Source organism: Apodemus sylvaticus, chromosome X (genome assembly GCF_947179515.1).
Source record: "Apodemus sylvaticus chromosome X, mApoSyl1.1, whole genome shotgun sequence".
NCBI classification, from domain to species: Eukaryota; Metazoa; Chordata; class Mammalia; order Rodentia; family Muridae; genus Apodemus; species Apodemus sylvaticus.
Window position 1 is genome coordinate 61,264,979 of NC_067495.1, and position 72,089 is coordinate 61,337,067.

Genomic DNA, 72,089 nt, shown 5'->3' on the forward strand with positions numbered 1-72,089 from the left:
GAGTTCTTTGTATATATTGGATATTAGCCCTCTATTTGATGTAGGGTTGGTGAAGATTCAAGACACAATTAACATATCAAATGATTCCCAAGAAGAGGGGAGGAGAGGGCCCTGGTCCTGGAAAGGTTTGATGCAGTAATGTAGGGGAGCACCAGGACAGAGAAGTGGGAGGGGCTTGATCTGGGAATGGGTGCAGGGAAGAGGGCTTGTAGGACTTAAGGGGAAGGGAGAACCAGGAAAGGGGAAATCATTTGGAATGTAAACAAAGAATATAGAAAATAATAAAATCAATAAAAAATAAAAATGAAATGAAAAGAAAAGCTTTCTGAATCACAGAGTGCTCTGTCCTTTCTCAGTTGCAGTACAATGCTGTCCTATATTGCCCTCTAGTTGTATATATGTAAAAAAAAAAACCTCCCCAGCCATATTTGGCTTAAAACCCTTATTTTCAGGGGGCCAGGCAATGTACCTTTTACTTAATTTAAATCTCCTAGGACAACTCATAGAGTGCCTGAAGTAAATCAATATGTATTTATAGCTATTTGTGCAAAGCAATGATATCCTTTCCTCTAAAACCCTGGAATTATATTTTACATTAATGTAGTAGGACAGGATCATGTGAGCCATAAATGTAACTTTAAGTTTTCTAACCATCCATTTTCTAGTCAGGGTTTCTATTCCTGTACAAACATCATGGCCAAGAAGCAAGTTAGGGAGGAAAGGATTCATTCAGCTTACACTTCCACACTGCTGTTCATCACTAAAGGAAGTCAGGACTGGAACTCAAGCAGGTCAGGAAGCAGGAGCTGATGCAGAGGCCATGGAGGGATGTTCCTTACTGGCTTGCTTCCCCTGGCTTGCTCAGCCTGCTCTCTTATAGAACCCAAGAGCACCAGCCCAGGGATGGCACCACCCATAAGGGGCCCTCCCCTCTTGATCACTAATTGAGAAAATGCCCCACAGCTGGATCTCATAGAGGCATTTCCCCAACTGAAGCTCCTTTCTCTGTGATAACTCCAGCCTGTGTCAAATTGACACACAAAACCCAGCCAGTTCAAGCCAGATGGCAGGTATAGGCACTTGCTGCACAAATCTGGCAACCTGAGTTCGATTCCTAGAATCCACATAAAGATGAAAAGAGAGAACTGACTCTACAAAGCTGTTCTTTGACCTCAACACATGTGCCACGGCATGTTTGCCCAAATACACATACAACCTAGGCACAATACAATAAATAATAATAAATTCATAATACATTTGCTTCAAATGTTCTTGTAGATTGGACCAGGAATGTAACTCAGTTAGTAGAGTGCTTGTGTAAGTATGCACAAGGCTCTGTGTTCAATCCGTGGCATGAACCAGGTATGACTGTGCTCTGCACTACTTTGCAGATGTAACCATCACTCAGGAGGTGGAAACCGAGGATCTGAAGTTCAGTTTCATCCTTGCCTACACAGCAAGTTTGAGAACTTGTTTCAAAACAATAACAACAAAAAAACCAGCCGGCATCTATTTCTAAAAACAAAGAAAATGTAAGAATGCATAACGAAATAAATTACTATTATTGGGTGTGTGTGGTTCCGCTGGTGGAGTGCTTGTGTAGAATGCACAAATCCCTGGGTTCAATCCCCATGATCACATAAACCAAATGTGGTGACGTGGTCTTATAATCCCTGCACATGGGATCAGAAGTCAAAGGTCATCCTTCTTCAAAGCCAGACTGGATTACAAAAGACCATCTCAAAAAAAAAAAAAAAAATCTTATCATTCAACATATAGTTAAAGCGTTGAGATATTTTTTACATGTTTTGATTATGTAATCGAAATCTGACTTGTAGTTTGCTTTTACAATGCATCTAAATTTAAGATAACCACATCTGAGCACCAGGTAGCCATCCACCTATTAAAAGGCGCCATTCTGCAAAGCTGGGCTGATTTCTAAAGAGATCACTTTATTTTTCTAATTTTGTAAAACACTAGCTATTAATGCAGTGTGGCCCGTGCTTGTATGCGTGCACAAAAGAAATCCATATGGCGGCGGGGTAAAAGGCACGGTGTACCGGGAGAGAATCAAAGATTGCCCAGAAGTGCGACCTGGAAAGAAAGTTCTATGAAAGAAAGGCAGCGGGCTGTTGGTGGGAGTTTCAAGTTTTCAAATGTTCCTGCTCAAAGAGAAAGGCTTCACAGGGTGCTGGCCCAAAGGGTATTCGAGTGTATAGGGGACAGAAGGTTGTGGTGCGGTGGGTGGGCATTTGCTGAGAGTGCCACTTATAACTTCACGCCCGCTTCTGGTAAACAGACTCAAAAAGAGAGAGAGTGGCTCTGGCTAACAGGACTTTACTTGAGGGAACGACTTGACTTCCAAAGCAGGTGCATGTTTCTCCAAGCGTGGAACACGTTCTCCTGCAGACGCTAGCTGGAGCTTGGAAATCAGCCCCGTCACTCCCATGCCTCAGAATCCTAGGGACTTGCAAATCCACTTCTGGCCACTTGGAGCCCATCTTTAGTAAAACAGCATGTACGACTTTAAAACAAGCCGCCGCTTGCTGAAAATGAGTCCCTGGAAACAGTAGCTAAAGTCAGAAAACTGCAATTCCCAGAAGTCTTTTGGGAAGCTTTGGTAACAAGCAGCTGGCCAATGCGGTACTGCTTCCTGTGTCGTGAGAGCTTCGGGGCTCGTCTTTATGGAGTTTACCTTTGACTTCGGTAGAAATCCTTCCGGGTTTCTTTCTTTCCACAAGATGGCAGCGTCTGAAGAGGAGTTACTGCTGCCGCGGCTTCCGGAGCTCTTCGAAACCAGCAAGAAACTTCTGGAGGACGTGGAAGTAGCAACCGAACCCACCGGCTCCCGAACAGTCCAGGATAAGGTGTCCAAAGGACTAGAACTCCTTGAGAAGGCTGCTGGAATGTTATCGCAGCTTGATTTGTTCAGGTATGGGGGGGAGAGGGCAGTAACCGCAGAGAAGGAATGGTCAGCAAGGGCAGAGCCATTGCACTTGGGTTGAAAGGACCTTTAAGGCTAAAACCGCTCGGTTCCTACTTGTTCACCCTGTGTGCATTCTTTGCATTGTCCACTTCTCTTCTGAGATGCTTAATGTCCCAGGACATTGCTCCCTCGGGTACGGCTGACTGCCTGGCCCTTGGGTGTGCAAGCTCAGCCTCTTTCTTTTCTTCTGGCCAATGTCTTTGCACCACTCTCTCCCAGACCTATTCTTTTCTAGAAGCAAAGGCCACAGTTTAATGCGCAACCAGGCTTCACGGCCTCCTCTTTGCTCTTTCCAGCCGAAATGAAGATTTAGAAGAGATTGCTTCCACCGACCTGAAGTACCTGATGGTGCCGGCGTTGCAAGGAGCTCTCACCATGAAACAAGTCAACCCCAGCAAGCGTCTAGATCATTTGCAGCGGGCTCGAGAACACTTCATACATTTCTTAACTCAGTGTCATTGCTACCATGTAGCAGAGTTTCAGCTACCCCAAACCAAGACTAACTCAGCTGAAAAGAATACTGCTAGCTCCTCCATGGCCTATCCAAATCTCGTTGCTATGGCATCTCAAAGACAGGCTAAAATAGAGAGGTGGGTCAATGGCTGTAATTTGAGGGCTGTAGTTGGGGGTGCATGTGTTTGCATGTGGTGTGTGTGTGTGTGTGTGTGTGTGTGTGTTTTCTACAGAATAGTGTATGTTATTTTCTTGGTTCTTAATGAACATAGCCCCTGGTGAAAGCAAACTTTCCTCAAGACTTTGTCATTGTTGAGAGGGTTGTACTAAAGCTTCAGGACCCCGCCCCCTCCCCAAGCCTTGTAACACTCACCTTATGGTTATCACTAGTAGCAGTGTTTATTCTAACCATTGTTTAACAAAGTATATCATAACCTTTTCCATATCACTGCATAATGCTGTTTGTATGGGGTAAATATTTCAAAAGTACACAATATTTTTGAACTATTTACTGAGCAATTCTGTTCAGAAAGCATACAGGCTGGGATGTAAAGCATCCTGAGTTAATCATAGCCCTGGTACAGCATCATGTCACCTTGATTTAACATTAGTTTCAAAGAAAATTGAATGAACGCACAGTGTCTTAAGAAGAAAGTAAGGCACTGGGGATACAAACTGATTGGGTGTTTGTATGAATGTGGGTGATCATTGTGCTCTGTGGGGAAAAGTAGCGTGGAAACAGCATGGCTGTGTAACATGCTGTGAAGGGAGATGTGGGGGGTACTGTGGAAGCAGTCAGGAGAACCCCCAGGCAGAGGGGGGACAGGTGAGAAGACTAGGCTTCTCAGGAAAGGGGGTGTGTAAGAGGACGAGGAGTGTGAGGCTGAGGAAGAAGAAAGGATGGCAGTGGCATTGGTAACGCCCCAGAGGCATTAAATAAACAGCTGGAATGGAGCTGTGTGGACAGAGAGCAGCGCCCCCTCTCAAGCGGTAAAATAAAGCTAGAGCCGAAAGGTGGAAGGAGGCGGAAGGGATAATGAGGGGGAGTGCTGAAGGGTTCCCATCAGAGAGAACTTAGAATGTGAGGAAAGTAAGGGGCAAGTTTGAGAAGATGTTCGAGTCCCAGGCCCATCGTTAGGTACTCTGTGATTTGGGGGCAGATTACTCAATTCCCCCAGGTGTAAGATGGAGATAGTAAGTGCTCCATAAAGTACTCTATGAAGGATGAGCAGAGAAATACATGGAAACTCAGCACAGCTCAGTCAGGTGTCTGGCTAAAAGTAAGATTGTAGAAGCAGAGCTCTGGGTTTGAGTTTCAGCTTTCCTTCTACGCCATTGGACTTTGAGTAAGTTATTCAACCTATGTGAGCCTCAGGTTCAATCTTAGGTGAAATGAACTAATAGTGGTACCTATTTAATACCATTAGAAAGCGTAAATTGGCTCAGCACCCATGAGCAAATAGACAGCACACACTGGGTTATAAAGAAACAAAAGGACAAGAGATGGGAGGGGTCAGGTTCATCTGGAAGGAGTTGCAGGTAAATCTGACCAGAACACTGTATGCAGTGTGTATGACATTCTGAAATAATTAATAAAAAATTTATTTTAAATTACAAACATAAATTGGGATAGGAGAGAGCATAATAAATTCAGTACTGAGACATGTTGAACTTGAGGTAACCTGCAAGATAACTAAGTAGAGATTTCTGATACCCTTTTACAGCTCAGAGGTAAGATTTGGACTCTAGAGATTTGAGAATCACTTTATTCAACAAATACTTAACTAAGCCCTTCATGAAGGCCAGGAACTGGTATAGATGTTTAAAAACTAGCCAGGATCAGTATTATGAAGCTTTGATTCTAATAAATACAGACAGTAACCTGGTGAGTAAGATAAGTTCAACCTAGCATATGCAAGGCACCAAGTTTGAGTCATGGTACATGTGCATATACACAGAGAAAGCAGAAGAGAAAGGGAGCATTTTGAATTTTTCAAGTTCAGGTACTAAGGGTATGAAGAATAAGAAATTGTAGTTAGGAACAGAGTCTCATGGAATGATCGTTAAAGACGTAGGCTAGGATGATAGCAAATGAATTCCAGAATCCTCTCTCTAAAATTGAACTGCCCATAGGCATAGATCAAAACCTAAGATAGCGACTCGTGTTCACACCCAGAAAGACTGTTGATGCCTTGAGATACAGAGAAAGATAAGGAAGTGACAACGTCTGGTTGGAGAATTGAGGAAAAGGTTTCAAAACACAATGGCCTGTGAGGTTAGTCTCAAAAGATCACGAAAATTAGAAACTGTAGAATTCCTGAATATGAAAGTAATAATACTCATTGTTGAGAATTTTCAAAAAATATTACTTTTAAATAAAAAATAAGCCGTAATTAGTATTCATAGATATCATTATTAACTTTCTGATATGTCTTTTCAGATACACAGTTATTTTAGCTAATAAATTATGAAGCCTACTGTAATACAGCTTTTATCCTATTTTTAAAAAAACTAATATTGTGAGCATTTCCCCTGTCATTTGAAACCATAGTTGGTGGTTTTGTAATATTCCATTCTATAGTTGTACCATAATCATTTAAATTGTTACTGTCGAGTATTTAGATCCAGTTATATTTGCTTGCATTTTGGGATGGTTTTTTGTTCGCTTGTTTTTTGTTTGTTTGCTTTGCTTGGAATGTGTATGCGATTCTAAGTAATACTATGAACAAACATTTGTACTGCTTTGATTAATGTTTCTTTGGACTAGATCTTCTTTGAATATTTTAAGACTCTTGAGGGATGGAAACAATATGGCCATCCACAAGAATGAAGTCTTAAAATAGTTCCCCTTTCACACTCCCCAAATGCCAACATTAGCAAATCCCGTTAGTCAAACAGGAAAAGCTATCTAACTTTGATTTTCATTTCTCTGATCTGTAATCCTGATCTTTGAACTTTTTTTTAAACCTATGTGACAGGTGAGTTGTCAACACTACCTCTATGCTAATGCTCCTGGAGACATGTTACTGTCCTATAATTCCTCTGGCCGCTTATAGGTATTTCACAGATACTGGCTTTTTTCCCCAGTTCTTCCTTTTCCTTTTCTGTTGTAGTGAGTGCTAGGGATTGATTCCAGGACCTCATGCCTCCTAGGAAAGCACTCTATGTCTCTAGTTCAGAGCCATGGCTTTTCACTCTCGAGTGTGCCCACATCCCCAGGTCTTCACTGTTTCAGTAAGTGCACCGCTATTCACCTGGATATGTAAGCAGGAAACTGTGAGCGAGCTTCAACGTGCACCTTTTTCTGAATTTTGTAACCGAGTCCGTCCCTGGGCCTGTCAGTTCTCACAACAAATGCTGTTTTATATGCCCGTTGTCTTCCATCTCTGCTAGCACACACTTTGGTCTAAGGCATCAGTACCTCCCAACCTCAGATAGCCAAGGCCCTGTGTAATATGGTGTCTGTTTCTCCAGTTTCATCCTATGCTCATTGGTATCCAGTGGCTACCTTCCAGTTCTTTGAACAGACCCAGTTCCTTCCTTCCTTTGTCTGTGTTGTTCTCTTTCTATTACATTTTCTTCATATGGCTAATTCTTCATTGTGTAGGTCTCAGCTTAAATGTTATTCTTTAGAGATCCGTTTCTCCACCAGTCTCTTTAAGTAGTTAACATCTGTCATTCTCTCTTCCCTCCACATTTGTTTGCTTCACAGCATGTAGCTATCGTGCAGTTAATGTCATGTGTTCATCTCAGGTTTGTCGCTCTCCTACTAGAATGTGTGCTCTGTGAGGGTAGGAACCATTTCTCTCTTGTTCCTGGTGGTATGCCTTAGCACAGGGCCTAGCATGTACAAAATGCTCCAACAATGTTTACTTAGACAAATAGGAGAAACAATGTAAGCATATGCCAAACAGAAACAGATTTGAATATGTACAGGGAATAGGTTATAGTCCTGTCCGACAGAGGTGCTAAGAGTAGTGTGAGCAGAGGGCTACATGAAGGGCTGGTACAGAATACTGAATGGAAACTGGGGCCTCGAGCTAACAGTGGTCCAACTAGAATGCAGCGATAAAGGGGAAATTACAGCTATCCCAGATACTGCCTTTGTCAGAAGCATTTACATGACTAGAAAAATTATTCAGGACAAATTTGGTAGCTAAATGATAAGAGTGCTTACCTTGAATGCGTGAGAGCCTGGGCTCAATCTCCCATATTGCAAACAAATACCCCTCCTCTTCCCAAAATTATTCAGACTCTTGCTTTCTGTAACTCCTTCTATTCATGACTCTAGATACTGAGACTTCCTAAATAAAACACCTAAATGGTATGTCTTCTCTCATATCTGCTTCCCTGTGCATATTCTCTTAATCATCTTTGAGGCCTAAGTATGAGTGTGTTTGAGTAACAGCACCTCCATTCTTTTAACAGAAATGAAAGTAGAAGCTGGGTAAGTAATAAGACCTAGTGGATTTAGGTTCTTGAGTGACCTCTAGATACCTATTTCCACAGACAAATGGAAATTTGCAACTAAAACTTCATGATTAATGCAAAACATTTAGTATCTCTCTACTTTGGTGAATATAGATGTCTCTTCCAATGGTGGGGGAAACATAGGGGTAAAGATAGGAATTCAGAGTTGGAGCATGTGAGGAGAGAAAAGGGAAGGAAATACCAATCAAATACCAACAAAATACAAATAGAAAAATTTATATCCCCCTACACACACACACACACCTTAACACATACTTAAATTCATGATATTTAGCATAATATAACTTTAAGTCTCTAGATTTGGGACTTCTTATGGTCAGAGGCCTTGACTACTAGTTTATTAGTATTCCAATTGTATTGTATCTCATGGTACCCATCCCAGTATTGGATCTTAATTAAAGCTGGGAGGTTTCCGGAGAGACAGCAGTATTCCAAAAGATGGAAGCAATACAGCATTGTAAACATTGATTCGGGGTAACTGACTTCTACCACTCAATATATGGGGCATGATCTGTCCCCTCCCTAAACTCAGTTTTCTTATCTACTATCAATATTTATATTGCTTTTTACAAAGAATTTTATTGTGTATTTTTCCATTTGATCCTATAACAACCTCATGAAGTAGATCTGCATTATAAAGCTATGTGAATGTGCTTTTCAAATTGACTTGACCAAAATTACATAGCTAGTAAATGGTCAGGCTAGAATTGAAACTGTTCCTTCTAAGTGACTTCTAGACAAGTGGTCACTAGACAGTATACAAAGCATATTGGTGATTCTGGGGGGGGGGGTGCGTGGAACAGTAGAGTGAAAATTTACAGCTATGAGTAATGACAGCAGCTAACTGACAGGGATGCCTGAGAGAAGCGGATAGGGATGAGATTGATAGAAAACGGTGAAATAAATGATGATGGGAAAGGATGAAACACAGATTTGAAGACTGAGGGAAATTTAGTGTTACAACTGCCTGACTATCTGGCCAGCATGATGCTAGTATATAGTCTGCATAAAAGATAACCATGTCTGATAGTAGACATTTGTGGTTGGCTCATTTAATACAGATTTGTAATTCTTTTGTGCTCTGTAACTACTTGGAAACAGCACAAGGAGACTCCCCAGTCAGGGTGGTTACAGCGATAAGGAATTCTAAGGCAGTAGTTGGTCTACCCTGGGGAGCCTAGAACACTGATGTAGTTAGACTGAGCCTTATGGTTCCACCAGTATCTGAGTAATATGAGGAGCCTTCCTCTAATTTTGCCAAGGCACATTTTTATCTGTATGTTATTTACTGGGGTCCTATTTATTCAAATTCTCATGTGAACAAAGTTCCTTTTCTAAGAGAAAAAATTTTGTGTGGCTTGGGGGGTGGGGGGCTTTTGTTTTGTGTTATTTGCTTTTTTAATCCACTGGCCTGAAAGAACAGGTGCTGAAGAGCCAGGAGTCTAAAGAATGGAAAAGAGCTAAGTCACAGAAGCAAGGACATAGAAAAGAGGGATGGAGCAGAGAGTGTGGGAGGTGAACGATCAGGGAGAAGGAGAACTTACAGAACCACTAGACTTACCCAGAATTCACCCTGGAGTAGATACATTCTAGGACTCTTGCATGTTGTTTTCCTATGACATAGGCACCTCCTTGGAAGAGGATGTGTAGCTGCCTGTGGAACCGATTAAGCATTCTCAAGTAATATTTGCAGTAGCACTCTGACCTTTCTATTCTTTTACCTGAAGCCTGCCTAACGGTGATACCATAACAATTATAACATACAAGATACTGTCTTGTTGGGTTAAAGAAGAGCCTAAATGTCTTTATAACAGTGTCTTCTACAGTGCAGTGGTCCTTGACTTTGGGATAAAACCTCTTTTGGCAAAATAAGCCGGAAAGGGAAAGCAAGGGGGTGGGGAAATGGGAGAAGAGGAAGAAGGCATGTGTGCAGAGGAAGGAAAGAAGAGAAGGCATCCACAGAGTTCTGTATAAACTTTGAGGAACAACCCCCCCCACACACACACACACACACACCTAAACTCTCCATCGACTTGAAGCTAGGATCTTATCTAGGTACCCCCGCAGAAGAGCATCCTAGTCTGGAAGTGCAGAATGGGGCTTCCCAGCAGAGGATTTTAATATACTTCTCTTGGCGACCCAAGGCATTTTGACCTGGCTCCTGTTTGTCTCAAGCCTTCATACCCAGCACATTGCCTGTTTTGTGTTTTCAATGCATTTATCTCTTGCCACCTGCACTGCTGTCTCCCCATTTCTCATGGTCATCATTACCTAAGGTTATGTTGGTATCTTCCCTTTCCTGCTTTCTGTCTATTCTAGACACTCCTCCATGCGCATTTGCTTTTCCCTCTTAGATCACTCTTCTGACTATCAAGATGACTTCCCACCTTCTTTTCTTGATGGCTTTGTTCAGGCTGTCTCTTCTGAAGGGTCGCTTCTGCTCACTTTATATATACTAGCACCGCCTGCTTCCACACCATTGTTCTGTCCATTCGCCTTGCTTTTTGCTGCATCACAGCATGTATTCTCATCCAAGTTATCTATTCCTGTTGATTTGTCTTCCTCCGCTAGAATGAAAGCTGCTTGAAAGCAAGGACTGTCTTTTATAAACTGTCTCTAGCACTGAAATATGCGTGTTAATGCTCTGGGATAATTGACAGATACATGATAGATGAGGCACTAGAATGCATCCTGGAAATGGCAGCTGAGGTCACTGAATCCTAAAACTAACTAGAGAGGAGTCAGAAGATCTACCTTAGGAGTGTTTTGCATGAAAGAGAAAAGATGACCAGCTTTTCAGCGTTTCCTAAGGAAGTTCTGACATCAGTGGCAGGTAAACTGTGACTGGTTAAGGTTTTGGCATTCCTTGATGATGCAGCTTCGAAGTGGAGGACTTATAGGAAGCACTGAGGCACTGAGCATCCAGCAGAGTGAGGACTGATAATGGCCAAATGTCTAAAGCATCTCATCGTGAAAGATGACAGGTCTTACTGAGATCAAGATATGCCTAGGCGTATCTTGCGTTGTAGTCTGGGGATTGGCTTTGGCTTATAGAACCCATTCTTAGATCATAGACTCTACTTCCAAGGTAGGGCTTGGCATGCATACTGCCTGGACATCTGCAAAGGCAGACCTTACTATAGCCTTCTTTTGAAGAAATGTGTATTTTTTAAGTTCATGGGTAATGCTTTTCTGTGGAACAGATACAAGCAGAAGAAGGAGGTGGAACATAGGTTGTCTGCACTGAAATCTGCTGTGGAAAGTGGCCAAGCAGATGATGAGCGTGTTCGTGAATATTACCTCCTTCACCTTCGGAGGTGGATTGGGATCAGCTTAGAAGAGATTGAGAGCATTGACCAGGAAATAAAGATCCTGAAAGAAAAAGACTCTCCAAGAGAGGTAAGCCTTGTCCTTGACCACATAGCAATGGGAAGCTGCCACTAGAAGTTTGAGCATTCTGCAGAGGAGAAATCCTTAGCTGGCCGTAGTAGTGACAATTCTAGCTACTGGGGAGGCTGAGGCGGAAAGAAGGTTCACAAGTTTAAGGTCTGTCTGAGTATACAAAACCAAAGATCTCTAAACAAAAATTATAAAACACTGGAAAAGAACTCACTGGAAAAGCAACTCAGTGATGAAGAACTTGTCCAGCAAGGATAGAGCCCTCATCTAATCATTAACACTGCAAAAACTAAATCTTTGTCAATCTCTGTAAAAGCATTGTTCACATTAGGGTAAGTGGAGAAAGGCTGATGGTTTGCCAGAGTCTCTTTCTGATTTGTTACAGCAACCTTCCCTGATACTTTGTAATCTAAGGCACTTAGTTGTGACTGGATGGTATCAAGGAAATGCGCCTTCCTTAAAATTGGAATTGATTTTCCTGTGAAGAGAAGACAGAGAGAGGGAAGAGGGCCTTTATAATCTACTTAATTGTAGAAAAGGGAAAGAACAGGATTAGAATGGGTAAGGAAAACAGAACTGTAGGAAGTCAGGGAGAGAGACACAAGAAGATGAGGCGAAAGAGCGGGGAGTGACTCTGGGCTGGGGACCGACTTAGAACTTAGCCTTACCCAGTCGCACACTCATAGACCAATTGATCATCAGGATGAGACCCTGAAGCAGGGGCATCTTCATAGACGGAATGCCCAGAAGACTACTTTTAAAGCAACCTTGTATAAGGACTTTTGAATGTCCTAACTCTGTTCTGGAGCTGCTTCAAAAGAGTATGTGCTCTGTAGCCACTTGCTCTTTGGTACAGGACCCAGCATGAATTGATTTGATCAGCCTGGTTTGATCACTAATTGATCTGAGTCCTTGGCACCAATGCTTTTTCATTTGACTTGTTCTAATGAGCCTGGGAGCTCTTACCTGAGGAAACTAGCAACCTGGACCTACATGTTAAAGGACCAAAGAATGAACTATTCCATGGTCATAAGGCTCCTTAAATGGTTTGCTGGTATTGCTTTTGCTTTGTCATGTGGTACTGGAAGTGATGCTGTGAAAATGAAATGAGCGCTTCCTGTTTAACCATACTTTGTCCAGTATGCCTAGAGAGCTTTCTCTAAAAACCACTGGTCTATCCTCCCTCCCTTTACGGACAAACATAAATTTCTAAAATACCCTGGAGGTTCTTGAAAATTAACATAGTTACGTTGGAAAGAACTTTGGGGAGAAAACTTTTAATTCTTTTCTGCAGAAGTTTGCGCGGAAAGGAAGTGCTTTAGATTCAGCTCAAGGTGGATATGTGGAACATGGCAGGAAGCTTTGGAATCCCCTTCTTTGGATGGGGAAATTTTGAAACCAAATAGTTTTCCTTTATGGTAAGAAGTTTCCTGAGTGGTCTTGTTCGTTTTCTCTCTCTCTCTCTCTCTCTCTCTCTCTCTCTCTCTCTCTCTCTCTCTCTCTCTCTCTCTCTCTCTCTCATTTCAGCAAAGTACCTAACACCCCTCAAGACTGATAAATAGAGGTGCCATCAAAATGGCTGATGACCCCAGTCTGTCCCCCAAAAGCCACATGATGGGAAACACGAACTGACTCATGCAAATTGTCCTCTGATCTTCACACTTAACTCTTCCCAATAAGAAATAAATGTGAACAGAAAGCAAGAAAGGGAGGGAATTTTGAACCCAGAGCTTTTTCCACACCAGAACACTTGAAAGCCTGGGTGATGAAATGGGTAAACTGGCAAATGCACCTCTAAAATTAATTTTCTCCTCAGGAATCAGCTTGTCACTCATCTCTTCCAGAGAAGCCGCCAATGAAACCCTTCATCCTCACTCGGAACAAGGCACAAGCCAAGTAGGTAGTACTACAGGCCCACCTGCCTCCACAGGGGGTCCATACAATGCTTGAGTAAAATAAAAAATGGACATTTTTGCAAAGTCATGGCTTCAGCTCTGAATAGTGAGTGCTCTTCCAGCAGAGAGCCTAAAGCTTTCCTGATACTTTCTCCATCTTCAGAAATTCCCTTCACAACAAACTTGAAAATCAGCAGATAACCCAGAGAGAAATCAGTGAATCGAATACACAATTGCATGCTTTCCATGGTTCCCCCACCCCCATCATTGACACTCTTGTTGCCCTCGTGAGCAGTCCTCAGAAGGACGTATCTGCCTGCCTGTGATTGAGGTCTGAGGTTTTGATGCTATTCCATAGGCTCACAGGAAAGTATTCTCCACATTTCAGAACCACTGACTGTTAATTGCCAGTTCACGCTGTCATGGTAGAGTGCTGGCCCTTGGGATTAGTTACTGGGAGATGACTGGGCTCTTGACTTTAGTGCTTCCTTCGGGATGCCCCCTTTTCTGCATTCCTGAAGAAGTTTGTACAAGTCCTCAAAAGATTGCCGTGCAGAGCAATGAGAGCTGCCTCATGATTAAAGAGGAAAGAGGCTGTGCAATATTGCTGCATGTGTTTAGTTCTCTAAATGAAATGTGTCTTTTGCAGAGTGTTTGGAACTGGTTATCCAAGCCTGGCAACTATGACGGTGAGTGACTGGTATGAACAGCATCAGAAATTCGGAGCATTGCCAGATCGGGGAATAGCCAAGCCGGTCTCAGGTATGAAGTGGTAAGATGTATGTACTGCTAAACCCTTTTGCCTTCACAGTTAAAGACCCGAGCAAACAGCCTGACAAAAGTCATCTTTTCAGTGTCATTTACCATTAAAGCAAATAGCAGCTGCTTCCGAGCAGTGTCACTTTTGGATCTCTCCATTTATGCTGTGCAAACAGCAGCCAGATAGCAAAACCAAAAACCCACTTGTGACAGTGACAGCAGATTGTACCATGCCGGTTCCTGGAGAGTCAGAAAAGAGAAACTGAACAAAATATTCATAAAAGAGCAATTCCCTACATGTCGTACAAAGTGACCAGAAGCAGGCATAAACTGGGGGGGCAGACCACACTTTGAAGGAAGGGAACTTACAATTCCTTGAGAGCGGGACTCCTGATATTGTATATTCTCTGTTTTATAAAAAGTCAGGTGTGGTGGTGCATACCCTGTAATTCTAGTGCTGGGGAGACAAAGACGGGAGGATCCCAAAAGCTCACTGCTGAGCCAGGCTAGACAAATGGGCAAATCCCATGTTCATAAGAGACTGGAAAGTGTAAGTTAGAGAGCAGTTCAGTGTCAACCTCTGATCTCTGCACACAGGCATATATACTCCTTATGCAGGAAATTCTGAAAGTATACAGAAATAAAGTACACAGACAGCAAAGACGGAAATTCTTGTTGATGTCCCCTTGGAAACAGTAGGACCCAGAGACAGCTGGGTATATTAAAGACCTGGGGGAAGACAGGGAAATTGTCACCCTATTAAATGAGGACATGACCACTCCAAATTATGGTTGCGAAGAAAGTTTCTGTTGTAGATATGAGACAGAGGGAGCTGTAGATATGAAGGTTGCCAGCGGCATCTGGAATTATCCGGAGCAGGGAGAGAGAGTAATAGACTAAACGTGACCAGCGGCCTGAACCAGGCCATGAGAAATGAGAGAGACCTTCACACAATCATGTGTGTACACACAAACACATACATGCACACATGCACACACAGAATAAGACAAACTGTAGACTGATACCAAATAGTTTTTTTATTCGATATATTTTTTATTTACATTTCAAATAATTTCCCCTTTTCTAGACCCCCACTCCCCGAAAGTCCCCTCAGCCCCCTTCTCTTCCCCTGTCCTCCCACCCACCCCTTCCCACTTCCCCGTTCTGATTTTGCTCTATACTGCTTCACTGAGTCGTTCCAGAACCAGGGGCCACTCCTCCATTCTTCTTGTACCTCATTTGATGTGTGGATTATGTTTTGGGTATTCCAGTTTTCTAGGTTAATAACCACTTATTAGTGAGTGCATACCATGATTCACCTTTTGAGTCTGGGTTACCTCACTTAGTATGATGTTCTCTAGCTCCATCCATTTGCCTAAGAATTTCATGAATTCATTGTTTCTAATGGCTGAATAGTACTCCATTGTGTAGATATACCACATTTTTGCATCCACTCTTCTGTTGAGGGATACCTGGGTTCTTTCCAGCATCTGGCAATTATAAATAGGGCTGCTATGAACATAGTAGAGCATGTATCCTTATTACATGGTGGGGAATCCTCTGGGTATATGCCCAGGAGTGGTATAGCAGGATCTTCTGGAAGTGAGGTGCCCAGTTTTCGGAGGAACCGCCAGACTGATTTCCAGAGTGATACCAGATAGTTTTAAAGATATATCTGATAAGGAACGGCTATCCAGATATTCTCTTAAGATTCAGTAAGGACATTGAACGGCCCGATGAAATAAAATAGACCAAAAATGTCTCAGACACTTCACTAAATAAGCTCTGAGATACTCCACATCATGGCATTAGGATAATATAAACTAAAACAGTGAGATGCCGCTACTCATCTAGTGAATGGCCAAATCCAGAATACCTTAAGTGTAAATGGAGCAGACCTTCAATCAGAAATCAGTGATCTTCATACACTGCCTACTATCAATAGGAAATTATGTATTTTAAAATATAAAAAATTATATATCTATTATCAAAAGTGAGAAATATCTAAATCTCTGTACTATATTTCCAGTAGCTACAGTGATATTAAGAAAAGGGGTGGTTGCCCAGGAGCACACATGAATCAGAACTCTGGAAGTGCCTGTTAGCAAGCCCCAAATTACAGGAAGACCAAAACAATTAAATGGACAAATAGACAAACCTATAGTCATCGCTGGTGTCCTATTTTGGGTTCTATGTGTCAGCGCATAATCTCCAGTGCAGCAGCAGGTAGGGCTGTGGGAGGTCAATGGACCCTGCAGTCTTTTACTTCATCAGTGGACTAATAATTTGATGGGCTGTTAGTAAGGGATAGACACTCAGGAATTGGGAGCCTTATTGAAGGGACTAGTCCTTGAGGCCCACCTCACGCTTCCTCTCCGCTCAAGCACATGCTTCTCACTGTGATGCTCAACTTCACCTCGAACCCAGCGTTTTTCACCCCAGCTCTATTGTCAGTAGAGGACACAATTGGAAATGTCAATACTTCTTTTAATAATTTATAGAGTTCTGTTTGCCCGTAAGGCTACAGAAAATCCTGATCAACACTGTCAGTCATCCTACACTAGTTCACATTTATGGCATAATGTCCAACAACAGCAAAATAAACTGTTTTCAAATGCATACGACATATCCACCATATACTATGCCGTCATAAGCTTCTGTTAATTTTCAGAATTCGAAATCACATTGAATGTGTTCTTAGACCATAACATAGCCGGGAAATTCCCTTAAATGGGAATTAGCACCCGAGTAATCCACAAGTCATGGGAGAATTACAATGGGGGAGCATCAGACTTTGAGAACTACAGTGAGCACTGAGCTGAGAGGGAAGTATATGTAATGTTGAAAATACGGTGGGGGCGGGGGGGCGGGACAATAAACCAGTGACCACAAACCTACTTCAGTAAGTCAGGAGAACAAAAAGTAAGAACTTAGAAAGGCGAGAAATCCAAGAGTTGATGGTGAGTCTACGGAAGTTGAATACAGGTGTACTTCTATGACCTCAGGGTATCCTGTCTCAGTATAGACCAGTGGTTCTCAACCTTCCTAGGACTTGAGTCTTTAATATAGTTCGTGTTGTAGTGACCCCCCCAACCATAAAACTATTTTTGTTGCTACTTCATATCTGTACTTTTGCTACTGTTATGAATTGGAATGTAAATATCTGATATGCAGGATATCAGATATGTGACTCTCCCCCACAAGGGCATTGTGAGCCACAGGTTGAGAACCACTGATAAGGATGCCCCTCCACAAGGAAGAGACAGTGCCCATAATGTAACTATGAAGCCTAGCATCATTGTTTGTACATACCAGAATGGATAAGTCCATTTTCGTATATTCATACAATGAGTTGCTGTGTAGCTATAAGGTTAAACTAACTGTAGGTCTTCAGCTGTAAATAATAAATCTAGCTTAAGATTAAGTGGAAAAGCCAAACACAAAAGCATTTATACTGTGATTTCATTCATATAATGTTCAAAAAATAGTGTTGTTAGATGCTGATTAAAAACCAGTATAGTATTTGCCATTAGAGGTGGGTCAGAAATGCAATTGGACCTGAGGGGGCTTCCTCGAAATTAGTAGTGGTTTGTATTCTAACTGGGTACCAGCTGCATGCATTTGTTTAATATATGACAATTCACTGAGCTACGCTCACGTTTTCTTTTTTTCATTTCTGCATGTGTTTATAGTTCAATAAAAGTACAAAATAAACATGGACAATATTTACAACAGAGATAGACAACAGTGAATCCCTGTGAACCACAAAGTAAAGATAGGGAAAGGCAGGTCACCTCTGTTCATGCAGGTTACTGGCATCTGTGCAGGAGACACTGGGAGCTAGCTGCCTGGAAACACTGACAATAGAGAGCTTCAAATTAGTGTATTCAGTAACAACTGCGGTGAGTCTAATTGAAGAACAGCACTTGAAACGAGGGGAGGATCTGCTATCCAGTAGAATCCCCCTGAGGTGGCTCAGTGGGTAAAACCAAGCAAGTGAGACGCACCCATGATTAGCCAGTGTGAAGGGAGCAGAACAGTCCAGCCTGGAATGAACTCTGACAATTAATCCACCTGGTCTCCCAGGGCAGGACCCACGGGGCTTTTCAAATTACCAGTACCAGTTAAAGACATTATTTCAGATTTGTTCTTTTGTTTTTGTTTTGTGCTGTTTTGTGTCTCTTTGAGGAAAATCAAAATTAGGAGAAGCAAGAAGGGACAAATGAAAGTGAGAGAGAAGTAGATTAGCCATGTGATCTGGGCGCCATACTTCTCCAGAGGGTCCATGTGAAAGCAGCAGCTGGAGCCCCGGGGCACTTACAGTAACCACCTGGAATCACAAGCCTTTCTAAACGTTCTGAAAACCTTCACACGAAAATTAGCAGTAGATTCTGATAATGGTTAGAAAACTGTGGCTATACTTTTAAGTAGATGAGTTGTGACGTGTGGAATATATTTTAGAATTGTAAGGAAAACTACAAATGCCACACAAAATGAAGAGGGCTAAAGAAGATAATTGCAAGCACTCCAAAAGGTGAGTTTAAGGCAAGCCCTGGGTGATGGTGATGCTGTCATCCTAGCACTTCGGAGGGGCAGGAGGACCTGAGTACAATGTCATCGTCAGCCACTCTCAGTGTCCCAGGCCAGTGTAGGCTGTACTACTCTGTCCCAAAACATAAGCCAGAGGAAAACAGAAACAAAAGAACAAATAGGGAATAATGTTTTTAAATGTGATGGGAGATACTAGTTGAAAAGCAGTGCAGACCACAGGGGGACCACCCAAATGAGGATCGGGGAACTTGGAAAAGCTAGAATAGAACGAAAGGAAAATGCATCAACACTCAGAGTGCCTTTCCAGGGAAAAGGGGAAAAGGAAGAGAGTTCAACAGAAAGACGGAAATTAAGCAGTTGGGAGAGAAGAACATGTGATCAAAAGTATATTGTGTGAAAAAAGATTTAAATATTTTTTAAACAAGGAAAACTATAAAGCTGATAAAGGGGGATTTAGGATAAAATGACAAATATTAAAGACAGATATAAACAGCATATTCCTGGAAAATTCACCCCGAATAAGTAAGACTAATTTGAATAAAACTACTAGGTATAAAAAAATTTAAATATCATAGACATCTCAACATTTGTAAGTGATTTCCTTCTGAAGTAAAAATAATGCCTTCCTGTGAACTATGACACACTTCATGCTGTGAGAAAATAAATAAGCAAATATTTATGATATTCACAGAGGAAAAATAGGAGCCAAGACAGTACATCTGATAAAAAGCTTTTAAATATAAAGGGTTCCAATGGTTTTCAAAACCCAGGAACTCTAATTCCATGATTCTCTCCCTGAAGAATTTTCTAGAAAATGAGATTGAGCCCACTGCCATAGTGAGAGACATTGGTGGTGACTGGGAACAGTTATTGGTAGAACAAAGACTAAATGGCAGTTAAGAGGGAATGAATATGTAATACTCATAGGCTTGGATAATGTGCATACACGGTGCAAGCAGTCCTTAAAATAAGGAAATAAGAAAAGTCTATGCAAAAAGCTTTAACAGTTCTTAGTGATTATGTTGGTAATAGCATTAGTGTAATTATTCAAAGCTGTACGGATATAAGGGTGTGTCATTGGGTAACTGTCCTGTATTAGTAGTCTGTCCTCTGTCTCTTGAGAACAAGGGCTTATGGTGTGTAAAAGCACAATGCAACTTAAAAGAGCTTCTAAGGAAGTAACAGCAATCCTATATCCCTAATCCGAGCCTATGAAATCATGTATGTCACAATAAAGGCAGAGACCTTTGCTTCGGCCACTGAAAAGAATAGAAACAAGGAGTGGCCTAGGAATAAGTATACTGACTAACCTAAATTGTGGCATGGAAATACCATTCCCAGTCTGGCCTGTAATTCTTGCACTTGGGGGGACGGGGTAGAGCAATGCAAGATCACACATTGGGAGCTGTCAAGAACAAGAGAAAAGACAAAAAGCATTCCTATCAAGACAAAGCCTTAGAGAAAGAAGCTTTCTAATTCTGCAGAGAAATAGTCCCCAGAAACTTAGCTCATGTGTTGAGAAAGATTGGGAAATTTTCCTTTTCACTAGCCAGCTGGGCTTCAGAAAGAATAACTAGCGAGCAGGAATGGCGGTCAGAGGTAGTATGTATATCACTCTCTTATTCACCCACACCCCCAGGACCACAAGAAAATGGAGCTTGCAGATACAGCTCAGTTAGGAGAGCATGTACCCAGTGTTTATGAAGCTTTGGGTTCATTCTCCAGTACCCCCACACACACCTAGAAAGTCAAATCTAAGGAGCAAAAGTGCATCTGACAACCAAACCTTTCTTTATCAGTGTTTATACTGAATTCTTAATTGACATAGAAAAATAGTACAAACTTAGGGGTATCATGCAATGTTTCAGTATACATATTTATTATATAATGCTTTCAAATCAGCATAAACATAGCTGTCTCCACAAACATCATTTCACTTAATTAAAAAAAAATAAAAATAGACATACCATATGATCTGGCAGTCCCACTACTGGGCAGATATCCAAAAGAAAAGCATAAAAGTTTTTTTAGCTTTTCCCTTCTCTTTTTTTGTGGCTGTAGGGATGGAACGTTGTGCTTCACATAGGCTAGATAACCACTCTACACTGAACTTAACATCCAGGCCCCCCTCTCGCTTTTATTAGTATACTATCATTATTTAAGGTTACTATTCTGTGCAATAGAATACCAGAATTTTCCTCCAACTTAACTATAACTTAGTACCCATTGACCATTCTTTTATCCATTCCTCCTTCTCCCATACTCTTTCCAGCCTCTGGTAACCATGATTCTACCCTCAACTTCTATGCTGTCAATGTCTTCTTAGATCCTATGTCTGAGTAAGATCATGGGGTACTCTCCTTTCTATGCCTGGTTCATTTTTCTTAATGCTCTCCAATTGGCATCCATGTCGCTTCAAATGACAAGATGCTCATCCTTTTTAAGTCTCTACATAGTGTTCCTTTATGCATTTGTAACACATTGTCTTTATGCATTCTTTGGAAGATAGACACTTAGGTTGATTGCATTTTTTACACTGTGAGTGAGCATGAGAGTGCAAAAGTCTCCTTGACAGACTAATATCATTTCTTTTGGATATTTGCCCAGTAGCAGGATTGCTAAATCATATGGTACTTCTGCTTTTACTTTTTAAGTCCCTTCCCTATACTGTTTTTCACAGTGACTATACTAGTTTATAACCCTGCCAGCAATGTACAAGGGTTCTTTTTTACTCACATTCTTTCTAGAACTTAGTTTTTCCCTTTTTTGTAATAAGCATTCTAACTAAAGGTCTTGTTCTTTTGGTTGATGTCTCCCTAATAAACTGAGAATACTACCCATTTCTTCATAGATTTATTGGTCATTTGTATGTCTTCTTTTGAAAAATGTCTACTTAAGTCTAGTGCCCATTTTTAAATTAGATTATTTGGACGGTTTAGGTTTTAGTTCTACTATTGAGTTTTCAGAGTTCCTTCTATAGATATACATATACATCCCTAATTAGATGTAGACTTTTCTCCAAACAAAGGTTGTCTCTATACTGTTGTTCATTTCTTTTGCTGTACAGAAACTTTTTTGTTATAGTTTGAGGTAATCGCGTTTGTTTATTTTTGGGTTTGTGTCTAGTGCTTTGGGGGTCTTATCTAAAAAGGCTCAGCTGGTAAAGGCATTTGCCATACAAGACTGATAAGCTCCTGAGTTCAGTCACCAGAACCTACATGGTGGGAAGAAAGAAACACCCCCACAAGTTGGTGTTTTGTGGCAAGCCTCCTCCTCACAAGCACACTAAATAAATAAATATAATAACAAAGAAATCAATTTTAAAATCTCTGCCTCTTTCAGTATCTGAAGTGATTGCACCTATGTTTTCTTCTAGTAATTTCTAATTTTAAGTCTAATATTTAGATTTCCAGTAGATCTTTGTAACTGAAAGTAGAGGTCTAGTTTCATTCTTTTGCCTGTAGTTTCATTATTTTTCCCCATACTGTTTACTGAAATGACTATTAACCATGTGTGTTGTGTGTGTTCCCAGCTTCTTGGTTGAAGATCTGCTGGCCATAGCTTCTTAAATTTGCTTTTACGATCTCATGTTTCATTCAGTCTGTATCTCTTTTTAGGTCATTACCATGCTGACTTTACTGTGTGTGTGTGTGTGTGTGTGTGTATGTGTGTATGTGTGTGTGTGTGTGTGTGTGTGAGAGAGAGAGAGAGAGAGAGAGAGAGAGAGAGAGAGAGAGATGTGGTTATTTGGATGTGCTCCTAAATGGACGCCAGAGGTTGATATCAGGATCAATTGTCTTCTTCTATTATTCTCTATTTTTTGAGACAAGAGTCTCTTACTGAAACTTCAGCTCATCAATTTGGCTAGGCCGGCTCACCAGCGAGCACTAGCAGTCTGCTTGTCTCCACTTCCCCAGAGCTGGCAATACGCTCGTGTGCTGTTGTGTCAGTGCTGGAGATCCAAACTCATAGCCTCATGCTTGTGTGGCTAGCACTTACTGACTAAGCTAGCCCCAGCCCCAAAGAATACATAGTTTTCTCACAAAATTTTGTGGGTGGTATGTTATTGAAAGGTGAACTGAGACAAATGTGACGAACTTTATGTAACACAAATTACTGGAAAACTGGAGACCTGCAGTAATTAAATTCCAAGTCTTGATAAAAATTTATCAAAGAATGTAAAATTATCAAAAAGCACACAAATCAAGTATCAGAGTGAATTTACTGTGCATGGAACCATTTCTTTCATTTGATTCTCAGGCATGCTTGACAGAGTAAGAATTTTGTAACATTAACAAATTCAAGAAAAAAATAAATACATAGATTATGTGGCTATAATAAAGTTGGGACTGGCAAGATAACTTGCAATTAAAAACACTCACTGCTCTTGCGGAACACCCAGGTTCAAGACCCAATACCCAAGTCTTGTCTCACACCAAATTGTAACTTGAGTTCTGGGGATCTGATGCTCTCTTCTGTCCTCTGAGGGCTCCTGGTGCTCATAAACCTCTTACAAACATACATATACCTGATTTCTTTAATCTTAAAAAAATGAATGAAGCAAATTAGTAACTTTCTTTAATCTTAAAAAAAATGAATGAAGCAAATTAGTAACCTGTAATGCCACATCCTTGGAAATTTGATTCTCGGGCGTATTTTTTTAACTTTTAGTGATTTTTGGATTTCTGGGGTTTTTATTGTTACTTGTGGCAGGGGCGGGGCCTGTTTTCATTTCTTTGTGTATTTGTTTTAATGAAGGGATTGTTGGTCATTTAGCAAGAATGCTTTTCCAAAATAGAATCCATTTGTGGAGGATGCTTCTGTGACCTTGGCATCTGTGAAAATTCCCAGAGGCTCCTTTAGTTGCTATCATCACGTAGCATGTTGTAGCTTCTGCAGGGGACATGCCCTCCCTGATTGTGCTGTGCCTGGGCAGTTAGCAGTGCTCTGTTCTCACTGCCTGTGCTTGCTTGTCCGGAGCAAAGCCAAGCTCCTAACATCAATTTGCATTTCCTCGGTTTCATCTCTACCGTTTCTCATTTTCCCATGTTAGCTGATTTCCAAAGAGCAGCTCAACAGCAGGAAGATCAAGAGCAAAAGGATGAAGAGAATGAGGAGAAAGCCTTGCACAGGATGCGAGAGTGGGACGACTGGAAAGACACCCATCCCAGGGGCTATGGCAACCGACAGAACATGGGCTAGTCATCCCAGAAGGCCAAAGGACAATGTGGTGCACACCTTCACACCAAGGACAACTTCAGGAGGGTGCAGTGAGAGCAGCCATGCAGAGTCTTGCTTTGCATTTGATAGTGTCAAATAATTGCTTGTACCCTATAGGTAATGACCAGTGAATTTTTGTTTGGCTTTATTAATCTTGTCACAGTGTATTCTGATTTCTTAAGTGGTCAGAAAAGAGAACAAGAAATGGATCAATAGAACCAATGATAGTATGAATTGGTTCTCTTAAAAGAAAAAAATAAAATAAAACCCCCTCAGTTATGTGGGCCTATGTACAAATGTGGGTATCAGCTAGTTTTATTGTCTGTGGGGAGCCCCAAGGTTTCAGCTGTGGGTCTCTTGAGTATCTGGAAATCCCTGTCATCTACTGTCATTCTGAGCAAGAATTGCCCAGCATTTGAATTCTAGACTTTCTCCTTCCCACTAGGTGTGCTATGATCCCTATGAGCAATACCCATGCTATGGATAATGCTATAGAAGAAGAGATGGGCGAAGAGTTTCAGAATTAGTCTCATGAATATATTGGCTCATCCAGTAATCTCAGCAATTGGGAGGTAAAAGGAGGAGGCTCAGAAGTTCGAGGTCATCCTTAACTCCATAATGAGTTCAAGGCCAGCCTCAACTACATGAAGCTCTAAGTAAATAAAAAAAAACAAAACCGGGGAAGGGGATAAAATTTGAAATGTAAATAAAGAAAATACCTAATTAAAAAAAAGAAAAAAGAAATAAAAAGCCTCTGTTATAAAAGTCCTACCTTCCGATAAGTTATCCTTTGCCTCATTGGGACTTCACTTCTCTCCCACGCTCTAGCTTGGGAGCGTTTCACTTCCCTAGTTCCCTGGTTCCCTGGTTCCCTGGCCCCTGTGCTCTGCTAGCTCAAGAGGTAGCTCCTAGACAGGCTCAACATGTCTACCGGCAAGGAGCAGCTAATTCAGAACCTAGCTCTGGAAGAAAAACTTTCCTGCTGTAAATCACTGTGGTTGGAGCTGGAAATGTGGGCATGGTGTGTGCTGCTATTTTTCTGAAGGGTTTGCCTGATGAACTTGCCCTTGTTGATGCTGATGGGGACAAACTGAGGGGAGAGACACTGGATCTTCTGCATGTCACTCTTTTCCTTAGCACTCCAAAAATCATCTTTGGAAAAGGTTAATTTTAGTTTTATTAGGTATTACTTCCAAAGCTTTGTGAAAAGACTGAGTTTATCATGAGTAATTATTTGGACATTTTGTAATCCCAACAGGAGGTGGAGGGTAGGAGAAAGATCACGTGTTTAGGTCAGCCTCAGCTACATACTAAGTTTGAGGCCAGCCTGGGCTACATGAGACCTGTCTCAAAAAATACAATAGGCAATCAGTTTTACCAAATTGACTTTAATCAGTATATAAGGGGCTGGGGAGATGGCTCAGTGGTTAAGAGCACTGACTAGTCTTCCGACAGTCCTGATTTCAAATCCCAGCAACCACATGGTGGCTCACAACCATCAGTAATGAGATCTGATGCCCTCTTCTGGAGTATTTGAAGACAGCTACAGTGTACTTACATATAATAAATAATTTTTTTTTTTGGTGTTTTTCGAGACAGGGTTTCTCTGTGTAGCCCTGGCTGTCCTGGAACTCACTCTGTAGACCAGGGTGGCCTCGAACTCAGAAATCCACTTGCCTCTGCCTCCCAAATGCTGGGATTAAAGGCGTGGCCACCACCGCCCGGCTATAAATAAATCTTTAATCAGTGGGGAAAAAAAAGTCCTACTTTCCTACCTAATTTTATCAGTGACCAAGTGAAATGGCACCAGAGAAGATGCTCTTAAGATGTAGCCTTTACCCTCACAGGAACATTAGCCTACGTAAGCCTTAAGGTAAAAAAAAAAAAAACAGCCACTTCCAACAGTCTTGTCTATGTGGTTCCATGCCTGGCCTGGTGGGAATGTATGCCTTTGCTGTTGGCCTGTTTAGCACACTCCGGATGATTAGATAAGGAGATTAGAGAAAAGGGAGGCACCCGGGACACTGAAAGGATCAACTTTCTGGGATAGAGGGGTTGGTACCCTCTAAGGGCAGCCTATGATCTGCTTAGAGAACAGCCTTTTGTTCTATGGCTCCAGTCCACTTTGGTTTCCTTTGAAGAGGAAGATGACTCAGTCCTCCTATTCTAGTTCCTGCAGTCTAGCTGAGGAGAAAGCTTTGCAGAGACTCAGTTCCCTCTTGTTTATGGGGTGGGAAGTAGAGGGCTGTCAGGTGCTGAGGAGGAGGTTGTTTCGTGGGTGGTGACAGCAAGAAGGCTACCAATAATATATTTGTATACTGCCTAATAAAGGATCCATCTCCCCCTCACACAGGCTCCTGAAACTGGTAGAGCATGGCTGAACTTTCCTACTGAGCTAGAAGCAGTGCTCTCAGCTCTCCTCCAATGGGTCCCAGGCTACCTCCAGCCACAGCTTTTTCCTCTGCCCTTAGAACCCCACCTTGAACTTAATTTACAAACTGGCCAGTTTGGATTACCCCTTGGTCTGAGTCCTTTTAAGATTGTACTTTCTGCAATCTCCAACATCTTTAAGCCTCTCTGTTCACATGGAGACCCAAAAGGTAGACCACACAAAGTGGTTTGGACAAGTGGAACCTGTGTAGTTGATGTAAAAACCCAAAAGTGTCTTTCTTCTGTAGATATAAAGAAGTTGTCTCCTAGGTCTGGGATGATTATAACATCGGGCAACTGAAAAATAAGGCTTTCAGGTTGGTATCAGGTCTGTGACTGTCCACTAGAAAGGGAAAGTCATAGGCATTTTCTATGAGGCACTTTCTCCACTAGTAACACAACAGCCTTGCGGAAGCAGGGATACTGTCCTTGCACTACAGAGCAGGTTGGACCAAGCAGAGTTTTCCCAACCCCACCCTGCACCTCTCAGTTCTTTAGCTTTTTAGTCACCTATCTTCAGGCAACTTCTTGGTGGGAGCAACCTTAAAAACCCCCGAACTAAAACTGCCACTTAAACACCACTGGAGCTGTACGGGCTCCTTCTCCGTTGACTCAGCAAAGAAAAGGTTCTGCCAGTTTCCCGCCTCTTCCTCCATTCTCCTCAGCACTACATGCCTGATGGCTCACTGCTCAGAAACCAAAAAAGCACCACCTCTCTACTCCCACAAGAGCCAGGCTTTCCAGGGTCTCGGAGGCAGCTGCTTTGGGTGAGTTCCAGGACCCAGGGCTTCTCTATGCTCTCCACAGTAACAACCCTGCTTCTCTGTTCTGCTCTCCCTGCACGTGTATATGTGCGCCTGCATTTCTATAGTTAGGCATATGCTGCTTTGTGGTGGTGGGAGGGGCTTGTTTGTTTGTTTGTTTTCCTTTATTCTCACATCCTGTCAAGCAAGATAGATCTTCATTCTCCAGTGGAGGAAACTGTCAGATAGATGAATCGATGACTTATCTGTCACACTGCTAAGCAAAGCATCGAAATGCATAAGGTGAGTGGGTGCCAGCATTTGCCTGCTGTGGCTCTCGCGGAGAGGGCAGTTACATCTGTAAATGGTGGCCTGGTGCACTGGGCACACCTATAATCCTAACACAGAGGACGGTTTCAGGTTCAAAGCCAGCCTGGACTACATAATGAGATCTGACTGTAAAAGGAAAGTCCAGGGTGGTGGTACAAAAAGATAATGCCAACACTTGGAAGTGGAGGCAGGGGGAAATCAGGAATTCAAGGTTAGCCTTAGCTACATAGCCAGGCTACATAACACTGTCAAAAGAAAGAAGAACAAAAAGGTACTAAGAGAGGGAGATAAAGTGAGGAAGTAAAGGGAAAGGAAGGGAGGGAGCAAGGAGGGGGCATGTTTATCTTTTCCTATTGGTATTAGGATTAGTATCAATATTGGGTAGCCTTGGGTTTCTGGATGGGACGTTTGAAACTAAAATCAGTTCTCAGTCATCTGAACTCCAAAAGAGCCTCCTCTGCTTCCTTTTGGCCTCAGGTTGGCTCATAGGCACAATTGGCACTTGCCACCCATCCCAATGGGTCATCCTACAGCAATAGTATTGTTACCACCTTCTCCTTGCAAAACAGCACTCACCAACACCTGCATACTGCTTCCCTGCATTCCTTTTTACCCACTGAGCCAAGCTGCAGTCAGGCAACCCCGGGGTTTTTCGATCCAAGGAATTGTTCAGTTTGTGCTATGATCCTTTAAAAAAAAAAAAAAAGTCTAGGTTTCACTGTTGCCCAAGCTACTCTTAAATCCCCAGGCTAAAGTGATCCTCCTTGCCTCAGCCTCCAGAGAGCTGGAACTATGGGCACATGCCACCAGGCTAGGTTGTGTGGTTTTAAAGGGGAAGTTTGGATCTTGTAGAGATACACTTGGAAATGTATATGGACGGGATGAAAGAATTCTTCAATGCTTCAATGTTTTCTCAATCTATTTTTTGCAGGTCAGCAGCAGCCAAAAGTTTTTAGGCATGTTTGTGAAGTGATTTATTTGTGTGTGTGTGTGTGTGGAAAAGAGTCTAGGTAGTAGTAGAACTGGGTTTCACATATGCAGCTCCATGTAGCCTTTGACAGATATATGGAAAAGAATAATGAACAAAGACTTGTCTTTCAGATTCTTTGTCCCAAATAGTAACAAATCTCTCAATGACAAGAAAACTGAGCACTGACTGAGCAATGTCTTTGGCCAGTACCACTGCAATGTGGTAATAGCAATAATACTAATAGCTACTGTGTAGTAAGCTCCTAGTATATACTAGGAGCTTTGTACAGAGCATTTCTAATCCTTATAACTACCCAAGGTACATATTACCAAAGCTTGGATATGTTGAAGACAAAATTGAGGCTCAGATAAATGAGCGTCCAAAGATCACTTGACTCTAATGAGCCTGGATTCCAGATGAACTGACTTCAAAAGAGCTTCCAGTGGGCTGTACTCCATCTCCCCGAAGCACCCAGCACATAGTAATATGAAGACAGAATATATCCTGGTAGCAAACTGCTCTCTGTTCATGTTTTGAACAACAATTCTATCAGTTTTGGTTTTTGAGCCTTTCAGAGACACATTTGAGATCGCCTGACTGGGATAATTCATACACATCCTCACACACACACACACACACACACACACACACACACACCCCACACCATCTCCTCTACCTTAACCTACAGGGAAATAGTCCTGGCCCCTTGCTCCTTCTGCCAAACCCTCTCTATGTTCAATCCTGGCTGATCTTTGCTTAAGGGAGAGCCCGAAAGCTTTCTGTGACAACCTTTCACTCTGGGACTAGCGTGTATTTTGTTAACCAGCCTAAGCTCTTCTTCCACTAGGCCACCCAGAACAGCAACACACGCAGGCCATGAGGACATTCATCGTACAAAGGAAGAAGGGATATTGAACATCTGCTGCCCTAGGCCCTGGCTCCCGGCCCTGGCGCTCTGCCCTTGCTCCAAGGAGTTGAGAAATATTCTTATTTGAAACATCTTTGCCAGCTTTATTTACTGTCCCCTCTCATTTCTTTGTCTATCTCTTCCTATTTCAACCTTGCCCTCTGTGCCCAGATCATCTTTACCTTAGGTTACCTGCCCTAACTTTTCCACCTAAATTCCAGGCCTGTCTCCTGTCATTTGCAATGCCATTCCTTCTGATGTACAAACAGAACTAGAACTTGACAGACTTGAAATGAACTCAACCATCCCCAGCCCTCTCTCTCTCCATCTCTTCTTGTATCTCCCATCACTGACTTGTGCTCATCCGGAAAAAGCTCACCATTGTTTCTGGCTTCTCCCTACTGAGAAAGCAAGTATTCAGACATTTGCTGAATGGATCAGGGAATGAATGAGTCCTATCATGAATCACACTGCTTCATCAGGAAGATTCACAAGAATCCAGCCTCATTCTTTTCATATTCAAACAACTTTGCATAAAAGAAAACGCAGAATCTCTTTGCCTTAAAGGGCCAGTCATTGCCATAGCTGGCAGACTAATGGAGCATTGCCGAGGAGACTGCTTTCCCACCAAATGAAGCTCACTGTATCTCTGCCTTGGAAGCTTAGTAAACAATACAGCAGTGTGCCTTGAAGTAGTTTTATTGGCCTACTGACCATAATGCTAGCAAAGTTTCATGTATGTAGCCAGGCCCAGATCTTGAGCATTTGGATTGCTTGTAGGATTTCAGTGTTGTTGGTTTGTTTTTTTTTTTTTTATTCAGTTAACCAAGCAAGTGGCCTGGTTTGCTTAAATCCAGATAGAGTCACACTGAAAAGGGAAGGATGGCAGGGGCAACAGGGTAGGAGTGAAAGGGACACTTTTCATTGGATGCCCTCTTCACTTCTGAGTCCCATGAGCACTCTGGTTACTGAAAGCTGAAAGCTTATGGTGTATTAGAACCTGGTTATTGAGATGGAATCTAGGCACGCAGCCTAACTTTTCAGGGTGTGCTCTCCCACAAGTACAAGCCTTAGGGACTCAGAGAGCTCAAGTAACATTGTCACTGAACCTTGAAAGATGGATTTGAGTCAGGCTGGTCCAAGACTGCCATGGACAAGGAGACCATAACCTGGGACTGATTGAGGAGCAAGGGTATATGTGGTATGGACTCTTCAAAATTGAGGGAAAATTAACCCTTAAAAAAAAAGACAGGGTCTCCTTATGTCATCCAGGATGGCCTAGATCTCTTGCAGTGATCCTCCTGCCTCAGCTTTTTGACTGCTGAGATTATAGGCATTTATTAACATGGCAGGAAATGAGACTGGAGGAGAACGAGAATGAGTGGAAAAGGGGGACCAGACCCAGGCTCTCCAAGACAATGGCATCTTCGAAAGTTTGAAAAAGGTCATCGATGTCTTTGTTTCGTTTTCAGTCTCTTAATTTCCTTTGCAGCAGGAGCTCATTAACTAGGCCAGGCTAGCCTGGAATTCATTGTCTGGGCCTGGCTGTAAAGAGCAGTCTGCATGTGAGGCTGCAGTGGCTGCTGCTGCTGCTACTACTACTACTACTGCCCTGCTGTTTGCTTGCTCTGGTTTTCGTTTTGCAAAAATTGTCTTTGGGAGCAATCCCTCTAAAGGTCGTGTGAAGATCTGTGGGCAGCAAGCTTCTGAAGCACAGGAAACAATGGTAAGCTGGAAAGACTCTTTGTTCTCTTTTGCCCCGGGTCATAGCAGATTAGTCCAGAAAGCTCTTGATCCTGGACAACCACTCAGACTCATACAATAGGAATGTTTGGTCATCCTTGCCTAAACCAGGCACAGGGAGCTAGTGTGCTAGCCTGCTCTAATAAGTAACCCAGTGACCCATGGTCCCAGGGATCGTGATAAGCCCCATCTGGGTTGCCCTGGACCCTCTCAGATCACTAATCCAACCTCCTGAAACTCCTGTATGTATTACAGTCTAGACCCAGTGGCCTCAGACACAAAGACACTTTCGAGGAGCAGTTCCACTTAACCACCTTCCAGTCTCTTCTTTCCTGTCCCTTAAGCCTGAAGCTTCTGTCGGAGGCAACTATTCCTGTGTAGCAGCAGAGCGCTGTGTTTTTGTATTATGGCATCTTCACACATGCTCTTCACCCCGAAGCCTAGAAGATCCCACTGCTCCCCGCAGCTGAATTCCAGTGCCATGGAGCAGTTCTGGAGCCAGACACCATGTGAGGGCTTTCCAAACCTCCCAGCAAATCCTCCCAGCAAGTAAGATGAGGAATCTTTTCTATTTAGTTATTTAGAGGTTTTGTTTTGTTTTGTTTTGTTTTGTTTTGTTTTGTTTTGTTTTGTTTTTGAGACAAGGTATCCCACACTGGCCTCAAAATCACTATGTAGCCAAGGATGATCTTGAGTTCCTGATTCTCCCACCTTTACCTCCCAAGTCTTGGCATTATATGCTTGTGTCAACACACCCAGCTATGTCTGGATAATATCTTCAACCAAATGAGAAAACTAAGACTTTGGAAGTGTATCCATAATCCCTTTACCCAGCAGAACTTTTTTCTTTTATTTTTGAGATTATAATAACATTTCTCTCTTTCCTCCCTCCAAATCTTCTCATATACTTCTCTTCTCTCTTCTGTTTTTACAATACATAGCCTCATTTTCATTATTTGTTATTACATATATATTTTTCTCTAAATATAGACTGCTCTGTCTATATGATGTTACTTGTATGTGTGTTTTCAGGGCTGACCTTTTGGCACTGGACAACCCTGGGGAGGAGCACCTCTTCTGCTCCTAGCTTTCCTCGGTTGCCTCTAGTTCCTTGTGTGGGGTTGAGCCTCATGGGCTTTTCCTCATCCACCTGGGATATTCGTTGGTGTCATCCTTGTTCAGCTCATAATTGGGCCACCATATTAGGGAGACTTTAATCTCATCACAGCAAAGTTCCTAGCTCTTATAATCTGACTGCCTCTTCTCCTTCAATCTTCCCTGAGCCTTCGGTGTGGGAGTTGTTTGCAGATGTAGCCATTGGGACTAGGCTCCACACCTCTTCCTGATTGGTTGTGATTTTCTGTGGTGGTCTCCACCTGTTGCAAAGGGAAATTTCTTTGATGAGGGGGTGAAGACTACACTTCTCTGTGGTTGTAAGGATACATGTTTAGACTGTACTTAGGAATTATACTGATTTGGTAAACTGATGGTTGTAGATCCTCCTCCAGTAGCCATGACTTCAGTAGCGCTGAGTAGGGGGCTAGGTTTCTGATATAAGGCATCATTTCCCCCTTGTTGAATTGATCTTACGTCCACTTAGAGAGCTGTTGGTTACTAACCACAAACATATGTGTACCATTACTTCATCCTTACAGTTATTGTGTTAATGTTTATCCAGCACTTTTTCATGAGTTCATATTACAGTATGCTTGCTGTTGTCCTGAATTTCAACAGCATGTTTTCCAGGCAGAAGTTGGGTCATGAGTGGTGGGAGTCTGGATGTCCTCAGTAAATGAATTGGGCCACCAAGAAAGTCAAAAAAGATAGAAGCTAAAGCTCTTAGCTGTGCGACCTTGGATGAGATTCATTCACTTCCCTGGGACCAGGAGCTCTCTGACCTCTCTCACTGGGTCCAGCAGCATTTACTTGAAGGAAGTTTACCTTGTACTAGACAGCTCGGGAGCTGTATGTTAGGGACATGGAGGTGGGAGACAGTTTGGTCCAGCCCTTGATTCCATCTGTTACCTCAAGACTTTTTCTAGATGTACTCAATATTCACATCTAAAAAAAAATGGAAAGGAGCAGCGATCCAGTCAGTAAGAGCCTCAGAGCTCGTCACCTGGGGCCTGGTCTTGCCTGGCATGGCCTCTGTAGACCCCTCCACATCTGCTGTTTCTGAAAGAGCCAGGCTCTCCTCCCTTACCTCTCACTCCTCCCCCTGACAATTCTCAATGGACATGGCTTTCCCTCTAGGTGGCCGTGAAGCTCCAAGAAACAACTTGAGAGCCCTAGCTAGCTCAGAAGGAAGAAAAGAAAGGGCTACATTTGACAATTAAAACACTCATGAGATTAGCAGAAAGCTTCCCAAAGCTCAGCTCTAAAGAGGCAAAAAGAGCTCTGCTTACTTCCCTTCAATATCCAAGGCCTTATGTAGCGAATATTGATCTTTCCCAAGTCTAAGTATATAGACTTTTTTTTTTTTTAAATCACAGCCAGGCAGTTGTGGCACGTACCTTTAATCCCAGCACTCATAAGGCAAAGACAAGTAGATCTCTGAGTTCAAGGGCAGCATGGTCAAAGAGGGAGTTCCAGGACAGCCACAGCTATACAGAGAAACACTATTCGAAAAGAAAAAATGTCCATCTCTTCTGTTAAACCTCAAGCTTGCTAAAGATCAGAAATTGTGTCTGTCATTTTCCCCACTGAATCATCAGTTCATAACACAAACAGTATCATTCAATAGATAATAACTGGAAAAAAATACATTCTGAGATCTGGACCTTGGTATGATCTTCAGTTTTGCAAAGGCTGATAGACAGAAGCATGAGGTCGTAACTAGAAATAAAAAGATGGTCAATAGTTATAAACGGAATGAAAGGAAAGATAATAGCGGGAAACATTTCTGTGTTGGCTAGCATACACACCAAGCCTTGTGCTGACCAAGTGATGCTCATTCACTCATATAATCCTCAAGATAAGACTGAAGCAGGCATTCTCATCATCTCCCTTTTACAGGTGGGTAAGCCATAGCCATGAGGAGTCACTTACAAGTGTCAAGGCTTAGATCTAAACTCCTGTTGTCCTGCTCTGAAGTCTATGTTCCTACCCACTATACTGCCTTCCAACATTAATCTTCAAACAGTGTGGGAGAAAAAGATTATTTCAAAGGGGAAGAGTCATTGTGGGGAAGGAAGAGTGCAGTAGAGCTGGAGCTTCGAGCAGTGTTTTTCCTGCTTTGCCATATGGTGTCTGGCTACTGACCCAGAACCCCACCGAACAGAGGCTCCAAGAGGAATTGGAGAAGTCCAGATATGCTCGCTGGACACTGACTCTATCGGGCTGAAGGAGTCAGAGTGGCCACTGGAGCAGAAGCAAGTGTGGCACCTAGTTCTCAGTTTCTGAAGCAAGCACTATTCTGCTTCGCAAAGCTTCTAGGTAAGGTGAACAAAGCCATTCTTTCTCTTGCACTAATTAGTCAGAGGTCACAGCTAAAGCTACCCACAGTCACAGCTGCCTCATCAAAATTACTGCTGCATGGAGAGAAAGGACATATATTAGATAGTCTAATATGCAACCTTATGCGTGTAGGAAGTTGGGGCGGGGCCAGAAAACTGGAGGAAAGGTTCAATCAAGCCTGACAAAAAGCTCAGCAGGTAACCAGCCCTAATGAGAAGAGATTAGAGCAGAGTCTGCTGCTCCACCTAAGCGGCTTAGAGCTTCTGGTTGGGCTCCTTGCATCAGTGAAGAAGCACTGGGCCATGGCCTTTGTGTCCTGGCTAGATCTGCAGGAAAGCCTCCGAACACTCTCCGTATTACAGTGGATTCCAGTTTATGTAATTTTAGGTGAGTAAACCTCAAGGACCAGGGAACAGATCCAGAAAGGGGTCAGGCAACCCCACATGAGGTTCCAGCAGCTGCTTGTGACTAGATGCCTAGGCCAGCCGTGAGCTTCTAGCTGCTCTACTGGAAAGATTACCTATCTCAGGAGTTCTCCTCTACAAATTATCTGAAAAGAATCATGTTTAAGTACGGACCAGAGTGGTGGTTCCTTGATAGACTGATGTTACTAGAAAGATCTAAGGTGATTTCCCTACTATAAGAATGTTACCAAAAAAAAATTTTTTTAGTAAAATCTGAGAGCTGTATGAAGCCAGCAGCCAAGGCTTTCCTGGGAAGTCAACTAGAAAGAGGTAAGCTGAGGAACTGGGTGGGGAGAAATAGCACCTTGTTGAGTGATGACTTGGGTAGGACCTGGGTGGTATTAAGTTACAGCTAGGACAGACATTCTCAACAAGAGGCTTGTTTACTAAGAACTAGGGGACAGCTTGAGGACTTTCAGTTTTAGTGGGAAGAAATGTGGCTTTCTTGTCATTCCTCTCAGTTGTGGCGTAGCTGTCCCTTCGATGATGAAGTAGGTGACATGCTTTGAATGTCGATGGCAGCACCTGAGGTTTTGTCAGTAGCAGACATGGCAGAGATTTGCATTTCATTCGAGGAGTTGTTTATTAAAGGCATCTCAAAAACTGTGCCTAAGCTGAAGATGACTTCAAAATTCCAGTAGTTATTAGAACCGCTGTTAAAGCCGGCTTCTTAAGGACTAGAGTGAGAAACATGTCTGCTACTGTATCGTGTGAGGGATGTGAGGGAGGAGATAGCTGTGTTTTAATATAGTGACCCACCTTTGTATGTCGAGTGCTGGATCGATACCCTTAAAAATGTCATTCAAAGAGGGGCTTTGTACACTCGGTCAGACTGCCAGAGGGGATCCAGAGGCCCCAGAAGATGCAAACGGCCAATGCTTCATTAAAAGAAAATCCTACTGAGCTCATCCTCTAACTTTAGCCGTGTCAAGAAAAAGGAATTAAACCTGGTGAGATTTTTCTCAGCAGGTTAAAGCTCTTACTGACCAAGCCTGACTTCAATTCCCAGAGCCCACAGTTGGAGGCAATAAGTGACTCCTTCGGGTTGTCTTCTGAACTCAACACACAGCACATAACACTTGAGCCCATTCACACAGCACACAGCACATACATACGCAAATGATAATGGTGGTAGTAGATAAATACCCTTTTAAAGAAAAGAAAAGTTAAAACCAGGCAGGCCTAGTAATGCACATCTGTTATCCCATCACTCAGAGGCCCAGGTAGGAATGTTGTGAGTTCTAGGCCAGACTGGGACTATTCCCTAGGACTAGTCCCTACACAGGGACTATTGAGGTTCAGGCCACCTATAAAGTGAGACCCTTTCTCAGCAATAAAGGAAAGAAGGAAAGAAGGAAAGAGGGAAGGGAGGAAGGAAGGAAGGAAGGAAGGAAGGAAGGAAGGAAGGAAGGAAGGAAGGAAGGAAGGAAGGAAGGAAGGAAGGAAGGAAGATACTAGCTGTGAGTCAGTGTAAAGCACGGGCTTCAGGCCCAGCACCATTAAATGAGGAGGAGAGGCAGGAAGTGGCTTCCTTCGGGCAGGTCTCCTTGGTGTGGCTTGAGCACGCATGCTCATGTTGTTCTGGCTACTCTACCAGCAGTTTTCAGCACAACAGTTTTACTTTGCTCCCAGAAGATAATTCCCACGCTTTCCTTTCCTCCATCCCTTGTTTTCCCTTTCAAAGGACACTGTCTCCCAGCAGGGTAAGATCCAGAAAGCAAGGGTCATCTCCTTTCTAAAGCTCACCGGCTCCCAGTGAGCTACCCTGGAAGAGCTGGAGGAGTGGAATGGGAATGCTAGGGGACACATGATGGCACCATTGTGACACCAGTGAAAACATACAAATAAAGGGTTTTGTATCTGCTTTGTTAAAGGTTTTTTTTTAATGATATAGAGAGAACAAAATTTCTTGTTTTGAGTATCAGTTCAGTTGTACTAACCACTGTGTTACACATTGTATTCTATAGCGTTCTAAGCCATGTCCAGAATTTTTCATCATCCTAAACTGAAACTGAAACTCTGTACCCATCAAACCCTAAATTCCTAAGTTTCTCTCTGCCTGCTGCCCAACTCTGGAAACCACCATTCTAATTTCTGTCTATATGAGTTTTTTTCTGTTTTAGACTATTGTGTCATAGTCACTTATATTACTAGCTCATTTATTTAATTATTTCATGAAGTCATGCAAGTTTATTCATTTGGCATCATGTGTTCAAAGTTCCTTTTAAAATCAAATATCACTGTTATTGTTACGCTAAATGCTGTGTACTCATTCATCTATTAATGAGCACGCATCCCTCTTGGCCATTAGGAATAATGCTGTTTTCAGAATGAGTGTTTAAAACCCAGCTTTTTAATCTTTAGGATATACAAAGCAAGAGGGACTCTATGGGCTGTGTGACAACCCTATTCGGTAATGTTTTGAAGACCTGCACCACTTTACAATTCTCACAACAGTGCACAAGGGTTCAGATTTCTCTGCATCATCACCAATACTCTTAGCTTCTGGGATTTTTTTTTTTTTTTACCATTTTAATGAATGTGAAATGAAACCTCATGATGGTTTTGATTTGCATTTCCCTAATAACGTATGATACTGAGCATATCTTTGTGAGTTTCTTGGCCCTCTGTCTTGACTTGTTTTAGACTAATTATCATTCCATTTGTATAACATTCTGTTTCTGTTCTTTAGTGATTATGCTAAGAATTTAAAGAAGCTTGGGTCTTACAGATTACCTAAGCAGTCATCTAATAGAGTATAATGGCCACAGAGGTGTCAAATATATTCAGTTCTGTTCATCAAACACATCAAACACAAATTCTGTTTTAGAAAGATGATTCATAGCTAGGCAGTGGTGGCACACGCCTGTAATCCCAGCACTCTGGGAGGCAGAGGCAGACGGATTTCTGAGTTCGAGGCCAGTCTGGTCTACAGAGTGAGTTCCAGGACAGCCAGGGCTACACAGAGAAACCCTGTCTCAAAAAAACCAAATCCAAAAAAAAAAGCCAAAAAAAAAAAAAAGAATATTCATTATAAGACCTTGAGCTACCTTTGCTGAGACTTCAGCAATGAGCTAGTTATAGGCTCTTTGCTATCAACTAACAGAAACAAACTATTCAACCACTATACACATCTGCTAGGATTGGGAAAATACACAAATCACTATACTGTATTGAGGACTGTAATTAATGAAAGAGCCGTGAGAAAGGAATATTAGGGTGCCAAGTCAAGAAAATCTTACAACAGGTTGAAGAGGCTGGGAAGGGAGCAGACTAGTATGGTGTGTTCAGATCATGAGTCCAGAAGTTCATCAGAATGAGATTACAGTTTGCTAAGTAACTTTAGCCAAGCTTGGAAATCCTATAAGGCTTAGTATCACCATCCCCTTAGCAGTGTCCCCAGGGAATGTTCTGCATGGAAAAATCTCCCTCCTTCCTCTTTCTCCCTTTCTTTATTCCTTGTCCTGCTCTGAGCTTCTTCAGTGATTCTCTCTGAATGATATTCAACATCAACCGTTTCTGGATATGCTGAGGGAATAAGGAAAGCTGGGGAAAGTGGGAGTGAAGAGGCAGAGGGATAAGTAGGCTGGAAGGGGTAAGAAGAAAGGATGGAAAGATGAGTTAGGGAAGATGGTCGCTCTGCCAGCCCTCTGAGAGGCAGCTTCCTTTCAGAGGTTTTCTCTCTATGTGTCTCTTCTGGGCTTGGCATTACCATCTTCCAAAGCTATGGAAAATACTTCTGGCCCTCAAGTTTCTATCTCCACCTTCTTCAATCTATTCTGTTGCATGCTCTCCAAATTCTTCTTTTCCCTAGTGTTGGGGAATAACCCCAAGGCCTCATGCTCACACTGAACTAGATTCCCAGTTTCCACTAAAAAACTGATCAGATCCCTTTGATGCTCAAAAGTAATGGTTTCCTACCGCTAACTTGATGATATACAAGTTTAGTAACCTGGGCATCCTTGTCTGTTTCTACTCTCTGGCTCTGATCTTGCATCAGCTCATCTCCCTGTATGAAGCCTGTATTTCAAGCAATGGGAAGTGAGAGAATGCCCCTTTACTAATACTTTCTATAGTTCCTTGACTAGATGATGAATGTTCTTCCTCGACTGTCAATGAACAAACACCTTTTCCTTAGGGATTTTATTGACCCATACCCTCTCTGTAATGCTTTCTAGACTACGCCACTTCTGAAGGCCTAGGGCACTTTTCAAGAACATACTGGACAGCATCTCTTATATCTTAGAAAATTCACAACGTTCTATTTTGTTGTTGTTGTTGTTGTTGTTGTTACAGAAGTTGATTTAACTTTCAAACAAGGAGCCTGGAAACCTCCTTTTCCACTGTGGTTTTCTGGAGAGCAGTGAAGTTGAAAGACATGGCATCCAAATGAATACATTTCAAAAGGTTGTGATGCATCTAGGCACAGCAGTTTAAGCCTGTCATCCCAGAATTTGAACAGTTGTTGAGCCATGAGTTTTATTGTGAGTTCCAGTCAGGACTATATAGCAAGAACCTCAAAACAAAGATATTATAAAAAAGTAAATTATTAAGATATGTAGTGTTTAACCAGAACCTAGTACCCTTTATTTATTAAATTATTCTATTCAGGGACTTTACTTTTACCCTTCTACCTAATAAGCTACAGGAGAATGAGAGCTGATTGTTTTGTTTTTCATAGAAGCTAACTTGACATTATCTTGTTTTTTGTAGATGCTAACTTGACATATCTTCTTCCTAGACTTCACCTTCCTCGATAGATACCATTAATTCCATGTTTTCCCCTCCTTCAGTCGTCCTTTTTGTGTGGGTGCTTGCTTTCCTCTGGGTTTTGTTACTACAAAAAAAAAATAGGGCATAGTCTTGGTTGTTAGATCAGTTTTGCCACTTGCTTGCCACCATGTGTGAAAGACTGCCGTTTTCTATGTGACCTCGAGTAAGTCAGGCAAGTCCTGTCTACCATAGAAACTACATATTCCTCACTCTAATGAGTGTTTTATAGACCAACAAGATGAGAAAATACTCAACCCATGTTAATTTTTTTCCTTTTTATTATAGAAAGTGACATCATTTGGAGCTCCACTGTCCCATCTGCCTTTATTTTCTGTTGCTATAGCAAAATACCACAGTCTGGGCAACTCATGCATAATAGTATTGTGTCTAGGGTACTGGAGACTAGGACATCCAATATCAGGATGCCAGCATCAGGAAAAGGCTGTCTTGTGTTATTCTCTGGTGGAAATCAGACCAATGAGAGAGTATGCAAGAAAAAGAGGAACAGGAGAAAGCAACTCATCTTTATCAGTAGCCCACTCCAAGAATAGTGTTAATCTAGCTTAAAGGTCCCATCTCTTAAAACCTTTGCATCAATCTAATTTACAACACATGAACCTTTCAGCATAACTTCAGATCACAGCACCACGTCTTACCACCATGTCAGCCTTGCCATTTGATCCATAGAGGCATGGCAAGGGCTTCAGGTGTGGACAGCAGAGACTCTGATTTCATCTCAACTTCAAGAAGAATGATAATGTAATCTTAGAAAACAGCATATTTGATGCATCCCTGCAGGCCCAGACAAAATATCCTACACTATGCCTTTGCATTCCAATTAACTGAAAAATCTCAATTTCCAAGGCATCTTTTCCTCCTGTTTTTCCTTGTGTGTGTGTGTGTGTGTGTGTGTGTGTGTGTGTTATTCAACTTTCCATTCCTAGTCATAGGACTCATGCAACCCCTTCCCCCAACTCCCTGCCTACAGTTTCTCCTGTTCCCACAGGCACCTGAAATGAATGGGACCCTTCCTGTTCCTCTGCTTGATACCTTTTCCTGACTTATGCTCTTTAGCATCAGGACATATCTCTGCAGCTTTCTTTCCAGAACCAACTCATTCTATGGCTCCTTCATGGACTTCAGCAGGTTAGGTTGTTACTCAAAGACCTTAGACCTGTTTCCAGAACTTTCCTTGAGCTCTTCCTTGCTCTGTTCCTCTACCCTCTGGAGTTCATCCTGGGAGGTTATCTTCCACATAAGGCTGAAAGGTTCTGGAAGGAAGGAACTTTGCTTTCTGTGTATATCGGTATGAGTTAACACAGAGAAAGACTTAAAATAGTTCTTGTCACATAAAAAGTGTCAGACACTTGCTAGAGACCCAACAAATGTAATTTCTTTTTTTTTTCAAGTCTTGGCATGAAGATTTGTATCTTCTTTGAGCCTTCAGTTCTTCATCTGTAAAGTGAGGATAATAAGTTATTAACTTATTATTATAATAAGATAATAGGTTATTACCTCCCAAGGCAGTGAGAAGATTAAATGAGATAATGTGCAGCGGAAGTCAACAGCACTCTGTTTCATAACGGCTGCTCAGCACTCACCATCCCAGATCGTTCTTATTTCCACTTCCATATTTAGTCCCTTTACCTTTCTCTTCCTGTCCCCAACAATCTCCTCCTGGCTTTTAGCACAAAGATTTCCTAAGAGGTAGCCTCAGCCAGTGCTTGTTCAATTATTTTATTCACTTCTACTCTGACAAGTAGTACTTATTATTGATTTAGTTCCAATAAATAATCTAAAGAAGCACAGACTCTTCTTTTGGAAAAGCTAAGTACATTCTTGGATTTCTGAAAGCACTGAAGCAACTGCCAACACTTAGACTTTGGCCGTTGCCCTGAAGCATAATGTTTCCTCCTAGAAGGGTTTTCAGCTAATCCTGTGGTCTCTATAGCCTGACATACACAAGAAGCCCACAGAAGACTTTTCCTTGTTGAGAATAAGGTCACCAGTGTTTTCTCATCTTTTTAACTTTCACCTGCTACTTGGAGAATTTGGAAATCCACTTGATACTGTACAGCTCTATGTAGCAACAGTTTATCATGAGCCATCGACCATGCTTGGCAATATGCTAATCGCTGTCTAATGGGGAGAGAGCCAGACAGATGTGGCACTCATTACACAAGGGAACATGATAAAATAGTAATAAACAGGGGCACAAGTATTATGTTGCAAGTGTGTAGAGAAAGAACTTTTAATTCTTCCTGGGGAATTGCCAAAGACAGCATCAAGGAAATATCTTTTAAGGTAAGCCTTGAAGGATGAAAGAATTTGGTTGGCAGAAAGTTGGAGAGAAGGTGATCAAAAGAAGAGAACAGAATGGCTGAATGCATCTAAATGAGCTGAGGTAGTCAAGCCACTGATTCCTTGACTTCCGGCTTCTTGTTCTTTCCACAGCTGTGTCTAACATCTTTGATATTTAATCCTTTTCTTAAATGGACAATTTCTGTAGCTTAGTTTGTTTGAACTGAAATCTTTATAACACTACTACAAAGTCATTTTTAGTCTTTATATGTTCAAAAAAAAAATCATTCCATCCACCACCACCTCAAATCATCCAGTGCCCCTGCAGGTGGGAGAGGTGGACATTCTGAGAAACATTGACAAATGGCATAGAAAGTTATGAGGACAGATACTATGAGACAAAGCTAGGAAATCCTTGGCTCTGCTCAGGACAGAGCTGGGCAAATTTGTCGAGACTTGATTTGCTGGAGAATGGAAAAGTCTTGATGGTTTTTAGAAAAGGAAATGTGCATTTCAGAAATGTTGAGGAGAGAGGCTTCAGAAATGCCTGGAAGGGGAACAACAGCACCTGAAGACAGATGAAAGGCCCCAGTAGAGACTGGAAGAAACTTGCTCCTAGAGCATATCAGTAGCAATGAAGATGGAGGGATGGGGATGGGTGAGAGAAACTTATTTATTTAGGGAAAGAAAACATGTCAAGGCTGCCCTCAAATTTGTCATATTGAACATATGACATTTATCCTGAGGTCTAAAAAGTGATTAAGAGCAAGCTAGGCAAACAGCCGAGGAAACAGCTTGCCAGGGAAAGAAGGCAGCATGCACAAAAGCCCTGAGCTCAGTATCAGAATGAACTGAAGGGCCTAAAACATAGCATAGCAAGTAAGCCAGGGACTGGATCACAAAAGATCCTCTAGACCAAACTTAGGAGGCGGGGCTTCTTTCATAATGTACACTTTCCTAACACATATGTAAACTCTGCCTCTGCCTCTGCCTCAGGCTCTGTCTCCCGAGTGCTGCAATTATAGGCATACATCACCATGCCTAGGACATTTATTCTTGTAACTTTCTATATTTATAGAGAAGTGAGAGCCAATAAGTGTTCACAAAGCCACAGGTATGCCTTTTTGACACATGTTCTTGTTATGTGCTATGCAGTGAAAAAAAACAGGTTTAAATGCACTGTAGTGGCTGCACCCAGATCCCAGTGAAAGTAGGGAGTTGCTTTCAAAGACACTGATATTCACTTAGGGAGGTAATGATGCCTTTAATCAGGTGGTAGCCTGAAACTGCAGAGTAGAATCGTTTGAACGATATTAGAACTGGTAGACATCAGTTCTACTGATTCAAGAGAAGTCATAATTCTAATTTGAGGATTGTCAGCAGTTGTATTATAGTCTCAAAATATCTAAAAATAAAAAATTTTAAAAGCAAAATAATGGAGCTCAGGAGAGGTCTCTATGGATAAAGCACTTGCTGCACAGGGAAGTTTGGGTCCCCAGAATCCAAATGAAAGCCAGACAGATGTGTCAACTGCCTGTAATCCCAGTACTGGGGAAGTAGAGACAGGAAATCCTGGAGTACACTGGCAAGCTAGACTAGACATCACTGGACTCACAGCGAAATCCTATGACCTATCAATAAAGACAACTGACATCAACTTTGGGCCTTTATATGCACCCAGACACATGTGCAACCCACATATGCTTGCACCTGCACATATGTATCTACATGCATGCATAAGAGAGAGAGAGAGAGAGAGAGAGAGAGAGAGAGAGAGAGAGAAAGAGAGAGAGAGAGAGAGAGAGAGAGAGAGAGAGAGAGAGAGAAAGTAACAGAGAGAAATATTTACCTCTCCACAAACTAGGAATACACAGGAACATTGTCAATTTAAAGAAAAAGAACATGTACAGAATATGCCACATTTAACTTCAGTATAGTTGATGAAAAAAGACAGAACACAATCTCCAAGACTGGGAAAAGCATCTTCAGTACTTAACACACTAAAAATTCTAGCTAGTGTGACAAGATACTAAAAGCTTTGCAGATAGGATGATTGCCCAGAGAAAATCCTGAGAAATGCACTGCCTATTCCTGCACTCGTGTATTTTTGTTTGATTTTTAGACACTCAGCAGGCTGAAGTATCATGATTTCTAGGTCAAGGCTGATCTAGACTGACTACACAATGAGGTCCTATCTGGCTGGGGGGCAGACAGACAGAGACAGAGAGAAGGGGAGGAAGGGAAGAAGGAAAGAAGAAATGAGGGGTCAAAATAATAAGCAAATAAAAATGGACATTTAAAATTCAACACTATGAAGTACTTCCTCAAATGAAATAATTAAATTCTAACAAGTTATGAGGCTAAACTCCTCCCTAAAGAAAACAATAAAGAACTCAAATAAGAAGTGACCTAAGTTTATACTTCTACGGAACTGGAAGCAGAAGCAGCCAGGTCCACTGATGGCAGCACAAAGGAGTAACAGGGATGAAATTAAAATAGCAACAGAAGTGAAAGTTCAGCTCTTGAAGACAAAAATGAAATTAACAAATGCTTAGTCAATGAACCAATAATAAAAGAGAATATTAAATGGAATTTTTTAAAAAATGAAGAGGAGACTTTAAAACTACCACCAGAGAACGAAAGGATCTCAAGAGACCGCTATGAAAAGTCTCATATCAACAACAACTTGTATAACCTAAATGAAACGGATACATCTCTAGACATCTACAACCTAGCAAGTATGAATCATAGAAGAACAGAAATACAAACATGCCAACCCAAAAAATGTGCATATACTAATAAAGAGTAATCAAAAACTTCTCAGTAAATCCAAGCCCAGAACCACAGGACAATGGTAATGGCACTGAATTCTAACAAACACTCAAGAGTTAATCTCAGCATGTCTTTTTTTTTCCTTTTTGGTTTTCCAAGACATGCTTTCTCTATGTTTCCCTGGCTGTCCTGGAATTCACTCTGAAGACCTGGCTGGCCTCGAACTTGCAGAGATCCACTGTCCCTGAATCCCAAGTGCTGGGACTAAAGGTGTGCACCACAACCACCTGGTTTAACATTTCTTAAACTCTGCCCAAAAAGCTAAAAAGGAGAAGCTGCCCAGCTCATTTACAAGGTCAGCATCAGTCCAATAGCTGACTCAGGCCAGACTACTAGAAAAGTAGAAGGGCATACCCCTGATGAGCATGGACTCAACCAATGCCAAGAGCACATCAAAACTATTTACCGTCATCAAGTAAAATATAGCCCTTGGATGTGAATATGTGCAACTTCAACATGTTAGAATCAGTAAATGCTAGTCACATTAAAACAAAGAATAAAAATCACATGATTGTCTCAATAACAGCAGAAACCAGATTTTGGCAAAATTCAATATTCATTCAAGGTAAATTTTCTCACCAAATTGGATGTAGAAGGAATGTATCTCAGCATCATAAAGGCCACATATAAAAAGCCCACAGCTACAATCATACTCGATGAAAAATGAGATGATTCTTTTCCAACTTTTATCATTTTCTACTCAATGGAGTACTAGAATTCTTAGCTAGGACAACTTAGAAAGAAAAAGAAATTAAAAAAAACTAAACTGGAAAAAGAGTGGAATTGTCTGTTAATGAACAAAATAATATTATCTAGAGAACTCTATGGTTTCCAACAAAACATGGTTGGAAATAAGCGATAATCTGAAGCCTTCCAGGAGATGGGTACACCATTCAATAGCCCAGGGACTGCTTCCCTATCTCCCTAAAAGCAGAGAGATTGTTAACCCAGAACCTAGATGTGGACCCACGGCACTGACTGGGTTGGCCACCTAGCACTCCTACATTCTCTGTGACTTACCAGTACCTGGACTCTATGCGGGATATCTGGGTGTTGCAGGACAGCTGCTACTGTCTCACGCCATTGTTGCATGGTAGCAACTGCTGTTTGCACTTGAATTTTTTTTCCGTGAAGGCTGTGCAAGCCAGGGCCTATGGATCTTGCTTTGGCTGAGGTGAGGGACTGCCAGTAGTCATGCCCACCAGAGGCTACCAAAATTTTCAAATCAAAGGAAATGTGCTTGATACCACCACTGTTCAACAAAATGGGAAGACTGAAAAAGTTTGTCTCTATCTGTTCTGCACAGATTTTGTTTGTGTTATGTATTGGAATGGGCAGAAACGCAGCTGTCAACCACATCTTTAAATGTAGGAGGGGTACGCCATCTCTTAGCAGGACATGAACTATCTATCATTCAAAGATTTAGACTTTCAGCCTGAGGACAAAGCTCAGTTGCAGCATTCTTGTGAGGCCCCTAGGGATGAGGGGAACAAAATTCAGACATTTAGAAAAGCACACACATGCACGCACACACACACACACAACACACACACTAAAAATGTTAAATTCTAAAGCAGAAATAACTCATTGTGTTTAAAGTAGGTAACATAGAAATATACTCACACATGCAAATAAATATGATTTTTTTAAAGTACTGTAAAATGAATGTACAAATGCAAGAAATGTCTGGCAAGTTACACTTCAGTAATGTGAAAATCTTTTACACAATGAAATAAATACCTTGTTAATAGGAAAGTACTAACAGGAAGGAAAACTTGCAAAACCATCTGTAAACAAAGTACTTGAATGTAAAATGTTTTAGAATGCTCAGAAATCTATAACAAGAAAATATACAAACCAATTGAAAGTGAGCAAAAAAGTGGGGCAAACTGACGAATCCCTCCAATCTTGTGCTTGGGAGATAAGAGCAGGAAGATGAGAAGTTTGGAGTCATCCTTAGATACATGATCCAGTTTGAGAGCAGTCTGGGCTTCGTGAGACCCTGTCTCAACAACAAAGAAGAAAGGAAGGAAAATGGGCAAAAGATTTAAACAGACAATTCATTCAAGAAAACACACAGAGACCAAGTATGGCGGTAGGTGCGGATGATGGTGCCTACCCAAGAGGCTGAGGTGAAAGGATTACCTAGACTGCAGGCAAAGTTCTATGCCAGCCTGGGTAACTTAACAGAAACTGCCTTGAAAATAAAGATAAATAAGCAGATAAATAGATAAATAACAAGGGACTTGAATGTAGCTCAGTGATAAGATACTCGGCTAGCATTTCCAAGACCCTAGATTCAATTCCACTAGCACACAAAAAAAGGATACACAGGAGACAAATAAATGAGTAGATAGAAAGCTAGAGCACCATAGCCTACTAGGATGAGCGACCACAGCACATCTATTTCAGTGCCTTGGCTACCCTCAGTGTGTGTACTGAATCATAAGAGTGTATACCTAAGACTCTTTCTTGATAATCCCCCCCAAAATGCCTCTCACTGGAACACAAAAGATCTTGGAACCATGTGCTAGTGACAGTGGGAGTGTCACACACACTCACTGTTTTCTCACTCTCTTGCCTTCACTAACCTGCTCTCCCCCTCTTGAGATAGACTCATGTATCCCATCCAGGCTGACCTCAACTTCATGATGTATCCAAAGATGTCCTTAAACTCCTGATCCTTCTGCTTCTTCTACCTCCCAGTTGCTAAGACCACTGGTGTGCACCATGACACCAGCTCTTCTACTTCTATAAATCCCATATTTGTGGTCAGAAGATAGTGGCAACATACAGACACGGTCTGCTAGAGTCTACAAGACTGGAGACTGGACAAAGCTAAGGAATAGGTATCAGAAGAAGTGGTGGGTGCCCTGGTTATTTCTAGCTTAAACATCAATGAAGAATAGGGAAGTTTACAAAGCAGCAGAGGACTTTAGAGTCTATATCAGAGGAATTGGCATGATCTAGGAAGCTTGCCACTCCCTGTGAGAAGGAACATCAACAGTAAGCTACTGTGGGAGTCAGAGAGGCATAGAAAATCTGCACCGCATGGGTATTTCAAAGAGATGGAAAAAGGCTGAACCTAAGGCCTCATCGCAATGGCTGAAGGAAACACTAAAACAAACAAACAAACAAAAAGCCCTTTCTTCTTCATACTGGGTGCTCAGCGCTGGACCAAGTAGCCCCAAGACACCATCCCAAATTCACCCCTTCTGTGTTGATGTCTCTTTTTGTTTGTTTGTTTGCTTGCTTGCTTGTTTGCTTGTTTTAAAGAAAGGGTTTTACTGTGTAGCTCCAGTTGTATTTGAACTCTCTTTGTAGACCAGCCTGGCCTCAAACTCACAGACATCTGCCTGCCTCCACTTCCCAAGTGGTGGGCATTAAAGGTATGAGCCATGCAGCCTAAAGTGTGTTGATGTCTTGACAACATAAGGGCCTCTGTGAGGTGCACTCTGGGGGTACCCAGAGCACATGTCCTAAGACTACATTGCTGATTTAAAGTGGAACCCATTAGTGAGCATGTAGCTGAGTAGTAGAGTACTTGTTTGTCATAAGAAAGTCCTGGATTTCCTCTTAGGAGAAATAAACAAGTAAATAAATAAATCCCCACTGCCGTAAGACATATGATGTTTGCATTTTGTAGTCTGCCATGTCTATTTGCTAAAAGAGTCACGCTTTGCCCATTCTGAACATTTTAGAATCCTAAGGGCTGGAGAGAAGGCTCAACAGTTAAGAGCACTGACTGCTCTTCTTAAGGTCCTGAGTTCAAATCCCAGCAACCACATGGTGGCTCACACCATGCATAATGAGATCTATTGCCCTCTTCAGGTCTGAAGACAGCTACAATGTACTTACAAATAATAAATAAATCTTTAAAAAAAAATCCTAAGGGGACAAAATAAAACACAGAGAATCAGTTTCTAATATACATTTTCTCCTCAAAAATCAAACAGTCTGGACACTGCAGGTAGGCCTCTACCCTCAGAATATATGGGGTTATCCGCTTAACAAAGCAAGGAAAACCATTTTTTCATAAGGAATTTTCTAAAATTCCAGAGTGAGGCTAATCAGCCACCAGGCCAATGTGCTTTTTCCTTTTGCAAAGCAACCCTGCCCTTTGACCCCAGCTGAAGGCCTACTCTGAGAAATTCATGCCTCTGCAGCCTCCTTGAACAAGATCTCAGACTTTAGGAGGACCCAGATCCCAGAACCCAGACAGAAGCCTGAGCCAGAGCAAGAAATGGGCAACAGCTGAGGGGAAAAGAGAAAAAGGTCCCCAGATCAGCCGTGCCTGCTCCCTTAGTGTAGAGGCAGAGGTGAGGTGAGATTGTGAGAAGTGTATCAAGGCTTGAGAGTAACTGGAGGGCTTGTACGGGTTGTGTCTTCTCAGGAGCTCTTTCCATCTTGGGTATACCCTATCTCCTGCTGTTCACTAGTTTCTGGCCCTTATCTGTGCTCTTCTTAGCCTGGTTTGGCTATGATTGGAACACCCACAGTCAAGGTAAGAGATAGGAGCCAAATCATGGCCCCATCTGTGCTAAGGGTGGAGTCATGGGAAGACAGAAGAGGGAGGTGGATAAAAAGATGAGGAGAAGAGGGGGAACAAAGGTCTCAGACTGGCACTGCCCATGAATCTTTAAGACTGAGCTCTGTGAGCAGGTACCTCCAGCCTCAACTTGTCTCCCTCTCCCCTTACTTGTTTTCTATTTGGGAGTTGGACTTGGGACATCTGAAATGTAAGAAAGAGGATGCTTCTGTAGTTTGAGAAGCATCAGCCAACTTCTTTACCTCTGGGTGGGGTAGAGGCAATGGCCCATTTGCTCTTCCTTTTTCTCTGTGTACAGATGGTAGGCGTTCAGCTTGGGTACGAAATTGGAGCCTCTGGAAGTATTTCCAAAGCTACTTCCCAGTAAAGGTAACTACCCCTCCTCTGAATGCCCATCTTTCCTCTGAATAGCCTTGCTCCTTAGTGCTTGACTTCCTACTTCCTCCTGAGACCCATGTTTCAAGGGCTCTAAGGGCCAGCAGTGAAGGTGAAGGCTTAGCAGTGTAGTGTAGGGCAGAAACCCAAAACAGATTGTGAGTGGGGAGACACACGAACACAGTGGTAAGTCCAGTCCAGCATCTCTTACCACCATGATCCCTGGGAATCTCTGTGACAATGACATCCTATTAAGTAAGGACATGGAGACTATCGGCTGGGCTCTGAGTTTCAACATCCTTTCTTCCTTCTTCCTGATCAGTCTTCCTCAATCTTCCTCTAACAGCTGGTGAAGACCCATGACCTTTCTCCCAAACACAACTACATCATTCTCAGCCACCCCCATGGCATTCTCAGTTATGGTGCCTTCATCAACTTTGGTACTGAGGCCACTGGCTTTTCCAGGGTTTTCTCTTCTATCACTCCTTTTTTAGCAACCTTGGAAGGGATCTTCTGGATCCCATTTGTGCGAGACTATGTGATGTCCATGGGTGAGTACTGTTCTGAAATTCAACTCAAGATACCCACCCCAATAATCCTTGGCAATCATTCTGTGATAGAAGACTTGATTTATTTTCTCTAAAGAGTTCATTTAGTAACACGAGTATGTGCCCAAGTATCAGATTCTGCACAAGGTGTGAGAAGCAGTTCAGTTGGGCAGCAAGGGATGTTACAGGCATTTATGAGTTTCCAGGATCCCTTAAAAAGGGTACTCAGAAGACTAAGTATAGAAATGGAAAGCAGAGATTAAAAGCCACATATTAAACATGAGTGCAGAGGAAATCATGCCAGAGTCTTCTCTGGGATGCCAATTGGCTTCTTTCAGGTGTGGGGTGTGTGTGTGTGTGTGCGTGTGTGTGTGTGTGTGTGTGTGTGTGTGTGTGTGTGTGTGTGAGAGAGAGAGAGAGAGAGAGAGAGAGAGAGAGAGAGAGAGAGAGAGAGTTCTTATTTCAAGGCATCTTAAAGACATTGTTAAGTCTCTCATACCGGTTAGTACATACAACCTTGGTCTATGTCCTGCATCTCTGGGGAACCCCTTCATCCTTGTTTAAGATGCCAAATGATAAAGGAGAGTCATCCATCAGAATTCAGAACAATTTCCTAGTGCCAGGCTCCAAACCAGGGCATTGTGACAGATTTCCTTCTCTCTGGATGAATATTCATCTTTCTGGACATCTGAAAACAACTGAATGAAAACTAAAAGGTAAGATGAATTTATCTTGAGAGAAATCTCAGACAACATTTCAGCTCCCCATGGTATGACCATGTAGCAAGGGTTTCTTTTGATGGCTAGTCCTTGGATGCAAATTCTACCACCCCAGTAGAGAATACAAGATAATGTTAAGGCAAAAAGGGGGGGGGGGCGTATTCCAAAGAGATGAATGTCTGTGGCCTTCGTTGAACCACAGGATCCAATACACATTCCATTGTTTATCTACATTTCAGTTTGACTTAGTCTGCCTGCTCACCCAAAATCCTAGTCACTTTTGGAGCTTGATCTTAGGAAGGAAACACACTAGCAGTGGCTAGCATGAGCAGCCCCAGAGGAGATGCCTCTGAAGGGTTTCCAGAGTGCTCAGTCTGAACACAGAGAAAGGTAGTTCTACAGTCTGTGTATAGAAATGGAAAGGATCAACTAAAAGCCTGTTCATCTGGAGAACAAGAGACTAAATGGTAGCAGACCGAGAAAATCAGTATAACCCTGGCTGCAGACCCCTGGAATTCTACCAAGCCAGGCAAACAACTGCCACAAAGGATACCTTTTCAGGTTAGGGTTAACCTGAGACACAAAACCAAAGGCAGAAAGTGGTAACTGCCAACACCACGAAGAGCCTAAGGAACTCTTCTCTACGTTCAAGCCAAGTTCATCTTAACCACTTGACTCTTTGGTTTCACAGGTATTTGTCCAGTGAGTGAGTCAGCCCTGATGTATAAGCTGACCCAGCAAGGCTCGGGCAATGCAGTGATCATTGTGCCAGGTGGAGCTTCTGAGTCCCTCTTGTGCCGCCCAGGAGTCTCCACAGTCCTACTCAAAAAACGCCAAGGTTTTGTGAAGCTAGCACTGAAGACAGGGTGGGTCCCTATGTTCAGGGACTCTCTTGTCAAGGTGCCTTGGGCCCTCTGTAGCTCTTGCCACAGTGGTACCCTCTCTCGGAAACCTACTAGAGACCCCCTCTTTACTCTGGTTACGCCCTTGTATCCTTCACATTATGCCAGGGGCCGGAGGAGTGTTGGACCTCTAGATATTTTGGTGGGTACTTTTAGATCTTGATGCTAAGGAAAGAAGAGCAGAAGAAGGTCCATTATTCTGGAACTCTGGGCAAGAGTGGCTTTGTTTTGTATTTATGCATTCACTGGGAGTCCCTGAGGAACCCCCACCCACCCACCCAGGGAGATGAAGGCACTGGCTAGGTGCTCATGGAATAGGTGCTCAGAGGATGCCCCTAGAGGGTGTTTTCAGCAGCTGTCAAATACCTACTGTGTGTCAGGCTTAGCACAGGACAGCGGAATACAGGAATAAATGATACCTAGTGCTTGTAGACTCACAATCTATGTAAGATATGTGACAAATCCATTCACGTATCATAGCAAAACATATGTAGAATCCAGCTACTCACCACCTCAACTACCATCCTCGAGGTCTAAATACCCAGCATCTCTCTACTGAATCATTATAATACCTGGAACTTTACTTTTGTCCTTGCTTCCCTTACCTCCAAGATTCTATTCCCACTTGTGGCTAGAATGATCCTGGTACCCATGAGTCAAGTTGTATCATGTCTCAAAATGTTCCAATGACTCCCATGCCACACAGAGCAAAAGATCTTGAAGAACCTGGTCTTCACTACCTCCCTGACTTCACTCCTCACTAATCTCACCAGCCTTCTTGCTCACTGCTAGTAAACACCTTGGGTGTGGAAAGGTTTTTCATCCTTTGTATTCGCTGATATATCCACATGGCCTAAATCAGTGCTGGAACATAAAAAGAACCCAATACAAATTTGTTGGGTAAATGAAGTATGATAAAGGAGAAATATGCAAAATGCTTGGGAGCACCAGTGTATGGAAAGACTTTGGTTTCATCAGAGAGTGACATCTGAACTGTGCTAAAGTTAAAATATGAGTAGGAATTGCCAATCAGACCAAAATAGGAAAAAGATCCAGGCATTGTGGCACATTCCTGTAATCCCCCCTACTCTAGAGTCTGAAGATGGAAGACTACAAGTTCAAAACCAGCCTGGACAAGTTGGCAAGATCCTGTCTCCGGCTAAAAATGTTTAAAGGTCTGGGTATCATCTTAGTGATAAAGAACTTATCTGGCATGTGCACATGCCAGATAAGCTTGAATCCCCAGCACCTCAAAAAAAAAAAGCGATATATTAAACAAACAAATGAAGGTAAAAACCCAGGCATTCAATGAGGGATATGATATATGCAGCACCAGACCGGACCAGACCCTAGGGATTTAAAGAGAACTGTCAGGATTTTCACTATTGTTTGGCCAAACAGGTAAGAAGATGACCATAAGACAGGGCATGGAGGTGGGAAAGCAGGACAGGGGGAAGAGTTAGCTGAGGGATAACAAGCCTACAGTGGTGAATCTGGGTGATCAAAAGTTTCTTTAAGATGTGGTTAGAACAGAATACTGAATGGCAAAATGGAATTTGCCACATAAAGAGGGAGGAGTCAGAGGGAATATAACATATAGGCAGGGATGAGAGAGGGCTTGGCACTCAAAGTATGGTTAGTAGTGGGGAAGCTGGCCACCTGGGGAGGGCTAGGACACTGAGCTCATGCTAAGCAGTGAGGGCTGCAGCGAGGAGCTCTGGGAGGAATTTAGAGAAAGATGTGGCAAGCATGCATGCCCAGTTTGGGAAGATCTTATTGGATGCTGACTGAAGGTGCTAGGTCTCCTGGGCCAACTTCCTTCTTCCTATCATGGGCAACAGCCACACTGAAGTTCCATTGGAGAAATGAAGCATGAGGCTGGGGGTGTCAGAGTGCTTGTAATCTTGTTGTATTGTTGGGAGGTTGGAGGAATTTCTCATCACAGAGAGACTGTTCCTGGGGGAGAGTTTTGCCTTAATGAAGAGCTTATGTTACTGTCCTTGTCTTTGCAGAGCATATCTTGTCCCTTCTTACTCATTTGGTGAGAATGAGGCTTACAACCAAGAGACCTTTCCTGAAGGCACATGGCTAAGGTTCTTCCAAAAAAACTTCCAGAAAATTGGCAAAAGAATCCTAGGCATAAATTTCTGTACTTTTCATGGCAGAGGCCTCACGAGGGGATCCTGGGGCTTTTTGCCTTTCAATCATCCCATTACCACCGTTGGTGAGCTTTCTATTTTCTCTAGGCCACTCAAGTTCTTGGTCTCCTATCCCAAGTCATCAATCCCCAGGCAATGTGGCTCACAACCAGGGTGCACTAAGGGAATTGTGACAGGTGTGGCTGAAAGCAGGATGGGAAGGGCAACCAAACAGATAACACCTGGGGCCATTCACGGGTGGGACAGAGCTCACCGGATGTCCGAGGCGCATCGTTACATTCATTCAGCTCTTCTCTGGGCTTGCTTTTATTCTCTGAGGCATTGGTGAGACTTAAGCAAGCGTAGAATGAGAGCCAGGACATAGCTGGAAAAGAATGAAGGGAGGGAAATGGCCCCAAATCCCGTTAGGCTGCACCCTCCTACAAAGGTGTGGGTGGAGTTGTTGTGATAGGGACTCTGACACTTGTCTCTGTTCCTTCTCCCATAGTTGGAGAACCCTTGCCAGTCCCCAAGATCCTTAATCCTGACAAGGACACTGTGGCAAAGTACTTTGAACTTTACATCAGTGCCCTACGCAAGCTGTTTGACCAACATAAAGCTGAATATGGCTTCTCCAAGACCCAAGAGTTGACAATTATATGAGTCAAAAGCTCTGTAACTGAAGCTCAATACACAGGGATCCAGGTGAAGCTGCATGGAGAGAAGAATTTGGGGAGAGACAGATTTTAAAGATGTGAAGAGATACCAACCAAGCCAGAACTGCTTACCGAATTGGCAATCCAGCAACTGAATCCCCACCCAAGTGGCCAAGACAGATTTGAGTAAAGGGGAGGCCTTTACTGGTGAGGGGGTAGCTCTGTCACATGTTGTTGTCATTCTCATCAAATTCCCAGTGAAAGTAATGCGAAGACACCTTTGACTTCCATGCGCCTTCCCACGAACCTTAGCGAAATCATTCATATTTCAGCTTAGCAGCTTTACTTAGAACAAGGCTGGTTTGAATACTCCAAGCCAGGCCCTTCCTTTATGACTTAAGGATTAGGTAAACTGAGGGGGGGGGGAGTCCTGAACTGTGGTTTCCTAATTCAAACAGGCAAATCTCCATCAGTTATGGTAGCATTTCAGATGGCAGTCCTGTCACATTGTTTCACCCATGAAAATAAAACTCTGGACTAAACCTTTGTGCAACTCCTTCCTAGTTACCCCATGGTTCTGCTAATGTGGACACACCCTATTTCTTTCCTTCAGCCTTCCTTTATGCTTCTCCATATAAAGGGTGAGGGGATAGAAGCACCGCTGCTATCCAGCAACTGACCCAGATATCTGCAGAGCAGCTGCTTTTTTCTGATCCCACAAAAACCACCCTGGGCCAGAATGGAGGAGGTGAAAAGAATGTTCAACAGTGATATGTCAAATTGATGTCAAATTCTTATTATGTGCCACTCAACATGTCATTATATTTGCAACCTTTGGCCTAGTGTTAACACCAGCCCAGTGATACTGTCACCCCTATTTAGCAGTAGCTAGAGTCCTTGGAAGTTAGGTATCTTGTCTAAAGCCATGGGTTTTAGCATTCAAACCCATGGGTCAGTAATTCCACACCAAAGTTCTCTCCAACACATGCACACATGCGAGCAAACACACACACACTCACACACACACTCATTACAATGCAGCAATTAAAAGACAGCTGTAGGGGGCTGGAGAGATGGCTCAGTGGTTAAGAGCACTGACTGCTCTTCTAGGGTCCTGAGTTCAAATCCCAGCAACCACATGGTGGCTCACAACCATCTGTAATGGGATCTAACGACCTCTTCTGGTGTGTCTGAAGACAGCTACTGTGTACTTAGATATAATAAATAAATAGATCTTTGGGCTGGAATGGAACAAGTGGGGCTGGAACAAGCACATGTCCTGAGTTCAATTCTCAGCAACCACATGATGGTTCACAACCATCTGTTCACCTATAGTATACTCATATACATTAAATAAATAAATAAATAAATAAATCTTTTAAAAAAAGACAACTGTAAATTGGTGATATGCTTTGTAATATGAACACTGTGAGGCAGGAAGATCATGAGTTTAGGCAAGCACGTGACTTAATGAGGGCACCCTGATTCAAAGCAAAAGCAATAAAAATATAGGCAAAGATGTAAATGAATATTTCTCACAAAAAGATACACAAATGAGAAAATGCTCAACATCATCCATCATTGAGAAATGCAGGCCAATATCACGATGAAAGCATTTCATATCTAGGATGATAAAAAAAAAATGACATATTAACTAGAGGTGTAGAGATATCAGAATTCTTATCTATTGCTTATAGAAATAGAAAATGATGAAACTACTTTGGGAAAATATTGACAGTCTTCAAAAAGTTAAGCACAGAGTTACCATATATGCTGTGTGGTTTTCCTTCAACTTGACATAAGTTGCTAGAGTCATTTTTATTTTTGTAAAATTGGGCAGTGTTTTATTTTCCAGAGTCATTTTTGAGGAGGTAACCTCAATTGAGAAAATTCCCCCACCAAACTGGCCTATGGGCAAGTCTGTGCTGTACTATTTTTCTTTTTTTTTAATTAATTGATGAATTTATTTATTTTATGCCCCCCATCCACCCTCAGACTGTTCCACATCCCATACCTCCTCCCCACCCCCTTCTCCACGTGGATGTACCCCCCTGCACGATACAGTCCACAAATCTCAAAAAGGTCAACAAGCCAAAGTGCCCAAGTGAGGAGGAAGTCTCCACTTGGGAGGGAGAAGAAAGCAGGGATGGAGGGAAGGATCTGGGAGGGAAAGTGGACAAGGGGAGAAGAGTGGCAGGGGAGGGGGGAGGGGAGGGGAACATGATCTGGTATTGGGTGAGGGAAAAGGACTGAAGCCCTGAGGGTCAGCAAAGAGAATGGAAACAGGCAACCTCGGGAGGTAGGAGGTTGGGGGCACCCTCCAGAATGCACCAGAGACCTGGGAGGGGAGAGACTCAGGACTCAAAGGGAGGGAGGGACCTTAGATGAAATGCCTGACAGTAGGAAGAGGGAACTTGTAGAGTCCACCTCCAGCAGGAAGACAGGGCATCAAATGAGGGAGAGGGGGACCACTCCACAGTCATAACTCTGACCCATAATTGTTCCTGTCTGAAAGAACTGCAGGGATGGAAAGGGAGAGGAGCCTGAGGAAAAGAAGGTCCAGTGACAGGCCCAAAGTGGGATCCAGCTCAAGGGGAGGTCCCAAGACCTAACACTATTACTGAGGCTATGGAGTGCTTACAGAAAGGGGCCTAGCATGACCACACTCTGGAAAACACAACAAGCAGCTGAAAGAGTCAGATGCAGATATTTGCATCCAGCCAATGGACAGAAGTGAAGCCCTGTTGTGCTGCACTTTCTTGATTGATGGTTGAAATGGAAGGATCCCACTAACTGTGAGTTCTGCTGCCCCTGGGCTGGTGGTCCTGGATGCTATCAGAAAGCAGGCTGAGCAAGCCATGCTGAAATCACAGTTTAAAATGGAGAAGCTTTAAAGTCTTAAAGCCCATATGTAGCTCCTTTTATTATCCATTAAAAATATTTGACTTTATTGAGGACTTCATTTTGTAGTGCTGAGCCCATGATCTTCCTGACTTAGCCTCCCACAAAATGATGAATCTTGTGTTAAATGAATTCTGTCTCAAAGGAAGGGGGCTGTTTTTAGAAAAAGCATTTCTGGTGGATGGAGCTCAGAGCAAGAGTACTTGACTAGTTTAATGAGGTTCTGTGTTCAATCCCAGTTGGTGGCAAGAAGAGAGCCTTATGACGGGCATCTCTTGTGTCTGTGAGCACACATATGTGCACAAATTGGTTCTCTGTACAGATTGGAGTAGTTTTAATGTCCATCATAATACAATACTGTTTCATCATCAAAAAATGCCTCCATATTATCCTTGAAAATACCACCTTTACTATTAATTATCCCCTAGCACTCACTACTGTCTTCTCCATCTCTAAAGCTTGGTCATTTCAAGGATTGTATACAAATAAAATCATATAATCTTTTGAGATCTGCACTTTTTACTGAGCACAATGCCATCAAGATCCAAATTACTGTGTAGCAAAGTAGTTGTCCTTTAACTGAGTAGTCACTGTTTCACCCCCTGGTTGTACCAACATTGTTTAGCCACTCACTCACTGAAAGACATCGGATTATCTCCTCCCCCTCTGTATGTGTATGGGGGTCCCCCTTCCAAAGTTCTTCACCCTACCCCCCTTTCCCCTTTGCCTCTGAGGGGATGTCCTGCCCCTGGCATCCCCCTTTTCAACTTTTTAGACAATGAATCTTTCTATGTAGCCCCAATTGGCCTGGAGGTCACTATGCAGCCCAAGCTGACTTTGAATTTGCAATCTTCCTTGTCTCAGCTCACTACCCCCTCTCCATGCTGGGATAACAAGTATGTACCATGACATCCAATTTCTTGTCAATACTTTAACAGGTCATTTCACAAAGGATCATTCTTTGAAGTCCACTTATGAATTTTTTCTATTGTATAAATTGTATGAGTTTCCTTTTGAAGCTACTATTAATTGATACCAACTGGGTGACTATTTTTTGAGACAAGGTCTCACTTTGTAGCTACTGGCTGGCCTGGAACGTTATGCAGATCAGGCTGGCTCCAAAATCAAAGAGATCCACCTGTTGGGATTACAGGCATAGGCCGCCAAATAGCTTTGGTGACTATTAAGACAACTAACCTATGAATTCTGGAAGCCAGAAGTCTGAAAATGGATGTTACTGGGATAAAAATTAAACGTATTGCTTTATTCTCTCTGGGTTCTCTAGAGGAGGATCTATTTATCCCCCTACCTTTCCTGATTCTAGTGGCTGTCAACATTCCTTAGCTCCTGGCTTTCTTCTAAGAGAAACATTCATTCTTCCACCTGTCTCAGTCATCAGATCTCCTCTAACTCTGATTTTTCCATCTTCATGTTCTATGAGTCCACATGATAACACACACAGTGACCCATGTGATCTCCGCACAGAAGATCCATCTCCAGATATTTAAGTGAATCACTTCTATAACACACACACACACACACACACACACACACACACACACACACACGGTGTATGCCATGAAGAAGTCTTTGGATCACCTGGACACCTGGAGCTGGAGTTACAGGTCATTGTGAGCCAACCAATACGCATGCTGGAAACTAAACTTGGGTCTTTTGAAAGAGCAAATACATGCTTTTAACCACAGAGACATCTCTCCAGCCCTTAATATTTTCTTATATGCTCAAATAATAAAAAAATGTATGTCATAATTATTTAAAATAATAAAAAAATAATTAATTGTGGGTGGAGAGACACCTAAGTTCAGTTTTGAGAACCTACATGGCAGCTCACACCTGTCTGCAACTTCAATTCCAGGATTCCTGATGCCCTCTTCTGGCTTCCCCAGGGTCTGCATGCATATGGTGTCCATACATGCATTCATACAAAACATTCATACATGTAAGAATAAACATAAATTAAAGAAACAAGAATTATTAAATTATTATGATTGCTAGAATTAGGACATACTTCTATAACATCCAAAAAATGTTTATGCAGAAACAGGGCTGAGGTATTGAGAGAAAAGAAAGGAAAAAAGGTATGCTGGCAAACACGGCTTTCTGAACATAACCTGACCATTATACTCATGAAATCACCACAGCTATGTTTACCAACACACACACACACACACACACACACACTTACATACAGACAGAGGGGAGGAGAGAGGGAGAAGAGAAACAAAAAAAAATCTGTATTAACACAGTTATTTACACTTTTTTCTAATTGTGGCCAAAGAGCTTGTGTGTGTGTGTGTGTGTGTGTGTGTGTGTGTGTGTGTGTGTGTGTGTGTGTGTAACACAAAATAAGAGGGCAACATAACTATGTTGATAGGCAATCCCTATTTTTTGTTTACGTCCCAAATGTTGCCCCCCTCCCAGTCTCCCCTTACAGAGTTCTTCCCTCCATCTCCCCCTCCCCTTTGCCTCTGAGAAGGTGTCCCCTAGGTATCCCCCTACTCTGGGGAATCAAGTCTCTGCAGAATTAGGTGCATCCTTTCCCACTGAGGCCTGCTAAGGCAGCCCTCTGCTACATATGTGCCTAGGGCCACAGACCAGCTGGTGTATGCTCTTTGGTAGTTGGCTCAGCCTCTGGGAGCTCCCAGGGGTCCAGGTTAGTTGACACTGTTGGTCTTCCTACGGGGTTTATAGGCAATTCCTTTTTACCACATATAAAATCCTCACAGTACCGCTCAACATCCTGTTTATACTTATAACATGAACTGTTTACAAGGTCAAGTCCAGACAAACTAGAGAAAGAAAGAAACTGGTTTAGAGCTAGAGAAAGCAGCTGTCGACTGACAGAGGTCTGGGCAAGTGTTTGGGATGTAGTTCTAAGTTATTTCTTAAAGATTTATTTCTTATTTTAATTATGTGTAAGTGTATGTGGTTCTGTGTATTGTGTATTGAGTATTGAGGGGCAGTGCTTGATGAGGTCAGAAATATCAGATCCCCTGGAACTGGAGTTAGAGGCACTGTGAGCTAAATGGGGTAATGGAAACAAATCTCAAGTCTACTGCAAAAACAGCATATGCTGTGAACAATCGACCCATCTCTCCAGACCCTGTTCTAAGTTACCAAATGAAAAGCCATTGAAAGTCTACAATGGGAGAAGTCATGAAATTTGATCCCCTTTACAATAGTCTTCAATTATTTTGGTCAGTTTCCTTCAAATTGAACAACTTTTCAATTTTCCAATACATGGGAAATGCCAAATCAATTTAAAATATTAATAAAAGTTATGAAAACCTGAACTACACTCCTTTGATCTTGGACTCAGCAAGTAGATAATGAGCCAAAACCAACATTGTTTATCTTATGAGCACATAAAAATAAACAGAGTGAACTATCGAAGGAAATTATTTTATCTAGTGTGACAGCTATAAGCAAAATTGTTGGGTGGAACATCAAAACTGGGGAAGAGTATCCACAGGCCCCAGCAGAGATTCCTGACGTTGTGTCAGTGTTAATAGAAATCAGCCAAAGAGGAAAGCTGTTGTTTGCAAGAAAGTATCAATGAGACAGAACTGAACCTTTTGTTAACTAAGGTTAGCCAGTGCTGAGAAATACAAACCAAAGCCCAGAGCCATTAGCCACTCTGCTAGGGTTGCTGGCCAGCATGCTCCAGAGATTGTCCCATCTCACCTTCAGAACACTAAAATTACAGACACTGGCTGCCTGGCATTTTTATGGGTGCTGGGGATCAAACTTGGGTTTTCATGCCTGTGTGGCAAGCACTTAACTGACTGACTCCAGCTGCTTAATAAGATGTTCTCTAATACCTGTGTAATACATTCTTAGACTTCTGTCTTGGTTGGTTGGTTGGCTGGTTTTGGTGTTTTGAGGCAGTGTTTCTCTACTTAGGCCTGACTGTCCTAGAACTCACTCTGTAGCTCTGTAAACCAGACTGGCCTCTAACTCAAGAGATCCACCTTTCTCTGCCTCCTGAGTGCTGAGAATACAGGTGTGCACCACCACCGCCTGTCTAGACTTCTGTCTTTTTGAGATATATACATCATTACTCTGACACTCTTTAATGTCTTTTGCAAAAGCAAGTTGTCAGCTTTCATGTTTGCTTCTGAAAAATAGAAGTGTAACATTTAAAATATCTGAAATGCACTTGCAAGGTGCTGGGGGGTAATAAAGAAGGCCCTTGATAATGCTTATCAGGAAATTGTGACATCTTTGTTCCAAATTTTGATGACACAAAACGATTACCCAAGTGTACAGCACAATTATTGGCTAAGGTCCTTTACAATGTGTAAAGCTCAAAATAGTTGAATGGAGTCTCTGTCTAGGTATCTGTCATCAGGTATCCCTAGGGTGCCAAAGGCCCATATGCAGTTCTGTCCTGTAACTGCAGGACATGAAAGTATCAATCTGGACAACAGAGAGAGAAAAGTAGATTAGGGGAAGCAGAATTCCTTCTTAGAAGTGACCTTCAAACTTACTGTCAGTCCCCAGACCCAAGACTGTCATAGAACTATCCAGAGCATAAATCTCCACACCACAATCTTAAGACATACTGTCTAAGGAAGAAAAACAAAAATTTACACCCCACCCCTGCCTAGCCTGGTAGAGTTTTCCTCCACAACCAACTTTCTTGTTTATCATAGTAACTAGAAGAAAATAGATGTCAGGGATGGACTGGGGCGGGAACTGGATGAGTCAGGACACAGCAGTTAGGCTGAAGCTAGAGAGCTCCACCCTCTTTACAAACCCGACTGCCTGGAGGTCAGCCAGGCAAGAGCCTCAAAGCATCTGTGCAAACAAATCCTCCCTGAAGACAAGCAGCGTCTAGTAGATGACTTATCTTCATCCCCAAGATGACCCATACCATATGACAAATAGAGGTCAGGCCAGCACACTGTGTTCCTAGAGGATTAGCACATTAGCAGATGTGTCATCCTGGTGTGGTCTTCACAAGCTATCATGCACTCCTCGGATAGACAATTATAGCATTCTTACTATGTGGCTGGCACTGTTTGGGATGCTAGAATGGCCGCTGAAATACAATATGGGCCGGCCCTCCCAGACTTGGTATTCTAACTAGACCAACAAGAAAGCAACACCATCAAGCCTCAGTTACTACAATGAAGAAAATTTAATTAGCAATTAATAGGTAGCAGGGAATCTTAGTTCAGCTATAGCAGTAAGAGAGTCTTCCACGATGTATTGTTTGAACAGTGATCTGAAGGAGAAGAACCGGTTATGCTTACTCCAGAGGAAGAATAGTTCCAGGACAGGGATCAAAACACGCAGAAGGAGAGAATAGACATGAAACTGTCAGGAAATAGAAAGATGTCAACTGGAACATATTGAATAGGGGAAGAGTGGAACAGAAGACCAGAGGTCAATGGAGGTTTGATCAAGTAGGACCTCCTAGAAACAGCAATGACTTCAGATTTGCTTTCTTATAAAGATAATGAATGGAAGGTTTAAAACTCTTAGCCTATAGGGAGAATAGAAAGCTTTAAAAAAAAAACAAAGTAGGGAGACTAAGACAGTAAATTTCTTTAATCTTTCAGCCAATTTTACTGGTATCCCTTGCCCTAGTCTATCCTTCTGAATATCACATCTAAAAATATGGTCAATAAAAATTTAAAGCCTATTTATTTCCTTACATGAAGGTTGTCACCACTAATGAAATCAAGCGTTCCTCTCTGTCCTTAGTTTAATTTTCTAATTGGCTTGTATTTTCCCAGTTGCTTTATGATGTGCTCTAGACCATTTGTCCGGTGCCCCCTTTCTTTTCACTCCACTTTGCTCATGTTGGTGATTTCCTGGGGAAAAAAATTACATCCTTTCCCTATAAAAGCAAGCCCTAATTCCTGACTTGTCTGTTTGCCTCCTGATGTATTTTAACTTGTTCATTTATTTTCCCTAGTTCCTGTAAAATAGACCTCTGCCTGAGGCTTGTATAGACTTAGAGTCACAGAACTATGTCACTTTTAGTTATTCAAATATTTCTATAAGTAATGCAGATGATGATAGTGTAATTCTGTCTTACCTGCTTTCTCTCTCTCTCTCTCTCTCTCTCTCTCTCTCTCTCTCTCTCTCTCTCTCTCTCTCTCTCCAAGACTGGACTTAAACTTGCTGTAAGCCAAGGGTAATCTCAAACCGCTAGTGTTCCCACCTCAGCCTCCCAAGTGCTGGGATTGCAGGTGTGAGCCAACATGACACGCTGAGTCTTTTCATTGTGACATTCCATGGGAACCTTTTGCCTCATGGTTTTAGCAGTCAGGGATGATGGTCTGACACTATTGCTTCTTCAGAGATTCTACAATAATATTTTTCTATTTCTGTTATTCTCTCCACATTAATTAGCTGATATAATGCAGTATATACAGAAAGTCTCATCTCCGACAATAGTACTTCTGTCTAGTTTCCTTCCACTCACTCCCCTTTGTTAATTTGCTGCCTTCTTCCTTCTAAGTTTCTTTTAGCAATTAAAACAATTTATAAATATGTATGAATGTGTGTATATAGTCATAGGCATTTGTTTATGTACAAATTTTTCTGTGTATACACAAATTCCAATAAATATGCATTACATAGGTGCATGTAAAATGTAAATATATACATATTCCAATTTAAGTCTTGCACAAAACGTAACATACTTTTTTTTTACTTAAACGTGACCTAGAGTAGTGAGAATAATGGTGCACACCTATAGTCCCAGCAGCACTCCAGAAGATGAAAGAGGAGAATCACAAGTTTAAGTGCAGCTTGAGCTACACAGCAAGCTCCTGTCTCAAAAACCAAAACAGCAAGAAAAAAAAAAGTTCTGTGAAGTTCTTCACATCATCATCTAGAGATAGATCATCCTCATCCTTGACAAGGTTTTGAGCAGAAAAATGGCAAAAGCTGACCCAGAGTTTACAAGTCTTTCCTCTAGCTGCTTGTAGGAAATGAAATTTAAGGAAACCAGCACTAAAGCAGGGGAACTACTACAGTGGTCCACAGAGACTCTTAGACCATGCAGATAAGAAGAGACCAGAAAGTGAGAGGGCCCGGCCCCAGAGCAGAGATACCACTCATAATACAGAGACAAAATACATCCCAAAATACATTTTAAAAAGCTGTTTCATGCACACCACCTACATTCTAACTCACACAAATTGTTCTAGTACAAATATGCTTATTCAAATGTGTTCATATCACTGCAACTAGAGGGAGTCAAGATAGTTTTTTTGTTTTCATTTTTCATTTATGTGTGTGTGTGTTTGTGTGCGTGTGTTTCTCTGTGTGCAACACAAGTACATAGGCATATATGGAAGCCAGCATTCAATATCAGGAAGTATCTTCCTGTATCGCTCTCTATAAAAGTGGAATGGGACAATCCAGCTGCTGCCAAGGCCAAGATAATTCAAGCAGTTCTTTCTTTCACAGATGTTGACTGTTGGCTTCCATATGTGCCCCATATTGAGAGCTTGTCTGTGGGTCCTTAGGATACTGATTTCCAGGTGCCAGAATCTGTCATCTGAGAAGTGAGTGTAGACTAAAATGGGTATTAGTACCACACCCTGCTCCACACTTTACCCTACCTCCCACCTGGGAATCAGAGTCTGGCTGCAGGCTTGTGCTGTGAAACCTCCCCCATATTCATAAGGATTTAGAAAAAGACTCCATTTCTGCCCTACCCCCCCCCCCGAGTTCTGGCTCCTCTCTTCAGAGACCCTACCATGTTGTCTGTCTCTAGTGTGGGGCCTGGACTGTCCTTAGAATCCCCCCAACACTTTTGTCTCTCTGTTCATAGTGTTAACAACTTTCTAATAAACTTTTTACTCCCTAGTAATCACTTTCCATGTCCTTCTTGAGACAGCAGCCAGACAATCTTCTGAAATTTTTCACTCTCTCTCTACCTTATGTATGTATTTATTTTTGGAGGTATTTTTATCTATTTTTCAAGACAGGGTTTCTCTGAGTAGCCCTGGTTGTCCTGGAACTCATTCTGTACACCAGGCTGGCCTCAAACTCAAGAGTTCCTGCTGCTTGTGCCTCCCAAGTGCTAGAACTAAAGGCCTGCACCACTATGCCTGGCTCCACCATATTTAAAAAAAAAAAAAAACAAAACACATTTTGCCGAGCCTGGAGTTCACCAACTACTAGACTGCATGACCCGCAAGTGTCCGCTTTCCTTCTGTCTCCACTTCTCAGCACTTTTACATGGATTCTGGGGATCTGAACTCAGAGCCGCAGGCTTGCGCAGCAAGCAGTTTATCCACTAAGCCATCTCCCCAGCCCAATGGCTAGCTTCTAATCTGATTTGGTTATGTGAAAGAAGATGTATTCCAGGGACAGAAACAACATAGGGAAGGTTTCAGGGGCTGGGAAAGGTAGCTTTTATCTCATCAGCATCAGTCCCTGGAAATGGGCAGAGCAAAAGAACTCCTCAAACTATTAAATAGTAATAAAGGGAGGAGAACCAGCGATCAGAAAAGAAACCCAGCCCTGGGCTTTGCTTCTGCTCAACCTCTATTCACTGGTGACTCCAAGATAACTTATGTCTTCACAAACTGGCTGTGGCGGAGTGGAGCGACTTCTTACAGTTTCTTTGTTGCCCCCTACACTCCGACCACACTCGCCTACTTGTTGCTCTTAACTCAGGGACTTGGAGCTGCTGCTTTCTCTGTCAGTGATACCACTTCCTCTAGATACCATTTCCCTGATCAACCTATCTAAAATTGCAGCTCACTCTCCTTCCTGCTAAGACCGTTGATCTTACTTCACAGTTCACAATACCACTTGGCATTACTATATTATATGCCATATGGGTTATTCTTTAATCTTTTTTTACAGTCCAGACTTTATCCCACTCCAGGTATACCCTCAGACTGTTCCACATCCCATCCCATACTTCCCCCCAACCCCCCATCTCCAAGAGGATGTCCCCACCCCCCACCCCACCATACCTCCCCACTCCCTGGGGCCTCCAGTCTCTTGAGAGTGATATGCTGTGTGTTTATTAGTTGCTGTCTTTCCTCCCTAGGATGTAAGCATCATAAAGACAGAGTTTTGTCTAAGACCCTTGCGCAGCCACAGCATTTAGTATACTACAAAGCACAGCACAGCAGCACTCAATAAATACTTGAATATTTGTTGGACAGATGAATAGGATATAAAATACCTTGCATTGAAGTCCTTGGATTCATAGGCCTTTCCAAGAGTTCTTAGCTAAAGAAACTGAGGCATCAAGAGTGAGGAGGTGGGCTCAGCAGCCTCTACATAAACACAGGGCCAAGAAGCTGCAAGGCATCTCCTACAAGAGGACCTAATTGAGGACTGCTTGAGAAACCAAGGATTGCTGACACAGACAATGCCAGCCAATAAGAAACTGCAGTTTAGAAGAGATGCTTTCTTTGGACGGATGCGGCGCAGGTGGAGGGGATTAAAGGAGCACTGTTCAGATGAGCTTGCTGCAGCGTTTCTCACCTGCTCCAGGAGTCTGTGCAGTTGGTTCTGTGCCACCTCACCTCCACCCCACCCCACCCCACCTCACCCCCACCCCACCCCTGCAAGGAATAATAGGGTCAGACAGCGGGAGGTCCAGGGCACAGGCAACCTGGGGCGAGGATGGAGTTTAAATCAAGAGGATGATAATTCCAGAGGAAGCAGGAAGTTTAGCTCCAGTCCGTTGGCAGATGGAGAAGCCTCCACATCTGTAGAGATTAGCCTGTTAAACTTCAGCTCCCTTTCCCCCCTAAAGTAATAAGAAGTATTAGAATACATAGTAAGAAGAGAACCAACATTTCAAACCTTTGAAAGAAATAATGTTCAAAAGTCTTCATAATTTCAGAGAATGAGAGAAAGTGTTTATGAAATTACACATAAAAATGCAAACTTTGAAAAATAAAAATAAAAATAAGTTAAAAATAAGATTTTTTTAAAAATTAAAAAATGCAAACTGCAAAGGCAAGTATTGTTGAAAGGGGTCAGCTCCAAACACATGCGCATGTCAGCAACACTAATTGGACTCAGTAGGGGCACAGGTGTGGGTGTGTAACAATAATAATTGAAGAAGAAAAGGTCATGGATTTAAGAAGTAGCTGTGGGCACAGGAAGAGCTGCTTAGAGGAGGTACTGAAGAGGTAAAATGATGTTAATACATTAAAATTAAGAACTTCTTAGCTCAGAAGCCCTGAATACCCAAGGCACAAATTGCATAACAAATGACTCCCATGAAGAAGTATGGAGAGGGTCCTGATCCTGGAAAGTATTGATCTAGCATGGGAAGGGAATATAAGGACAGAGAAAAAGGAGGGAGGTGATTGGAGAATAGATGGAGAGAAGAAGGTTTATGGGACATATGGGGAGGGGGGATCGGGGAAAGGGGAAATCATTTGGAATGTAAACAAAGAATATAGAGAATAAAAATATTAAAAAAATAAAGACAAGATAATCTTCTTATGAGAAACAAAAACACAAATTTTGATTTTTTTTATCCATTTAGCTAACCTATGGCTTTGTAATGAAAGGTTGAAGCCATTTATACTTAAAGTTATTCCTGAAAAGTGTGTAATTTGCACTCATTTTGTTGGATTTTTTTTATTGTAATGTCCAGTATTTCATTAAATTCGAGATGCAAAAAAAAAAAAAAAAATTTAAGAACTTCTGTTTTTTGTTTTTTTTTGTTTTTTGTTTTTTTTTTTTTTTAAGAAAAGCAAAGGCAATCTGCAAACTAGGCAAAATGAACTGCTGTGTGCCAGCCACTATCAACAGTCCTTTGATTGTGCCAATGTGTGTGAACAGACAATCCCTGTGTGTGGTAGCTTCAACTCAGAATGACTCCCAAAAGGCCCATGTCTTGTTAAAAGTTTGATCTTCAGTTTGGTGATATTGGGAGACAATAGAACCTTTAGGAGATGCAGCCTTTTAGAATGCAGTTGGGTCGTTTACAGTTTGTTTTGGGAAGGAATACTGAGAATCTGGCCTCCTCCTGTCTTTCTCCTTTGCTTCTCAGCTGCCTCCTCTGCCACACTCTCCCACCATGATGTGCTGTGCTGCAAGGGGCCCAGAACGCCTTGACTGAGTCCTCTAAAAGCAAAGATAAAGCTTTCACCTCCACAAGCTGCTTCTCTCAGCTATTTTGGCTCAGTGACCGAACTGACTAACACACTGAATTCGAAAGTGATTTGACATGCAGCCTTTCAACTTTAACAGAGCAAAAATGGCATATATCAATTAAAAAAACTATAGTTTGAATTGAGAATCTTTTCCCAGGTCAGACATTCTCTTTTGTGATACTTAGCCGTGGCAGTGAGTTGCTGCTTCCAGTGAGCCACACAATCAAGAGAGAAAGCACAAATATTCTACAGTAGGCTGTCTTGCGAGGCCATCATGCTTGGTGGGTCGGGGCATGAAAATCATGTTTTAGTTAGGGTGAGTTTATCAGGGTGTAAAACAATCATAAGTTGAGAAGGGTCTATATCAACTGAAGACAAGCTTTAATAATGTCTTTTGTTAAGAAGACATATATATATGTGTGTGTATATATATATATATATATATATATATATATATATATGGGATAAAATTACAAATCCAGTATACTAGACACGCATTGATGTAGTTAGTTGCCCGTGGTGCAGGTGCACAGGGGAATAAGATGAGGCAAAGAGCATAAGAAGGACATTGGAAGCTCCTGTCATTTCCATCTCCCTTGGTTTACAGTACTGGGGATCCAATCAAGAGCTTTTCCCATGTTCCCTGTTTTTCTTTCAACTCTTTATATGCATGATGAATTTCATGAAAGAACAAATAAAATTTTAAAAAAGAGAAAGATGTGAGCAGATTTGTAAAGGACTGTATACTGTTTCCAGAAACAAGGTGGATGGGAAGTAACTTGAAGGCCGCGTCAGTTTGTGCTAGTCCACGGAATTCTGTGTCAGAGCTCATTGGTGTGGGCTGGACTATCAGGATTTATTCAGGCATGCCTGTGCTTCTATACCAGCCATCCTTCATTGCTACAATCAGTCTTGGACCAAATCTGTTGTTTTGTTTAGAAAGCATGACCATAGCCAGGCAGTGGTGGCGCACGCCTGTAATCCCAGTACTCTGGAAGGCAGAGGCAGGCGGATTTCTAAGTTCGAGGCCAGCCTGGTCTACAGAGTGAGTTCCAGGACAGCCAGGGCTATACAGAGAAACCATGTCTCAAAAACCAAATCAAAAAAAAAAAAAAAAAAGGAAAGAAAGAAAGCATGACCACTATTTTTTTAATTAGAAGTGCTTCTGAAAAATAAGGCAAGCCTACATATGTACATATGTGCAAACATCTGTGTGCACATAGAAAAAGAAAATATAAATATGCATAAGATTAGCAAGTACTGAATTCAAGTAGCTGATGACATGCTCACACTCATCCCTTTTATTATTCTTTTAATGTCCTTGTATATTTGAAATTGCTTACAAAGCTTGTTCCTTCATTTTTAGTACCTCTGGTTCCTAAAGACATTTGTGTTTGCTTAGCCAGTAGGACTAGAATTCTACACTTTCTGGCCTCCTGCATGTAAACAAATCCTAGTGTTGGGCCATGATAATGTTTTCCTCATTCCCTTTAGCGGAGTAATCCATATACAAAGTTTACATTTTAGAGCAGATCAAGAACAATAAAAGCCCACACATATGTAGCAGATGTGCAGCTTGATCTTCATGTGGGTCCCAAACAACTGGAATGGGGCCTATCCCAAAAGCTGTTGCCTGTCTGTGGGATATGGTCTATTACTTGGCCTACCTTGTCTGGCCTCAATGGGTGGGAAAGGATGTGCCTAGCCCTGCAGAGTTGATGTACCAGGGTTGGGGTGATACTCAGGAGGGGCCTCCACCCTCTCAGGAAAAGAGGAAAGGGAAGGGAGTGTGTGATGGGGTGACTAGGAGGAGGGAACAGCAGCAATCAGGATGTACAGAGAATAAGTAATGAAAAAGATGATATCATTTCCCAGCGGCATTACTGACAGTGGCAGACGCCCACTTCCTCCAAGCTGTTACAGTGACTATGGAAGGTATCTTATAATATAAAGGTGGAGCCTTGGAAGAGTCCAACCATACAAGCTAATTTCTCCCATCAGATTAGACATGTATTTTTATGATTGTCTATGACTTGTTGTCTCTTTAGAACCAATACTGAAAAAGCTGAGAAACAAAGCTCTTCCAGAAGCACCAATGGCCAGTGTAGAGTAAACCACTCTATCAGCGACATAATGAACGACATTCTTACCCACTCAGTGGTCACAGGCAATGTCTCCAACGAGCCCCTTAAGGGCGTATAGGTACCAGATAGTTTGTAGCCAATAAGGTTCCCCATTGGGCTGAGTTGTTCTTCATCCCTTACAGTCTAATCACCTTAGACAGGACTGAAGCAAGTTTCCCAGCCCGGCCACATTCTGGAATGACAGGTACATTCTTTGCAATCTGTACTTTTCACTCTTGCAGTTGCCATGCTATAAGGAATGAATTGTCAGCCTCACCACCTCCAGCTTGGCTATGCCCCATACACCATCCAAAGTGAATGTATCCAAAAAGCTTAGAGGAGTCTGCAAATCGCCAGAGATAGACAGAGTAAGATAAGAAACAAGCTGAGATTGGCCAGTGATGACACTACATGGCCAAACAGCCAGCCTGCCAAGACAGGCAGGAAAATGGTAAGATCTCTGTTCCATTGTTTGCAGTCATGTAGATAGGGGGCAATCAAGTTTAATTTGCCCTTCTGAGCTCTAGTGACCTTTACCTGCACCAGTGTAGACTCTACTGACTTTGTCACTTTTTGGAATGGCTTTGGCTTTGACGTTTGCTTTGTACTCAGGCTTCCCACACTGCCAACCTCTGATTGCTAACCTTACACATCTTCAACCTGGATTTTGCTATCTAAATCTCCATATGACTAGGCATTGGCTCAGGAGAGTGTTAGCACCTGTCCATTCTTCCCTGTGACCTAATTTTGCTAGGTTCTGCCCACATGTTATTTTGACAGAACTCACTTGCCTGTCTATGATCAATCCTTAGAACTAGGGATTGAGTACAAGACAAATAAGATTTCTACCTCCAAAGCCAAAGCACCAGAAAGAAAGAAACCTTCAGCCTTCAGAAGAAGTTAATACTGGCTAATAAGAGGCCAAGCTGCAAATTAGGGGCAAGTGACACTTTCCATGTGTACTGCTCAAAAAAGAAATTCCTCCCAGGAATTTTTCAGCAAACAAATGTGTGTTGATAGAATCTGTGGATAGTAGAGACAGTGTAATGTGGAGGAATAACAGGATCCAATAAAGATGAAAGAAAGGAAGAAAGGATGAGTATTATGTCATCCAGAGCCAGGTGTGATTGCACACACCTGTAATCCCATCACTTGGCAGCTGTAGGCAGGAGGATCAGGAGCTCAGGCCAGCCTTGTCTACATAGCAAGTTTAAGGCCAACCTGAGCTATATGAAACCCTTGACTCAAAAAAAAAACACAAAATAAGGAAAGCAAAGAATATGCCATGAACAAAAGATTATAACAAATACAATTCAATGAGGCCACATTAATAAAAACAACAGTGAAAA

The 72,089-nt window shown here is 42.2% G+C and overlaps 2 protein-coding genes across 2 annotated transcripts; both read left to right on the forward strand.

Moving 5' to 3' along the window:
* The first annotated feature begins 2,713 nt into the window (after positions 1–2,713).
* Positions 2,714–23,906, forward strand: Igbp1 (immunoglobulin binding protein 1). The gene is made up of 6 exons (XM_052170991.1): positions 2,714–2,932; positions 3,283–3,576; positions 11,134–11,329; positions 13,146–13,225; positions 13,874–13,986; positions 23,588–23,906. Exons 1-6 carry the CDS (start codon positions 2,742–2,744, stop codon positions 23,734–23,736), a joined length of 1,023 nt encoding a protein of 340 aa, XP_052026951.1. The 5' UTR covers positions 2,714–2,741; the 3' UTR covers positions 23,737–23,906.
* A 10,729-nt stretch (positions 23,907–34,635) lies between these two features.
* On the forward strand, positions 34,636–54,597 carry Dgat2l6 (diacylglycerol O-acyltransferase 2 like 6). The gene is made up of 7 exons (XM_052171944.1): positions 34,636–34,720; positions 49,097–49,207; positions 49,551–49,621; positions 49,974–50,178; positions 51,586–51,760; positions 53,809–54,020; positions 54,443–54,597. Exons 1-7 carry the CDS (start codon positions 34,636–34,638, stop codon positions 54,595–54,597), a joined length of 1,014 nt encoding a protein of 337 aa, XP_052027904.1.
* Positions 54,598–72,089: the final 17,492 nt, after the last annotated feature.

Bases quoted from the DNA above. Each gene is read 5' to 3' on its own strand.
- Igbp1 (XM_052170991.1), top strand. From the start codon at position 2,742: ATGGCAGCGTCTGAAGAGGAGTTACTGCTGCCGCGGCTTCCGGAGCTC. The intron at 2,933-3,282 runs GTATGGGGGGGA...TGCTCTTTCCAG, and splicing joins TCGCAGCTTGATTTGTTCAG to CCGAAATGAAGATTTAGAAG. The intron at 11,330-13,145 runs GTAAGCCTTGTC...TTTTCTCCTCAG, and splicing joins AAAAAGACTCTCCAAGAGAG to GAATCAGCTTGTCACTCATC.
- Dgat2l6 (XM_052171944.1), top strand. From the start codon at position 34,636: ATGGCCTTTGTGTCCTGGCTAGATCTGCAGGAAAGCCTCCGAACACTC. The intron at 34,721-49,096 runs GTGAGTAAACCT...GTGTCTTCTCAG, and splicing joins TCCAGTTTATGTAATTTTAG to GAGCTCTTTCCATCTTGGGT. The intron at 49,622-49,973 runs GTAACTACCCCT...TTCCTCTAACAG, and splicing joins AAAGCTACTTCCCAGTAAAG to CTGGTGAAGACCCATGACCT.